At 38.8% G+C, this 72,089-nt stretch overlaps 1 protein-coding gene across 1 annotated transcript; it reads left to right on the plus strand.

The window, feature by feature from the left end:
* Positions 1-17,028: 17,028 nt before the first annotated feature.
* On the plus strand, positions 17,029-20,518 carry LOC101162683 (neuronal pentraxin-1). The gene is made up of 5 exons (XM_004071538.4): positions 17,029-17,575; positions 17,891-18,098; positions 18,574-18,818; positions 18,898-19,077; positions 19,233-20,518. The coding sequence occupies exons 1-5, from the start codon at positions 17,132-17,134 to the stop codon at positions 19,452-19,454; spliced, it is 1,299 nt and encodes a 432-aa protein (XP_004071586.1). The 5' UTR covers positions 17,029-17,131; the 3' UTR covers positions 19,455-20,518.
* Positions 20,519-72,089: the final 51,571 nt, after the last annotated feature.

Raw genomic sequence — 72,089 nt, forward strand, 5'->3', positions numbered from 1 at the left:
AAATCAAAATATGATTGGAGTAGGACTTTTAATAAAAGAATCACTCCAAGAAAAAGTAAGGACAATCTCAACTGCTGTCTGATGATAAAAAAAAGGGTTGATATTTATTCATTTTCAGTTCTGATTTTTAGAAAATATTGAAAATGTCTCACATTTATGGTCCAGTTTAGGTAAGAAATGAAGACCAATTACCATAGACGGTACATTTTTGACATCATCCAGCTATTTTATCAGACTATTTTAGCTGGTACTGGTTGACTTTGGAGCTAAAGTCATACAAGTCTTTGTGGTGTCGTAGGTGAGAGGACTTGTCTATTACTTTCTCTGTCAAAGGTTGTCATGAAGTCTCATTCAAATATTCCAGTTTATCTCTTTCAGCCATTATACATTCTCCAGCAGATTATGCTTTTAAAACTGTGTTCAAACTTTCCACTGAGAGAAGCTGATGTGTCTAAGGTTAGATGAAAAAAAGAAGCCTGTGTGAGAAGTTTAGTCTTCAGAGAACTGTGAGGTTCACACTGTGATTGATTTTAAAGTAGGTAGAAGGCTGCCAGATCCACTGCTTCTAAAAAGTCCCTTCTGGCTCCACAAATCTGCTCTGGCAGCAAACTATTTATAGTTTGAGGTTGAGTGCTTTCTAATGATTGGCTGGAGGATCTGAGTTCCCTTTGTTCTGATTTGATATTTTTTGCATAAACAACATTTTTCCCTCAAGAAAGAAGTATTGGAATTGAAGATGCGATGATATTACATAGCTTCTCAACCTGCTTAATTCAGAATTCAATACACATAAGAAAGTATTTCATAGGAATCAAGGTCCACTGCAATCACCGTGGCATAAAGACTTCTTTATGAAGGGAAACTTGATTTTGATACAATGTCACAGATGTGATATGCAATCCTGCCCGCTTAAACCAATTTGCACACTTCATTAAACACTGTTTGAAAACTTCTGAAGATCATGAAAGATTTATGAGGCTAAAAATCTTTTTTTTTTTATCCATTGTTTACCATTTTTTAAAGTTGGTCTAGTGGAGCAGACAACAAATGAGTAACATGCTCAGGGTCTAGTTTTACACTTAATCCCCACTGAAAAACAGACACTGGACTTTTTAAATACCAGCACTGAATCTGTTCATATTTTCTTAAGCCTTTCAGTGTAAACTTTATATGAGCATTTGGCACACAAAAGAACGTTTTTCGCAGTTCATTTTCTTACCTGGAAGTAAGATGACTCAATCTCTAAGGCACCGGCTTTTGCTCCTTGTGGGTAAAGCCCATTTCCCACAAAATGTGGAGCCTGCCTCATTAGAGTGTCTGAGTCTCGCCAACGAAAACAAACAAGATCTGATCGTTTGCAAAGATGGATATGCATATTGTGCACGTAAAAGGAAAGCGTTTTGACGATTACCGCTAGCTCAGCAAAAAAAAAATCGGTGTGTTAGCCTGGGAGCGGTGCAGGCAGCACAGACTCTTCCTGGAAGAGTTTGTTGTTCTGCAGAACTAACAACACAGATTTTTTTTGATTTTGCCATAAAATGGCATCATAATTAAAACACCACTAGGAATGCTTTTACAATAGATCAAAAGATGATCGGAGTGGGACTTGAAGAGTACCTAGAAAATTGAGAAATTACAGAGTCTCAATCACTGTAGTGCTTAATAAATATTACAAGAAAATTAAAAGCAATTACTGAATAACCTAAATCAGTATGAAGGTTTTTAGTGTAGTTCTTTTCTTTTAGACCAAGCCTACTATTATCTCGAGTTCTTACCAAAACTTTGAGAAATCTATATTTATTGTGTTTAACGGTGAATTGAACTTCCGAAACATCTTTCTTACTTTCTGAGGACTTTCTTTGCTTTTATGGAACTTTAGACAAAACTCTAACGAATTGGAAAATATAAAAAATAAGGAGAAAGTTAAGTTAGAAACCCAAACACTATTGGATACAGACTCTTAACAACCCCCCCTAAACAAGACTGCTGCTGAACGCACGTAGTCACTTCAATCAGACTGAATGCTGGTCTCTTTTATTTTATCTTATTTTATTTTTTATTTATCTTGTGCTATTGCTATTTTTATTCTTTGATGGTTATTTATTGCTTGCTAACTAGCACTGTCATGCTAGTGAGAAACAACATCTCAAATACAATGTGTGGAATGACAATAAACCAAATCTTGAATCTTGAATCTAGGGCCAGTTGTTCAAAAAGTTTAATCTGGATCAAAATGATCCAGATTTGGAAATCAGATTTTTTCCTCTGCAGGATCAGGTAATCCGTCTTACTTTTATGCCGGTTTTTCAAAGCAACATTGGACTGGATCACCCTGATCCAGATACACAGTTTACAAGATTACCAAATCCAGATTACCTGTGCTCTAAATGGGACAACATATCACAACACGAGCTACCAGCTATGTAAAGAACAGGTAGAAGAGCCGACATGGGGTCACTGTAAGAGTTTGTTATTCTGAGACAACACAAAAATAACAAACATCCACTTCCATTCATAATTTCCTTTATGACCCCTCATCTGAGTCACAAAAAATAAAAACAAATATACATTAACAAATACATTGTGGATATTTTGAAAACGTCCTAAATAAAATGGCGAAATGTCCGATAGTTAACACAATAAAGAATGTTCAGGGAGTTTTTTTTATCTGAGGAGGAGAGACCAGCATTTCCAAACTCTGCTTTCAGGAGGCGGATCTGCAGTTTTGCTTTGGTTGTATTTACTTTACTGAATAGCTTAATTGGTAGCCTATGTCTACTGTATCTATTTCATTCCTGTTACAACGGTTACACAAGTCAAGTGCAAAATATAAATACAAGTATAAACACTAAATGAAACAAATGTATTATTTGACCAATTTTAAAGCTTTTCTACATTTCCCTCCTGGAATCCACCTGTAATTCTTACCCCCTGTTGGGATCAGGATAATCCAGTTTTTTTGGATCAAAGTTATCCAAATCCTCCTGACAAGTTTTGAACAACACAAACTGAAGGTTTGATCCAGATTAGAACTAGGATTGGATTCTGTGATCTAATCTGATTTCAGATTCCTTCTTTCCCTTTTGAACAACCCATTTTCAAGATTTGATCCAATCCGATCATCAAAATCCGATCAGCTTAGCTTTGAACAACTGGCCCCTAGTGATAGCAGAAAGCAACTTCTGAGAGTTGTTCTTTTAGGTGTAGCTTGGCTTGTTTTGAATGTGTTCACCTATTAAAAAATGTGATTAAACTGATCAAAATTGACCTTTTTTCTGCTGAGTCAGCCTTTTCCTGCCAAGGCTCTTTGTGGTTATAAGAAAAAAAGGAGTAATGGAGGGTCATGAATAAAATTAGAGGATAATTTAGGTAAAATTCAAAACTGTTGCTGTAGAGAAGGTCATGCAGAGCTCTAGAGGTTCCAAAAAGAAATCTTTATACACGAATTTGACACTACACAGATTTAATTACGGTTTTCATATGATTGTTATTTCTATTCCTTTTTTATATTTTGCTGCAAAATCAATGAAAAACTAGTTACTACAATTTTAATAATTTTTTGGATTTAATCAAAACACTTTTTTATTTTTTTTGCCATACCAAAAAGTTATTAGAAGTTTTTTTATTTATGGTTGCTATCTTAGTGATAAATAAAGTGTGTAAAATACCTTTGTAAAATTAATTCAAAATTCAATTTAATGGCCTAAAATGTTAAAGGTAAAGGTCACCGAACAGCATCAATCATACTAAATAAATTAAGAGTCACTTTTTCCAATCGTATTTTGACATATTGTAAAAGTATTCTCAGTGGTCGTTTAACCCTTGTGCTATCCTAGGCACTTTAACATTGGGAGTTGGGTCATCTAGACCCACTAGACAGTGCGCTGAACCTTTTTTCTTCAATGATTTGTGAACCTCACTGGTGTCCATGGATTACATGAAATCCTCTTCACCTCTATCCACCTTTGTCATGGTAGGAATAACACATCAATGTAAGGGTGGGGTCATAGGCTAGCACAAGGGTTATTTATGATTACGCTGTTTCTATGACATAGTTTCTGCAGAACTGCAGTAGTTCATTAGAAATTCACCTATAAGTTGTGGGTGGGACCATTTGCATGGAGTGAGCCTACTTCTACTTCCCATCATCCATCTGCAAACAAGCACTCCCACTAGCTTATAGCCCCTCACAACCCCAACCTAACATTACCAATGCAGTAAAAATGGTAAGCAATATTGAAGCTATCCAACCTTTTCCATCAGAAATGCTCATTAGAAATGTGCCCCTTTAAGCTTAATTTTCCTTACATATGTCCTCCATCATTAGTAAAATGCCACAAGAACATGATAAAAACACAATTTTCATCAGAGTGGGTTTTTAAAAGTCGAACAGTTCTGTTATTTGGCAAAACAAAGAAAAAAAGGAAATCTCTACAAAACTAAAGAAATTTAAAGCTCAACATCTTTTAATCTACTTTAATACCACATCCCTCTTGGGTTCAGCTTTATCATTTCAAAAGATTTCCGATCTTTTGATCATATGGAATGAAGAAGGAAGTGGGAGGCTAAGAGTGCAAACTCATCTGTTGACGTCTTTTCTCTTCACCTTTTTAAAGATAATAAATAAAGAAAAAGAGCAACCCCACATAGAAGGAGCAAATAAAATATTAAAGAAAAATGGAAGATTTATTTTTGGAAGCAAATGGTGGTGAGGGGTGTTTCAGCTGTATTATTGATGCTGCCGCACAACTCGGGGCTCTCTGGTTCTCCCCTCAGAGAAGCCTGGGAACCTGAAGCGTGTGTGCGGTGATGGCGGCTGCCTTTAGGGAGAAGTCATTCTGTTAAAAAGACATAATGGGGTGATGAAACAAGATTAGACGAGAAAACTGCACGGTATCAGTTTTAAATCAGTGGAAGCGATAGGGGGAAGAGGTTTAGATGAGGAAAAAATGAAAAAGATAGCTGCAGTTGTCTGGACCTCACTCTCCAAAGTGAGTGCTGGTGCACAGAACTCTTTGCCAGCACTTTCTGACACTATTTTAGTATTCCACACAGATGAGAGGCTGGCTTTCCTCTGGCAGCAGATTCACAGAGGGAGCCTTCACGTAGAGACAATGATCCTGCTGTTCTTTCAAACACGAAGCCACGGCATGCAGACACATCCTCTGTATGTGCATGCTTTATGATTTCAGGACTTCAGTGGGTGAAAAATGTGCTAATGAATTCATAGTTGACGACAAAATCCTGTTTATTCATGAAGAATTTTTGTTTTTGACCTGGTTTTCAGACGTTGTTGTTTTTTTCGCCCCTCTGCTTTATTTTCTCAACAATTTTCAAAGGTTACAGGGTCATTGTCACACTTTTGTAAGGGAAAAAGGACAAAATGTGTCTCACAGTAGCCTAACTTTAACCCCTTGACGCCTAAATGTATTTCTTGCAATGAAAAAAAATCATGTATGCTTTTAATTTCGTGTAGATCTTAAATTAGGGCAATTTTGGAGCCGAAATGATTTGATGCATATTTACATAAAAAGTCATGAAGGGGCTTTATTAAAAATCTAGTCAGTAAAAAAGGTTTCTATCTTTTTTGTTTTCAAAGTTTAGTTCAAAACATGTTTTTCTTATTTTTTTTTCCCTGATAAGGCAGGTTTTTACATGCAGCATGATCTGGACCTCAAACATTCATACGCAAAACAAATATGGACAAGTGACAAAATTGGGCATCTCTGGATGACTGCTGCAGTGCTGACTGTTTCTAACCATTAAGCTGTTAGGCTATGTTCACACCGCTCTCAACAACGTGTGTTCAAGCGACCACTTCTAATGAGAGTCTATGGAAATGTGCGTTTCTGGCCTCTATGCAAGTTTCTACAACCATTTTGGGCTCTACAAACAAAACGCGCAACCATTGAAGGTGCGTCGCAAGTTAAGTCAGGTTGAACTTTAACCAATTAGGAACTTGGGTTTGGCAGTGACGTATAAACAACATCCTTTTTAATTCACTGGACTGCCAACCATTCAAAAATCAATCATAAAGGAGAAATTAATGATTGGGGTTTGTGTCTGAAATATTATGACACCAAGTCTTTTATTAACCTGAATATTGCTATGAAAGAAAAAGCATGGAGAAAGATTTGCACCACTTCAACATTTTGCACCAAGTCTTCCAACTGTAGGTGGTGGTCATGGTAGTAAACAATAGCAAAAGAGAAAAGAGGAAAAGCCCCTCCCTGCTCGTCCAGTGTGAACACCACATGCTGAAAGAACCGTGTTGGGAGTGATGTTTTACAAAGTAACTAAATACAGTAATTTAATTACTTTTATCATTAGCAGAGGAATGTAGCAAATTACAGTTCAAATTTTGGTAATTAATTTACCATTACTAGACCATGGAAGGCCTCACTACTTTGTTACTCACATATTGGTACAGTGAAGCCATTATAGGTGACTAATGAAAGTAATTAATTTGTGTAAATAGTTGGCTCCTACATTTTTTCTCTTAAAAAACGAAAAAAATCAAGAATGCACACTGACGCAGGATTGGAGATCAGTCAAAGTAAGCTGGAGGAAGAAATCAGAAACATGGGCGAGGACAAATTCGTAGGACCATTCGGCAACTGGAGTTATTTGCTTTATTTCTAATTTGTTGAAAACAAAGGCAAAAGCTTTTTAGTACTCTTCTGGAGATAATCTGTTTCCCACACATGTCAAGAAACAACCTTTCTAAGCACTTGACAAGATCGCACAGCCACACCAAGCTGTGGTGAAAGATGTCCATAGCCACAGCCACAATATGTTTTATGTCATTTTTCACAGTGCTGTCTGAATTCTAATAAAGCCAGGTTATGTCTTGAACCATGTTCACACTTTGCACAATATCATTGCTTTAAAAATAAAATTAAATAAAAGACAAGGGTATCTTGTTTTTGCCAGCTGTTTTCCCTTGAGAATTTGTAAACGAGTGGAAAATAGTAAGGTAGGCCTAAAGAGTAGTGAACTACTTTTGAATAGGTAAAGTCATTCGATTACAATTTCATCCAGTAACAAAGTAATTAATTACTTTATAATAGCAGTTTACCCAAACATTTCTTTAAGAATGCACAATTAGCTTCACATGCTAATGCCATTTGTCAACTTGCTGCCAACTCCAAGTCAGTGGAGCTTGTCAGGAACTAGATGAAAGACAGAATTTGATCTGCAAGCTTAGATACCTCTACTTTGTCTATGTCAACATTTGCAAAAGTGTGAATAAACCTTATAAAAGGTGCCCAGAATGGACTAAACCATCCAAAAAAATTCAAGATGAGCCCATTGTAGGTAATGAAATGTGTCGAAAAATAGCTCTACCAGCAAAAAAGCGGCTTATGTGTAAATATGTCTAGCTTTAGATATGGAATATAAAAACAGAATCCACTTATTGATTCTGAAACATTCTTATCTGCATTTTTATTTTGGAAAGATCAGCCCAAGCCCAAGATTCACATTCTGGTTTTTTTCACTCCTTTACAAGTTAAAACTGAGGCAGAACTTTTTCTCCCAAAGCCTCAACTTTTGTTTCTGTTTTCAGTCTCTCCTGCACAGAAGAGATGCCAGACGGGGGCCTTGAGCAAGTCAGTCGCGTTACTTTTGTGTTGCGAGGCAAGAATACAGCTCTTCATTAGACAGCATCTTTTGACAGCACTTCTTGCCCCCACAGCATTTTTGACAGCTGAGCTGTGCACAAGCTCCCACCTACACACCGCTCATACATGGCTCGCTGCTGTATTGCAAACGCATGCGATGAACATGTGGAACGACCAGCAACATGTATGAAAAAAAATCATAAAAGGGTAGAACAATGCAGGAAAAAAAAGGCTGAATAGCTTAATTAAATTCAGAAACCTGGATTTAATCTGCTTTGCATTTGAATAAAATTCACATTTTGTGCTCCTGAAGGACTGGTGACCTTCCTGAAGTTTTCCATGGAATTTAGCAAAAACAAAAGGAAGGTATGACGATATATTTACTTACATTTTAGCTATAAATGATAGCCTCTCAAAATGGGATTTTCAGGTTATAAAGCATCTTGATCAGGGGGATTTAGAGTAGAAAAGTGATTTAAGAAAAAGTGTCTGCAGTCAGCCTTCAATAGCACTGCAAAAATCTCTGCAGATTGAAATCAAAGGCTATTTGTGATGTGAGCCTGAGAATTTATGATGCCTAATTCATAATGTATCATCCCTTCGGTTACAAAAGGAAAACTGATCTTCATGCATACATCCCAAAACAACACTCATATAGAACAGCAGTGCAGCGTGAAAAGACAGAGACTCCTCACAGGGCTACATTTTTTCCTGGTGTTTCTTTTCCTTTGCTTTCTGAACAGTTCATAGATTTAATAATACCAATAACACACAAAATAGAAAACTTTTCTCGTATAAATGTACAGCTGCGGATGAAACGCACTCGTGTATAGAAGGCAGAAGCTAAAATTTACTTTTCATTAATATAAAAAACGAAAGTTAAAGACGTAGGATTAACACATTCACTCAAACGGGCGGTTGACCCATACGCGTGGGGCAGGTTTTTGGGTTGTCCAGGCCCGTAGAGGAGTGCAGGTGTGTCTTGTAGTTTCCCTGTGTCTCCTTTGGCCATCTCAAGGAATGTCAGGAAAATGGATTGCACCGTTGTTGATTGGTAAGTGAAGTGATCGTAAAGTATTTATAAGAATAATGTATGCTACACACACTTATGATGCGCAGTGGGAGCTGTTGTACAGTGCCCTTATGCCAAAAATCTAGTTGTTAGGGAGTACCAGCACCTCACTGACCACACGCAAATACTGCACGCACAGGATGTGCAGGTGATGTGTATGATGTCCATAGCATGCACATACAAACTGTGATTTTGATTGTCTAATTTACAAGATTCTAACAGTCAGGGTGCAACAGTTTGGGGGGTTAAATAATGTAATCTGTATGACAAGCTTACGTCTAACCTAATTAACCCCATTCACCCTTATGTGTTGTTCAAGTGTCCCCTATGACCTGTCCTCCGCAGCATCCATGTAGAAAAAATGTGTACGAACATTTTTGGTCTACGGGCTTATTGACCAGTCTACAATCAGGATATTTTGTGAGGACCACCTACGTGCCCCGTACAGATTTACATGCAGCCCATATCCACGTGTAAGGCCAGATATGACTAAAGCATTGAATATAGTCATTTAGATGCACAACAAGTAACCCTTGTGCTATCCTAGGCACTTTAACATTGGGAGTTGAGTCATCTAGACCCAGTAGACAGTGCGCTGAACCTTTTTTCTTCAATGATTTGTGATCTTCACTGGTGTCCATGGATTACATGAAATCTTTCCACCTTTATCCACCTTTGTCATGGTAGGGAGAACACGTCAATGTAGGGGGTCATCTAAGATAGTACAAGGGTTAAAAAAAATAATTTTTTGGTTTAAGAATGACCATGCTTTTCAGATAAAAGACAAAATTCAAAAGGACTTTTCAAATTCCTGAGATTCTTGTCATACTAGAATGAGCATGAAAGCAAGCCTTATAATCAGTGACGTGCAGTCAGGAGAGGCAGGTGAGGCTGTGCCTCACCTGTCATTATGGGAAGAAAAGATAAAAAATAAATTCAGTTATTATATTTAATCAGTAATTTGTGCTTTGCAGTCATTTTCCATTTAAATGTACCATTTTTGGGTGTTTTTACTTTTCAAAATCGCTGAATTTCCGCATTTGCCGTTCAGATACTAAGTGACGTGCGATGAGGCACCAGCCCGCTGAGCCTCACCTTGGATTGCGCAATACCTATGCAGTCAGACGGTCCTGTTGTCTCTCTGTATGTCGGTTCAATCACTTGTACTATATGAGCTGAGTTTGCATAATTTAGCAGATGTATATGATGTACAGTGTTTGTTTTTATAAATAACTGTATATGAGGGACGTGTTTCTTGTGCTGAGCGCTAAACGCCGGCAAAAAAGCCGCTGGGTGAGGCCAGCAGTTCTCGTGCCTCATGTTGCAGTTCTCGTGCCTCATGTTAGGGGGCGCCGGTGAGCCCTGAGATTATGACGCTAAAAAATAATAGAATAAGTGATAGCAAGCGGCAAGTCATTTTCTTCAGGAGGAGCGGCGTATGGACTTTATTTACAAGTAAAGGTAAGATGATAATAACATTTGTGCTTTTTTCTATGCTGCAGTTTGTGTATGAAAAAAAACCACGTTGAAATGATATTTTAAACAAAACACGTTAACTGTTGTCAATTAAATGGTGAATAAGTCACTCAGTATGGTTCAGATGTTTGTAAATCTGACTGATGACGTCAGTGCCTCACCAGCCATTAACCTCACCGCACGTCACTGCTTATAATTGTGTTGTCCAATAACAAGATAACAGTGACAGACTCACAACAACTTAAGTGAGTTGATAGACTATCTCAGCATATCAGTCTTTGAGCCTTGATTTGGTCACAATTTTTTAAATCAGCCAAATCCTCCCAAACTCCAATAACAGCTAAATACACTGTTTACAGTTACATCATCAGGGTTTTATAACCCATCACTACGGATGACCTAGACTGTTGGCATACAACCACAGTATAACAATTCATGAAAAACAGTTGAATGTGGCGGGAAAGCTGGTTCTGAATAAACTGCTGGAGGAGATTTTTTAAAATATTCATTATATGATAATAAAAACAATAAATTTTGCCATTTGTGATTAAATTAGGATTGAATTAGGAGCATAAAGTGACTGCATGGCTGTAAACAAATGTGTATCAATGTAAACTTGCCTATAAGAAAAATACCCCAGCCAGCCATCGTCTAGGATCTGTATGCAGAAGAAAGCAAGACAAGCAGTGATAGTAGGAGAGCAAATCAAGAAGCACTGTTGCTCTGTTATGCATTACAAAGCTTTTTGTGAATATTCAAGTGCTCCTCAGCTTCCAGTGGATTAGATCAGACAGCAATTTGTTGGATTTTGGATAAAATCCCCTTAACACAAGGAAAGGGAAAACAATGTCTGCAAATTGAGAAACATGAAACAAAATTTTCTGTCAATTTTTCAGATTATTGCAAAACTAATTCCACCAGGATAATTTATAAAACACAGGGAAATATACATAAATAAATATATGGAGAGCATCCATCCGTGGACCCCACTGGGAAAAATAAAAACTTTTGAACTAATATGAGTAATTTTTTTTTTGTTTGTTTTTTTATCCTAATTAGCCTCTGTGGGCTGTGTGTTTTAGGTGTTCCAACAGCTGTATGGCATGTGTGAATGTAAGTGGTTGTTTGTCTCATTGTGGCCTTGCAATGGACTGAGGAACTGCCCAGGGTGTACCCAACTTTGCTCAACAGTAGCAGGGAAGACTCCAGCAACCCAGGGACCCTACATGTGAATGTAGCAGGTTTGGAAAGTGGATGGATGGATGAATTTTCAGATTTCATTTCAGTGAAATCAATCTTGACTGTATTTTCTGCACTGCAAGCCTTATTTTCTTTCAAAAACCAACAGTAACCTTGTAATGCAGAGCTTTTATCTATGGGTTAATATATAACAGCTCTGCATTGCAGAACCAGAATTATACAGATAAATTCTGGTTGTGCTTTTTGATTTATTGTGATTATTCTAACATGGCTAACAGTGTAGCATTAGCTGACTCTTTTATACCACACATGGTACTTACAAGGTCGCGAGTTGTGAACGCAGTTAATTAAGTCTGACTGATAGACGTATTTCTGACTCTTTAGTCTCACTTAAAACACCTTTATGCTTCTTTAGTTCATCTTCTAAACCCGTTTTGTTCCTTTCGGGGTCACTGGGCTGCTGGAGCCTATCCATGCCACTCATGAGCGAAGGCAGGGGTCATCCTTGATAGGTCGCCAGTCTCTCACAGAACCACATGAATCACACACCCATGCACACATATAGACAAATCAGAGTAACCAATTAACCTTTGAAGCATGTTTTTGGACGGTGGGAGGAAGCTGGAGACGCTGGAGAGAACACATGGGCACTTATACATGTATTATACTTCAGTGCACCGTAAATATGACAAAAGTTTGAAAACAAACCATTATTGACAGTGCACTTCATAATCCGACACTTCATTTTTTGTAAAATTTGGACTTCATAATAAAGATTTTACTGCGGTGTTCACATGAGTTATTGAATGCTTTCCTTAATGTTAGATTGTGATCTTAAATAATGTAGCTCAACTACATATTTGAGCTAGAATAAAAAGAAAAAAGGGGATGAAAATTTGTATTTTTTTTAATAAACAATGATAAAATCACCTCAAAGAGCGTGTTATCATCTTTGTATCAAGAAAAATGACCCCCAAAATAACTAATCGTGTATTCCAAACCTCATTATTTTTTCATGAAAACAACAGTAAACATCATTGAAAATTCAACCAGTTTTTTAGGAACTACATCACAACAAAATCTGTTTTCTGCCTGAGTTGGGTGTTTGCTTTGCAGGATATGAATGTGAGAGGCCGGTAAAGCTGCAAAACAACAGGCTCCTTCCAGAGAATACATGGGGGTGAGTGGTAGGTGTTGGTGCAGAGGTGCAACAAGAAACACATATGGTTAAGTTCCAAGACTTGTTTGCGGGGGAAGCCCTGAATGTTGAATTCATAATGTAAGACTTTGCATGCTCTGTATAGAGCCACGTGGTTGCTAGATATTGTGTCTGATTATGCAGTATTTGCAGATGTAGTCTAATTAGAATAGAATTTGCACACCTACTTCAACTCCTCTAAAAGCACTTTTACACATGCTCTGTACGCATATCTATATGGTCAATTATGTGAGCAGGAAAGATTTTATTTGTGGTTGATGTTGTGCTGTAATGAGCAAAAATTGTGTCCTTCGAGCTCAATGAGTTTTAGCGGTGGGAGAGGGCAAAAATGAGGGTTTCAAATTGCACCATATCTCATAAAGTTTTGTCCTTTTTTCGTTGTCTATATTTCATCCAGCAGCAATAACCTTAAATCCCTCCTCTGTGCTTGGGAGTGGGGTGGGGGTGCAGCATTTTCTTTATTCACTATTTGCTCTAATTTGATTTCTTTCCACTGGATTTCAAACGGCAAAACAAGGCTTAGTGAAACGGTGGGTTATTTTTGACCTTTGATCTCACTTTTCCTCTTTTTTTTCCATTCATCCTTGAAACTCTCCGGATAAACATAGTCTCTGCCTGAACTGTTACATCACTATCGCTTCTATTTGTGAGTGACTTATTTTCGACACTGAAAAGCTGAAAAGGCGCTCTTGTCTTTAGTTCCTGTAAGCTTCCCTGTTTTTATTTTCTGTAATATCAAAGGTGGCCCATCAACTTTGGATTAAGACCGGAGAGAAAAATCACTAAGTCTGGTCCCTTTTTCATTCCTTTTATAAGTTGCATCACTTAAATCAACTGTAATCCACACACAAAGGTTCAGGGCTGGGAGAAACAATACATAAATGCAGGAAAGTGTAGTTATGTCATGTATTATAACCCTGTACAGATACTTGCTGCTTTCTTAAATGTAAAAGTGAGTTTTTGATGCCATGAAAACTACATAAAAGAGGAGACAATACAAATATAAAAACAATAAGAGATTAAACATGAAATTACTGAATTTTGTCTGTACTAAAGGCCAAAAAGTTAGGAAAAATCACTAAAAATAACCACAAAGTAAAAGATGAAACTAAAAAAACAGGCTAGAAAATACCAGACAGTGACTATATTTGCATTTCAGAGGATGGCTCTGAAGAAGACATATTAATCTCTGATATAGTAATGGATTCTTGGTAGATTTTTCAGCTTTTAAATCTGATTCTCGGCTTTGAAATCCCTGTAATCATTTAGATTTACTTCCTGGCCTGCAAACTGGCACGTGCTGTCCCAAAACTGTCAGTCTTCTGTATGAATGACAGTAATTATCCCACGGCCTTTTTAACCTTATCCACCTGCCGTCCCATTGTCACATGCAGTCTGTTCCACATGCATGTGCTCGCTCGTGCGTACATCTTTGTGTTCATCTCTGCAATTATAATTTCACTAAATATACAAAAAAAAAAAACAAGGATTCAGTCACAAAATTGGAAAGCTATGTACGCAAAAACTTTCAATAAAAACTTCAAACATTTATAGATTTAATTTGGAGGTATTCATTATTATGAAAAAAATGTAGTCTTAATGTTTATTTTGCTATACTTACAGTTTATTCATGCAAAGAATTGCTACCCTAAACCAGTGTTTTTCAACCAGTAGTGTGCCGTGGGAGATGGTCAGATGTGCCGTGGGAAATAACCTATTTTTAATGATCTAAAATCATTTACCATCTCTAGGATATCAGCTCTGTGTTCATCCAAACAGGCCCTGATAAAACACTGAGTAGTTAGGAATATTAAAGATCATAAAATACTTTTTTTCTTTGTAATGAATTAATTATATTAAAAACACTGGTAACGCTTTATAATAGGTGTCCTTAATAAACTATTTATAAGACATTAACAAGCACTTTTAATGTTGTAGTAAGCTGCTTATAAAGACATTTATTAGCAGTTGTAAATGTCTTACAACTGACTTACAAGTTCAAATAAGCTGCTTATAAACATGACGGTACCGCGATTTGGCAGTAGCTTCAGCTCTGTTTTCAGAAAAGTCCCACCCCCTTAGCTGTCTCCATCAATCAGAAGTGGTTAATGTCCTCACTTCCTTGTTCCGTATTAGCTCTTAAAATCTCTCAGTTCCAACAAAAATACCAGCTAAAGCTCGTCTTTAGCGGTGTAGCTTTCCACAGAATCCGGTGTCAGACCGTGGAACAAGTTAAGAAAACAATTAAACTTTAGAGAAGCGAGTCAGTCTGGCATCTGCAGCAATTTTCGCACTACATCTCCCATGATTCATTGGGTTAAAGTGACAGCATCTCAGCGTAAAATGAGTCTTCCTTGTTAAACGTCTTGAAACCACAACGAACACACATCAAATAGTTTTTAAATCTTCTTGATGAAATCAGAGGTAAACAGTGTAGCTCTCCTTCAAGGTTTGTGTTTATCAACAGCCAAACATCCAAAAGTTTGGTCCAAGTCATCTTTCTAACTGGAACACTTTTCTAATAATGTCTGGATTGAAGGACAAATTCGCTTTCAGACTTCAGTCACTTTTGAAAAATGAAAACTTAAGCTTAGATAGAAGTAATAACAACATTTAAGAAACAGGAATAAGAAGAAGTGGCCAACAGAAACAATTAAACTAAATTGAAACTATTTAATCATCTAAAAAGAAATAAAACATTTTTAATTAAAGTTTTCAAAGACTTTATTTTTGATTAAGACAAGAGAAAAACTAATAAACTTCAAAATGTTCACTTTTTGTGTAGCTACAGAAAACATAAATATAATGTTAGTCTTTTTGTGTGAAATTTATCAAACATATTTGTTATGGTGCCTGTCGGTCTCCTCCCCCTCCCCCTCCTGCTCTGCTCCTGACTCCACCAGCTGGGACCAATTCACCTCATCACTGCTTCTGCTCTTAAGGAGATCCAGACCCATTAGCCAACGCCAGTTCGTTGCCCTTTTATGGTCACTAAACCTGGTCTCAAGTCTAGTTTATGTTTCCATGTTTAAGTCTGGCCTTGTGTTTAACTTGCCTCTCCCTGTCTCAGGATTCCAGCCTCCAAGTGTCCCCAGTGTGAATGTCAGTCCGAGTCCTCCTGCAGTCCGGTGGAAACCTCAAGCTCTGCCAAGCTGCGCTATTACCTCCAGCCACGCCATTGTAGATCAATACAGACTAAGAGTTTCTCCTTTTTTCAATTTTTGGATGCTGGTGTGCCGTGGGGTTTTTGGCAAGGATAAAGTGTGCCTTGGCTCAAAAAACATTGAAAAACACTTCCCTAAAGATTAAAAAAAACAAAGAAGAAAATTGCAGTCAAATAAAGGCATGCCAACATTAACCATATGAAAAAAAGATTTTAAGGATAATTTTAAATCCAACTCATTTATTGATCTATTTTAAGTGTCTTCAGTTGTCATTTTTAAGCCAAAAGTTATGTTGCTTTCTAGGACAGTGCTTTTGCAGAGTGGCAGCTGTTCATTAGAAATTCTTCTCTGAGTTGTGGGTGGGACTGCTGGTTTGGAGTAAGCCTGTCCTCATTCCCCATGATCCCTTTTTTTACACTCTGTTTTGCTATTTACAGCACCTCCCAACTCCAACCCTAACCTAACATTACTGGTGTAACAAAAATGGTGAGCAATATTGGAGCTATCCAGCCATACAGTTTTAAGCTAGATGCCAGCTTAGACAAGGAAAATGAAGATCTATGTGCATCTATTTGTGTGTAAGTGAAAGCACGGGAATGGCACAGATTGTTGCTCCTACGTCATCTACAGCTTTTTTCCAACTGCTCCTGATCTACATTCATTCATCTTCTAATCCGTTTTATCCCTTTTGCGGGCACGAGGCTGCTGGAGCCTATCCCAGCCACTTGGGGACAAAGGCAGGGGACTTCTTGGACAGGTTGCCAGTCTGTCGGAGGGTCACAATCATACACCTATGCACTCACATTCACACCTAGGGACAATTAAGAGTGCTTAGTGTGTTTTATATTAAGATTATAATTTTCAGTTTTTATATATCTTTACATTTAGTTGACTTAAAATAAAAATCAAACAGGAGGACGCTTCAACTCCTGTCTGTGAGTGGAGCTGTCCTTTGTGCTGAATCTGCGGGACCCGATCCACTTTATGTTTGAGGATCCTGTGGCCACAAAACAAATACAACTGGCTCTGTTTGCCCCAAACCCCACAGAGAAAACCCACTTCCCCGCATTTTTTTTCCAGATGAATAATACAAAGCCAGAAATGACAAACAGTCGAAGTGATAAAAGATTAAACAGGCGACAGGCTGAAAGCAGAAATCTTATGAATGTGACGCGCCTCGCGCAGACGTTTAAACGGGGACAGAGCGATTCCCGCCCCTCAGGGTCGTGATGCAGTAAAGCCGCTCTGCGCAGAACCGGGCGCGCGGTATAAAAGCAGCTGGCACAGGATGATGAGCGCAACGTCAAGCGGAACGCGAGTGCGAGGTGGGCGCAGCACATAAACCAACGTTGTGAAGCAGACGAGAACGAGCGTCAGCATGCAGGCGACCAACACCGGGTTCTGCTGGAGGATCCTTCTACTTTCCTGCGCGCTTTTGCAGAGTTTATCCCAAGACTTCGGAGGACAGACGCAGTTCATCTGCACGTCCGTGCCCAAGGATGTGGACATTTGCGCAGCCACGCTGCAGAACAGCGTTCCGGGAGATGATCTGAAAACTACTGTCATGCAGCTGCGGGAGACGGTTTTGCAGCAGAAGGAGACAATTATTAACCAAAAAGAAACTATCAGGGAACTGACCTCGAAGTTGGCCCGCTGTGAAAGCCAGAGTGGCGTGGAGCCTGGAGACGCGCGGCCCGGGGGGAGAAGGAAGGAATCTGGGACCAAAAACACAATGGGGGACGTGTCCAGGGGCCCCGCTGACACTTTGGCGCAACTGTCACAGACTTTACAGTCTTTGAAGCAGAGATTGGAAAATCTGGAGGTAGGTGAACATATGGGTGCATATTTAGATTGCATGTATTGCGCAAAAGGTCATTCTGCCTTATAGTTATTTATATCTACATTAAAAAATATCTAAAAGCAGGGGCAGATCTACAAGAGGGAAACTTCCCCCACCGCAAAAAGCTTTGCCACCCCAATTTTTGAGATAATATTGAGCTTTGCACATGAATAAAACGGTTTAAAATACACATTTTTGTCATTTCATTTGCTAAAGAAAATGTTATAGCACTGTCTAACAGGCTCAGGTTTCTAGAACGCCTAAAGGATAACATCCCATTCTTTTAACCCCTAACAGCAATTCAACAGAAGTAATAGCTCCGTGCAGGCGAACAGCCTCAAAGATCTGCTCCAGAGTAAGATCAATGACCTGGAGAAGCAGGTGTTGTCCCGGGTCAACAGCATTGAGGAGGGGAAGCCCGGACTCCGGAATGAGACGGAGCAGCGTGGGAGAGTAGAGTCCACCCTCACGTCCTTACACCAGAGGATCACAGACCTGGAAAAAGGTATGTGGGAGGGGTTTTCCACACAGCTCCAAGCACGAAGTCAAGGCGAGTGTCCTGTGAGAGGATGATGGGGAACACAATAACCAAGGAGAAATAAAAAAAAATCAAAAGGAAGTTATGTATAGTTAAACATTTGAAGTAAAATGTGAAAGCTGATGGTGGTTTTCCGTCTAATCCCTGCATCTGGTGCGTAATTTGCATCCCAGCGTCTCTGTTTGGGACACACGTGATGCTGTGCAGCAGTGAAATAAAGAGGTGTGAAGGAAGAAAAAAGACGAGATGAAAGGGAACAAATCCATTGCTCCATGCTTGGATTAATTGTGCAAGATTAAAGCAGATCTGGAGCCCCACTGCTGTGGATTTATTGTGTAACTCAGTAAATCCATAAAAAATGAGTTCTTCAGCTTCAACAAATACACGAAAAAAAAGCAAAACCCATCAAATAATGTATCTTTTTTTAAATTTTATCTTTCAGGCCAAAGAGAAAGTAGACCTCTGGATAAATTTCAGCTCACGTTCCCCCTCAGAACCAACTACATGTATGCAAAAGTGAAGAAGAGTTTACCAGAGATGTACGCCCTCACTGTGTGCATGTGGCTGAAGTCGAATGCGTCTCCTGGAGTGGGAACGCCTTTCTCCTATGCAGTTCCAGGTCAGGCCAACGAGCTGGTCCTCATAGAGTGGGGAAACAACCCAATGGAGATACTAATAAATGACAAGGTATGGCTGATTTTCTGCACCGAGATACATGTTTTCTTACTATTTGTCTATTGTTTACTGTAATTTTGCTTCCTTAAAGGTGGCAAAGCTGCCATTTCTTATCAATGACGGTAAGTGGCATCATATTTGTGTGACCTGGACAACTCGGGATGGGGTTTGGGAAGCTTTCCAAGATGGTGTCAAGAGGGGAAGTGGAGAAAACCTGGCTCCATATCATCCTATCAAACCACAGGGGCTGCTGATTCTGGGCCAAGAGCAGGTAAACAAACAGATTTCCAGATCCAAACATTTAAAATAAATTTTGATGCTTTGAGGATCCACTTCCCTTTTTTAATTTATACTGTCACAACAGGTTATGCTATTTTGTTTTTCCTGCTTCATCACCTACCCTTTCATCTGCTTGCTTCACCCCAGGACACCTACGGAGGCGGATTTGATGCCACACAAGCCTTTGTTGGAGACTTGGCAAATTTCCACATCTGGGATAAAAAACTGTCTGTGGAGGAGATTTATAATCTAGCAACCTGCAGCAGCAAAGCTCAAGTGGGCAACGTTTTTGCCTGGATGGAGACGAGCCTTGACATTTATGGAGGTGCCTCCAAGTGGACTTTTGAAGCTTGTCGTCAGCTGAACTGAAAAGCAGGGAAGAAAAGTTTGATCATTTTGCAAAAGCCGAAGCTGTCCAGGTGGTTGGTGAACAAAGTAGACAGATCAGGATAAAGAATCTGGAAATTGTTTTAGATATTTGAAATCGTAGTTTGTGGATGATTTTTTTCCCAGATCCCCATGTGGGACGGAGAACTGAAAGAGGACATTTCGGCCTTTTGGGGGTGCTTGAATCCATGTCAGGTCGACTGGTGGCTTCATTTGTAAAATACCTGAGAGTGGAGATGGCCTCTCTGGAGCAAAATGAAGAACCAAACGCACAGGCGGCGGTCGCATAGTTTGTAGAAATCAGATGTCACACAGTTCAGCAAAGCAGCCGACTTCTTCAAATGTCTTTTCCATCTCGACTGCCAGGAATTTTCACTGTGAAAAAAGGGCGGGGTGGACTCATCTAAGCGGAATGTGATCGACTGAAGGTTTTTGAAATAGACATCTTTGTTTCTCTGTCACTCTTCTCTTCTCACCACCTGCTTGGCGTGGCTTCGCGTGAAGAACAATGTTTATTCATTGCCAACTTTTTGAGCCTGAGTGCCTTTAGGCTGTAGAAAGAGATCTCAGCACATTTCTCATTTCTTTGCAGTGTTTTCGTGCATTTTGTGTTTCTTCTCTTGTAATTAGAATTTAAAGGAGACGTTTGTTGTTAGAGTTAAACCAACAGGTGGCCAGGTCATAAAATGCAAGTCATTGTTGATGAGTATGGCGCCTTTTACACTCTTTTGACCTTCGGTGGGAATGTCCTCTGTACAGTTGGAGCATGTCTTAACTTCTGTAATGCTGCGCCAGCATCTATGATCTCTGCTTTTAATATCCTTTGTTTAGGTTTTCTACTTTAATGTTATAAATATATAAATATATATATATATATATATGTATATGCTTATAGCATGGCAAAGTTGAGAGAAAAGTTCTAGTTTTTGTAATAAATTGTGATACTTCAATCATATGCAGGCGTAAAAATAACTATTTTTCCATGCATACATGTTGAAGTGGGACAGAGATAAGAAAAAATAATAAAAAGACAAACGTTTTGCAAAGTTATTAGTCTGCAAGTTCTAGAAAGATTGCAAATAAAAATGCAGAAGTGGTGTGGGTGTAAAAGTCACAAAAATGTGACACATTTGCCTTTAGTGCAACTTTATTTGGTCAAAAAACATAATCAGTATTATAAAACATCAAAAAATTAAAAAGGATTTCTTATTTTTGGTAACTTTTTAAAGGTTTCAAATTTGACCTACCTAATTTCTTTTCACTTTCTTAAAGGTGACTTATTAAAAACACATGACAGTTATATCGGAATAACTTGTATCTTAATTTAATTTAATAATTTCTGCATCTCTTTATCTGAGCAAAGATCAGACATCAGTGTTTTATATATCGGATACAATTTTAAAAATACAAGTTTGGTTTTTAATTAAACTCTCAACAAACTCACAACTCACAAAAAATGATTAAAATTGTTTTGTAGTTATAACAACACATTTTTTGCTTGATTTTCTTTTCAGCATTGAAAAATAATGTCTTAGCTTTCTAATAGATTCGACGTTTCAGTGTTTTTGGTGAGCAGAGGTGGTATGATGCATATTTGCGTCAATAGATAACACGGGGTTCAAATCATTATTGTGTATGTGTGTTTGCGGGGGGGGGGGGGGGGGGGAGTGAAATGTGCCACACCTAAATCATCCCCATTATTATTAATCTTTTAGTTTCTTAATTTGTGGTAGAAACATCGTCGGAGGAAAAAGCCTCATCATACACTTCCACAATAAGATCAATTTAATTAAATTCTTAGAAAATCTTGCAAAAACTCGCAAGAATCAAATGCCAAGCAAAATGTTCTTGTTGCATTTGTGTTGTTAGATGGATTTTGAAAGATGAAAAGGATTTAAATTCAAACTCTCACTGTCACAGTGAAAGTTTTACAAATACAATGCCAAACTTTGATGGTGGAATTGGAGCTGAAGGGGTAAGAAAAAGGGAACTAATTCCAGATTTTTATAGATAATTGATCCACAGGTTTGAAAAATATCCTCCAACAAATAGTGGAGCGCATGCTGGCTTATAAACATATTTTAAATCGTCTTTAGATATATTATAAATGTTTCCCGGTGGTCTTTTAATTATGTTTATGCTATTTTTAGTCAAAATTAAAACATAATTTCTGCAGAGCAGCAGGAGCTCATTGGAAATTCACCTCTGAGTTGTAGGCGGGACTGTTTGCACGGAATAAGCCTTTCCCCATTTCCCATCATCAGTTTGTTAAAAAGCTCTCCTGCTAGCTTACAGCCCCTCACAAGCCCAACAAAACATTATTAGTACAACAAAAATGGTGAACAATATTATAGCTATGCAGCTGTATAGTTTTGAGCCACATTGCAGCTCGGATGAGGAAAACAAAGATGTACATGGTTATAGTCTGATGTTTCAGAATGGAACAGAGCAGGGAGCTTGTTGCTTGATGCTGTAGGTACTACAATCTTTTGCAAACTGCCTTTTGTGATCTGATCCTGATTCACAATTTGTCAGAAATACAAAAATACTCAGAAATGAAACTTTAATTTTATTATTTTTTATTTATGTCCTTCATCATGTGAAGGAGAGATTCTGGAGTGAGTTGGATGATGTCATAGAGAGTTTTCCCAGAGGAGAGAGAGTTGTTATTGGAGCAGACTTTAATGGCCATGTTGGTGAGGGCAATAGAGGTGATGAGGAGGTGATGGGCAGGTTTGGTGTGAAGGAAAGGAATCTGGAGGGACAGATGGTGGTGGACTTTGCGAAGAGGATGGAAATGGCTGTAGTCAACACTTACTTCCAGAAGAGAGAGGAACATAGAGTGACATACAGAAGTGGAGGTAGGAGTACTCAGGTGGACTACATCCTATGTAGACGAGGTCATTTGAGAGAGGTTAATGACTGCAAAGTGGTGGTAGGAGAGAGTGTAGCCAGACAGCACCGCATGGTGGTGTGTAAGATGACTCTGGAGGTCAAGAAGAAGAAGAGAGGGAAAACAGAAAAGAAGACCAAGTGGTGGAAGCTACAGAATGAAGAAACTTGTGAGGAATTTAGGCAGAAGTTGAGACAGGTCCTGGGTGGTCAGGATGAGCTTCCAGATGACTGGGAAACTACAGCAGAGATTATCAGGGAAACAGGTAGGAAAGTGCTAGGTGTGTCATCTGGAAAGAGGAAAGACGGTAAAGAGACTTGGTGGTGGAATGAGGAAGTACAGGAATGCGTCCAGAGGAAGAGGTTGGCTAAAAGGAAGTGGGATGTAGAAAGGACTGAGGAAGGTAGACAGGAGTACAAGGAAGCGCAGCGTAGAGTGAAGAGAGAGGTGGCAAAGGCCAAACAGAAAGCTTACGATGAACTATATGACAGGTTAGACACAAAGGAAGGAGAAAAGGACTTGTTCAGGCTAGCCAGACAGAGAGACAGAGATGGGAAGGACGTGCAACAGATAAGGGTGATTAAGGACAGAGACGGAAAGGTGCTAACAACCCAGGAGAGTGTACAGAAAAGATGGAAGGAGTATTTTGAGGAGCTGATGAACGTGGAAAATGACAGGGAAAGAAGGGAGGAAGATGTGGTTGTTGTGGAGCAGGAAGTAGCAGAGATTGGAAAGGATGAGGTTAGGAAGGCTCTGAAAAGGATGAAGAGCGGAAAGGCCGTTGGTCCTGATGACGTACCTGTGGAGGTATGGAAGTGCTTAGGAGAGACAGCAGTGGAATTTCTAACGAGTTTTTTCAATAGGATTCTAGAGAGTGAGAAGATGCCTGAGGAATGGAGGAGAAGCGTTCTGGTTCCGATCTTTAAGAACAAGGGTGACACGCAGAACTGCAGCAACTATAGAGGAATAAAGTTGATGAGCCACACAATGAAGCTGTGGGAAAGAGTAGTGGAAGCCAGGCTTAGGAAGAAGGTGGAGATTTGTGAGCAGCAGTATGGTTTCATGCCCCGTAAGAGCACCACTGATGCCATTTTTGCTTTGAGAATGTTGATGGAAAAGTACAGAGAAGGTCAGAAGGAGCTGCATTGTGTGTTCGTAGATTTAGAGAAGGCGTATGACAGGGTGCCGAGGGAGGAGCTGTGGTACTGTATGAGGTCGTCTGGAGTGGCAGAGAAGTATGTCAGAGTAGTTCAGGACATGTATGAGAGAAGTATGACGGTGGTGAGATGTGCTGTAGGTCAGACAGAGGAGTTCAAGGTGGAGGTGGGACTACACCAAGGATCAGCTTTGAGTCCTTTTTTGTTTGCTATGCTGATGGACAGGCTGACAGACGAGGTAAGACAGGAATCTCCCTGGACAATGATGTTTGCGGATGACATTGTAATCTGCAGTGAGAGTAGAGAGCAGGTGGAGGAACAGCTAGAGAGGTGGAGGTTTGCTCTGGAAAGAAGAGGCATGAAGGTCAGTCGTAGTAAGACAGAATACATGTGTCTGAACGAGAGGGATCAAGGTAGAAGCGTTAGGTTACAGGGGGCTGAGGTGAAGAAGGTGCAGGAGTTTAAGTACTTGGGGTCAACAGTTCAGTGTGATGGGGAGTGTGGAAAAGAGGTGAAGAGGCGAGTGCAGGCAGGTTGGAGCGGGTGGAGGAAAGTGTCAGGAGTGTTGTGTGACAGAAGAGTGTCAGCAAGACTCAAAGGAAAGGTGTACAAGACAGTGGTGAGACCAGCTCTGCTCTATGGGTTAGAGACGGTAGCAGTGAGACAGAGACAAGAGGCTGAGATGGAGGTAGCGGAGATGAAGATGTTGAGGTTCTCCTTAGGAGTGACCAGGTTAGACAGGATAAGGAACGAGTACATCAGAGGGACGGCTCATGTTGCCTGTGTTAGCGACAAAGTCAGAGAAGCCAGACTGAGATGGTTTGGACATGTTCAGAGGAGGGATAGTGGATATATTGGTAGAAGGATGTTGGAGATGGAGCTGCCTGGCAGGAGGGCAAGAGGACGGCCAAAGAGGAGATACATGGATGTCTTGACAGAGGACATGAAGTTGGCTAATGTTAGGGTAGAAGATGTTCATGATAGAGTGAGGTGGAAAAGGATGATTCGCTGTGGCGACCCCTGATGGGAAAAGCCGAAAGAGAAAGAAGATTTATGTCCTTCATCATGAGTAACAACACCAAATAGAATTTTCATCAAAGTTGGTCTTTAACAGTATAAGGACTTCCTGCCTTGAACCCAAGTCTTTTCTGATTATGGAAATGGAAGAAAAAAAGTAGGAGAATAGGAGATTGGAATAATGTAACTGAAACAGCCGAGTCTGATTGATGACACTAGAACGTTTTCTTTCTTCTTTTTTGTCCTTGTTAGCTGGATTGTTAAGTACCTTCACAGTTGCAACATAAGTCCCACAAATTGGTTTCTACTCTCTGCCTCTGAAAAGGAGGGGCCATTTTTCATCTACAGCCCCGCACAGGCTTTTCCCCAGAAACTGGCTCAGGACCACGGCTACTTTAACACTCTAGCAGGTATGTGAAGTGGTGCTTTATGTAAACACAGGGAGATAGATACTTTCTTCAGAAGTATACAGCAAGTGCTCATGAGGAATTGAATTTCACTCCTTGTTTATATCCTTCTGACACAGCTGACCTCCAGAACACTCTCTGGCAGAAACAGGTTTTTTCTTGACCTAGATCTTTTCAAGTCCGACAAACTGAATATTATCCAGACTGTTAACTGTTCCCGAGCTCTGCTGAACTTCCATCACCTTTTTTCATACATTTTTATTGCTTACGATAAATCTAAATAAAACAGCAAAATAAAACATTCAGGCAATGAATTTAGTGAAATTTCAGAAAGGACCAAAAAATTGGTTCAAATATCGTTTTGCGGTCACAAAAGCATTTTCAGACAGTTATTATCTAAAGCTGTGATTTGATTTAGTTCTGAGAATGTCATAAAAAATGTTATTGTCCAACATGAAACACTAAACTCACAGCAGGTCCAAAAAAAAGAGCCACAAAAGAGACAAAACAGTTATTAGCGAAATCTCATTGCAGAAAGAAAGCTTGATTTCCGTAATACCACACATAAAATGTCATCACAGACTCACATAAACCCAAAAGCCTAACCTTAAATGACAATTACCTTTATATAAAATAAAATAAAGATGAAAATAGAAGCTACACAGATTTTGAAAGAAACGATTCCCCCAAAGAATGGTTACTGTACTTATTTGGTGAATTTCACAAGTTTTAACAATACTGTTTCGTCCTTTAATTGGTTTAGGAGCTTTTCATTTTTTAATTTAGTTGCAAAAGCAAACAGAGATGTGTGCAAAATTGAAAATATGGGTTTCTATGAATGTTCACATCTCCACAATCACCTTCAAAATGAGATTTTTAGCAGTTTCACTAAAAGGACAAACAAGGACCACAGTTTGAAATCTCGGAGAAGTTTTCTTGTCTCTGAGATATAGATTTTTTTAAGTGAGGCAATTTGAAATTTGACTAATTTGCAGTTGGATAAAATCTTTATATTAAACAAATCCAAGTCATCTTTATTGCCTAAGTATGAGTGGAAATACAAGGAATTTGATCTTGGTGATTGATGCTCTCATAAACAAGGACAAAGCATAAATAGGTGTACCAAATACAAAATAGGAAAAATTTGTACAACAGTTAAAAATCCTCATGTTTTTGGTTTCACACTGAATGGTCAAGAGTTAATCAGAGCGACAGAAGCTATTTTTGTGGTGAGTGATTCCGGCGTACAGAGCCCTGAAACGCCAGCCTGAGGGGAGGAGTCAGAACAGCTTGTGTTTAGACAGATTGTTCCGTGGAGAATTTACCAGCTCGCTTCCTAACTCTGGACCGGTACTGGTCTTGGATGGAGGAAAGATTGGAACCTATGATCTCCACGCAGTGCTGATGCTTTTCTACAGTCTGTCCCTGTCGTGTCCGGTTGCCGATCCAAACCCGACAGTGATAGATATGGTCAGTGCAGATCACCGCAGAGAAGAAGCTCCTGGCAGGTTGAACCTCTTAAGTTGTCGCAGGAAGTACAACCTCCGCTGGGCCTACTCCTGGAAGGAGTCTATGTGGGAGGTCCACTTCAGATCCATTGAGATGGTGGACCCTAGGAACCGCGTGAGTCTGTTGGAGGGACTGTTCTGTTGAGGCTTGTAAATGGAGAGGGTGGAGGGGGGGTTCTTCCTGAAGTCCATCCGTCATCTCCACAGTTTTAAGTGGGTTCAACTCCAGCTGGTTCTGGCTGCACCAGAGAACCATCAGCCACTTCTCCTCTGTTTGCTGACTCATCGCCATCCCGGATGAGTCCAATGACGGTGGCGTTGTCTGCAAACTACAGGAGTTTCACAGATAGGACTTTTGAGATGCAGTCATTGGTGTAGTAGACTCACAGGGGTGTCAGGTTCCAGGCCTTGATGGCTGGCCTCCCGATGGTTTTCCAGGAATTATCTGATGCTGATCACCTGAATCAGGTGTGTTTAGCCAATAAGGAGCTTCAATGGTAGGTTGGCTGAAAAGGCCTGGATCGAGGGAAGCTACATTCACACCAGGCATTCTGGAACGCGCTGAATGTGGGTTTTTGTTCGCGTCTTTAGCATATGATTGTTACCCAATACTTGCACACACACCACAGACGGAATAGGCTTGGTGCGTAATATCGTAGAGTTTTACTTTCAATTTTTGTAAACATATTATTTGTTGATCAAGGCTACAAAGCTCACACAAGTAGATTTTTTTTCAAAAATTTCGTTACAGGACAGCTGCGCACATCAGTTTTTTTGTTGGATGCAGGTTCATGTCTCCACAGAATTCAATGGATGTCTGACCGACTCACTTGCATCCCTTCATTTGTAGTCTGGTCTAAGAGAACAGAAGGTGGGGGGGGGGGGGGGGGGGGGGTGGGGGGAGGGAGGGAGAAGAACTGAGTCTGCCTGATGAAGCAGAATATACATGAGGAAGACATCCATCCCTTCTTGTCCTTAATCTTGGAGCTACTTCAGCAGCTGTCAGGGTGGTACCCCCCCATGAATAATTGATTTCCTCCCAACATGGGAAATTCCCTTTTGTACCATCAGCCACTGAACCTCCAATCAAAATATACAAAAATGCACTTCCTTCAGGGAAATGTTAACACAACGCATGCTCTTCTTGCTATTCCTTGAAGTCTTTGCCACATGAGCAAGTTCATAATCACTTCTCAGGGACGGACATCATTTTGGGTTGTTTTAGGTCTAAAAGTCTGGAGTTTGACTGGCAACCAGCACCTGAGGAATTGATGGATGCAGAAGAAAAGTTTCAAACATGCAGATAGTCTACTGAGTATTCGTAACTTGATTGGAAAACTTATAGAAAACAATAAGAAGACGGGTAAAAACCAGACATACAGAGAAAAAAGACCAGGTGAAAGGAAAAAACAGAAAAATAATACAAACACAGAAAGAGAAAGAAAAATAAAATTAAGATAAAAAACCAAAAATAAATATACTGGTTTAAACATTTTACAAAAAAGTTATAGTTCACAGTTTTTGAATCAATTTCCCTAACTTTTTTAACCTTGTAAAGCCCCACTGCATTAAAGAACTCACAGAGTATTCAAACTTTTTAAATTTAGATGGTTGTAATACTTTGATGATTTTACAAAAAACAAACAATATTTTTTTATAAGATATAAATGATATTACTTACTATTGATATATTGGGTGATTTGGTAATATTTTCTTTTGTACAACAATGTTAGTTTAAAAAGGAAAAATACACAATTGACACGAGTGTTCAGGAAAAGAAATCTGCTTATTGTCTCTAATGTAATACACACATTTTTCTAAATTTGTCTAACTTTATAACAAAGTATTTATTATTTATAAAATGTGCATATTTTCAAACATAAATAAGTCATAAAAAAAGAAAAAATAACAATAGAAAAGCTATTTTTACCATCAAGTTTTGATTAGCAAAAGTTTTCCCACCAAAAGTGTTTTTGGAGGTAGCTATTTTGAAATGAACAGGAAAAGCCATTCTACTGCCCCAAGTGGAATGATGATGAACTACAGGGCAGAAAACAATGACCAAGAGAGGATTATAATGAACGTTTGGATAGTGAAACAAGGGTATCAAATATGATACAAGGAAGAACCTTATCATAAATATATCATAAATATATTTTTTACATGATCCATCTTTGGAAATTTGATGAAAAATCAGCTTAAAGGTCTGCAGATTTTGATGTTTGTTTAAGAATCTTTTTTTTTTTTATTACTTTTTTTATTCGTGGTATATTTTTGTCAAATATTTACAGATATTTAGCTGGAAATCTTTCCCTAACTAAAATTATCCATTCATCAGAAACAGAAACCCCTAACCATAACTCATCTTTTTTCTTTGTTTTTGGTTTTCTTACAATACATTTGAGTCACTTTTTTACTTTGTTACATGCAGAATGCTCTATTTAAACCTTATAGGTTTATATGAAATAAGGCTCAAATTTGTTCTAAAGAATTTTAAAATGATTGAAACTGCCTTTGGTTGATGAAGAAGTACAGGTTAAGTACAAACTAACACATTTTTTTTCTATAATCAAATTGGTTTTTAATCTTCTTTATTTTTTAGTATTTTTAAATCCTAAAATATCTTCTAGATTTCAACATTACTGTTGAAGGACAGTGATACAGTTAAAACTATGGATCCAACATTTCATAAACCAGGGTCTATATGAGATCTAATATGTTGATTCTCAAAGTCGTCCTTAAGTCATGAAGCATCAAATGTCTTCCTTCTAGACCCCCACTCCACACAAAACACAAAAATGCTATAGAGAAGAAGAAATAAAGCAGTTTTTTTTTTGCACTTTTAATGGAGATTTATACATCAATTAGTAATTTACGATTTATCTGGATTTGTCAGAAACTGGAGGTGCAGGAGAACGTGCCTGGTTGCAGAAACTTCAGCATTTGATAAATAAACTAAAGCATGAGAGAACCCATGGAGCAACAAAACTGGTGACAAAGCAGAACTTTTTTTTTAAACAAAAAACATTACCGAAAACACCACTAAAAAGTCAGACTAAACAACAGAATCTTCACGGAATTTTTTTACAGTCATGAAAAAAAAAGTATATTTTTGCTTTCACTTAAGGAGCAGAAGTGGTTTGATGCATATGTTCCTCAATAGGCAACATGGGTTTAAATTAATGACTAAAATTAATGACTAAAATAAATATCTGAACATAGGCAAATGAGAACAGCAGATTGGAAGGCCATTATAAAAAGGCCAGGATCAAAAGTGTGTGTACGTAAAAAATACTCACAAAATACATAATTTGTGGGGCTCAATATTTCATTTAAAAAAAGGGCTGACTGCTTTTGTTGTTTTGCTATTCTTAAGGAAGCTTGTATTGGTGATTTCTTAAATTTTTGTCAATAATATTAATACTAATATTGAAAAATTAGGTGTAAGTGCAACCCCCCTGCCCCCCATAGCTCTGCCCCTGTTTTCAACTTTAGCATCTTAAAAAGAAACATATTTTTATTAGCACTTAGATTCTCTAAACCACCATAAGGGCTTTGTTGCAACAAACTACTCAAACTTAATTTTTTACTTTCCATAAGTTTATCTGTAAGGATTGTCATCATCATCATCATCTTCTTTGATATAAAAATCCACTTAAAAAAATCAAGTAGATGTGCTGATCAAAGGGCTTTGCAGTTAGGAAATAAGCAATAATGATTACTCAGTGATTAAACACATTGATCGTTTGGGTCCTGCAGGTTTCTCTGAGGAATTGTCTTATGTGTATATGAAGCACACTGGTCTAAAAACGGCATTTAGTTTTACCATCTAGCTCTAGTAAATCACAAACCGTTCAAACAAACCTCCAAAAACTCTAACTGGATTAGTTATAAGCACTGCAGGCTGTAAAGCCTGAATCAGGTTACATAAAAGCTTACTGTGTGCCTCAGTATCCAGTTGAAGCGAGTGCAGAAAAAGAGGGGCTTGTTCCTTGACCAGCTCGACATCTGCAGCAAGTAAACAGGCTGAGATGAGAGTAATCCTCCTTATTTTGGCTTTTTTTACTCTAAAAGACAGACATCTAGACTTTATGATTATCATTTAAAATATTTCAAAAATGTTGTTTACCTCCATATTATTGAAAACCAGGAAATAATTGGATTTGTAATTTCATGATGTATGAATCTGTGATTTCAATACAACAGTTACAAAATCCCCCTTTATGAATTCCCCCATGAATAGGTGGCACCTCTCTGCTTAATATTCGGGGAAATAATCAATTGTGTAAATGCTTCATCATTCTTTCTCATCTCTCTCTCCATTAAAAAGCGCTTCCTGGTTTTTCTCCTCCTTTTTCACCCTTAGCTTACGCACTCTCTCTCATGGCAGCCCTCCACGACTGCTTCTTATCTACGGGCATCTTGTGACAGAAGTTGGCACAGCAGAGATATTTTTCATGAAGATGCTGCGATCACTGCTCCCTCTGGGAGCAAAGCCAGGGCCTGTTTTCCATAATCAGGTCAATCACAAGCAGCCACAGCAAAAACACTCATGTCCTCACATCCACCCCAGGAAGCTCCAGGTGGAGCTGTGTGCGGACTTCTGATCAGAGGGAACTGCTAAATTTCCACCTGTTGGTGTTGACAGAAGATCAAACCCTAAGAGACTGCAAATTTGAGACTGGAGCATGTTGGACAAATGAATGTCTGACTGGAAAGTAAACTGTTATTTTTTCACTGAAAAAATATATAACAGGAATACATCTGTATGTATAGTCTGTCCTATTGCTACCTGTATGTAATTAATGTGTTTGTTGTTGAAAAACAATTTATTGTCTCTGTGAGGTGTCAAATTACGTGTCAAATTTTCCACTTTTTTTAAGGTAGATAAAGGTTTCAGCTAAAAAAATAATAATGATTTTATGCATTTAAAATGTTCCACAAAAAATTAGGATCTTTCATTTTCCGATATGATGAGTAAAAGAAAACCTTACAAAAATATCTTACCTAAACAACATAATGTCAATTCTTCAGTTTTGATGGTATGGTCATTTGTTCAGGCATGGTGATGGACACCGTAGGGGTCCTAGTTCATCTATGTTGAAAAATAGGGAGATTGTGGTTGTGTCCAAATTTCTTCACTACTCACTACATAGAGCACAACATAGTGTGTTCCCCATTTTCTACAGCTGTTTAAATCTATGATTACAAAATCGCGTGTACTAGAAATTTCCCAAAAGTCTCTGCAAAAAAACAGTGTACAAAGATGCTCACTAGATTGAGGAATAAAGACCACAATGCATTGCATTTGAATATTGTTCCATGTGAAAAAAAAATATTTTAATTAAAAAAATTTTTATAACTCATCCAAGTTTTCATCATCATCAGAACATAGTGGATTCATAATTAGTTAATTGTTTGTATTTTTTACTTTGTGAAATCAATGATGTAATATTTGGCGTTAAAAAAAGTATAAAGCATGCTGTCCGAATTGCTTTTAAATACCAAGGCACTAGATAGTCCCGCACTAAATAGTTTTTAGTAGTTCAGCATTAGGGAGGGAATTAAATATCCTTCTGAGTCTGTGTTTTTGATGAAGTATTTATTTATTTATGTATTTATTTCGTTTTTAATCCTGATATAAACTTCAGTTTACTGTTTATGGTGTCTGTACCCTCTGTTGAGAGTCTGTTGTGGATGAAGAGGTCTCAGCATATTTGTACAGTTTCTTCAATGCAATCCAATTTGGTCCATCAACCAATGAATCCATCTGCTTTTTGTAATAAAGAGAATCCAAAATTCTGGACAGTCAAGGGTAAAGCATAAATTACACAAGATGACAACTGAAGTGAATAAATGTGAAGAAATAGAAATAAATCAATATTCTGAGCAAGATCTTATATTGTTATAGAAGAAATGTCTTTCTGTGGTTTGGAACCGTTTAGAGAGGCTCGGTTTTGGGGATTTCTTTCTAGTTTTCAAAATTATGAGAAGTTTCTGATCTATTGACTTCATGATGCAAAAGGGACTGTATGGGAAAATGAGGTCTGAAAAACTGTCTAACAAGACTATGAAGACATTGAAAAAATAAAATAAAAATGATCTTAAAGTCAACACAATAACGCTCATGGAGAAAATAGAAGGAAAATAAAACTGGGAATGTGTGTTCAAAGGACTTCTTCACATGTCTGATATGCCAAAACCAGAGAAACATAAAACTACAAAATGTTTCAAAGCAATAAAACATGATCTCTTTGATCAAATCTCAAAGATCTAAAATTTAAAAGATCTTTAAAGATAAGGATGGAGAACGTCTTTGTGTTTGTATTGTTCCAAAAAAGATCACTTATTAAGCTTAGGATGCATTCTTATGGCATGTATGGAAATCAAAACAAATCAAATCAAATCAAAATGTATTTGTATAGCACTTTGACTTCTAAAGCAAATCAAACCACTTTTTACATCTTCAGAAAAAAAAGACCATAATGCAAAAAAGACAGAAAAAGATGCAAAAGGAGACCAAAAAAAGCAAAAACATCTTCCATGAAAACTGGACTAAAATTACACAGTTTTACTTTAAAACACAAGTGGATATTGGAACTCAGTTATGGGCATTTTATTAGTTTAAGATAATTTGTAATATAGTTTCCAGTGGTCCTTTAAATATAATTATGCCATTTTTAGAACAGATGTTGTTTTCTAGGACATAGCAGTAGGAGGTCATTAGAAATTTGCCCCTTTAATCTTAATTTTGTCTTTATATATGTCCTCCATCATGAGAAAAATGCCACAAGAACAGGTTAATGTCATGGTTTGGGTGTCTTTGCCTTAGTTTTTGCTTTCTTTCATTTCTCTCATGTTTAAGTTCTGTTTCCTGTTTGATTTTGAATGATTTCCTGTTTTCTCATCCTTTGGAGTTTTACTTCCCTGGTCCCAATCCCTCCTGATCATGTTCACTTGTGTCTTGTCAGTCTTGTTTTGTCTTGTCTCTGCCTTCCTCTTGTGCTGGTCCACACCATCTCTTTCCTGACTGTCTTCTGCCCTGTCTTCCTGTTTAGCCCCCAAGTTTAGTTTTGTTTTGTTTCCCTGCTCGGCAGTGCTTTTTGTTAGTTCATAAACCCCTTGGCCTGGAACTGTTTGCCTCCCGTCTCTGCATTTTGGGTCCTTCATGCTCACCAGCCCTCCCTACCTGACAGTTAAAAACACCAAAAACATAATTTCTGTGCTTTGTATATCTGTTAGGTTTTATCCTCCTGATTGAATCAACAAAAGAAAACTCCCGATTTGGTGTCAGATCACAAATTTGCAGCCTCTAGGAACATGCAAGACATGAAGAAGATGGAGGAATTTCCAACCAGTGGACTACCACCAGTGCTTCAAAAATTTATCCAGCCAGGTCAGTGGAAAAAGCATGATGGACAATTCATGAACAAACTCTGTGAGGTGTTCACTGGCTGGACATCAAAAGTTGAGGTCAAAAAATCAAATCATTAGTCTGGAAAGAAGGACGTGCTTAAAGCAGCCAGTCAAGTCAATCGTTTTCTTGGCATTACGAGTTTTCCGCCCTGGCAAAAGGCAGGATATCAACAGTGACCTGGACCAGTGGATTCCAGCGTCCCACCACAAATGGAAGAGGACAACCCAGTGAAGTAAAAATCCCAGAAGAAAAACAACAAATTTATTTGGAATTTTAGTTTTGAAAACGAATCAAGAGTTTGGTAATGATAAATGGTCAACACCTCTTTGTGACTGAAATCTCTGAATTCTCATAAAATTAAAAGATTATAAATAAATGAAAGGTCTGAGTGACTGATCTATATATTTATTTTATTTTAAAGTTGATATCTTCTTATTTTATGATGGAGAGCAAGTCATAAGTTGAATGGACACGTTTCCTGTCATACATCATAATCACAGCTTCAAGATTGTTTTGCTCCATAATGATTCTGGTTTGCCATCATTCCCTACCATGAACTCCGGACACGTGACGGCTTTTTCTGCTGACCTTATGCAGCCAGTTCTGTCACGCTTGCTGGCATACGAGCGGCACAATGGGACCATGTCATCTCTCCCCACATCCCATGAATAATCCATGACCTCAGAGGCACCGGGAACAGCTCCTGGAGCTTGGTGTGAGGTTTGCGGACTGTCAAAACAGGACACAAGAGTGTAGATGCGCTTGCCAGAGGGTGGGAGAATCTCGGCAACAACAACAATCCGAGTTGTTATACTCAACACTGAACCAATGAGCTTTTTATTTTTTATTTTTTTTAAGGGTTCATTTCCCCCCCTTCAGTTCCAAAAACATGAAAGTGAGAATGAATTAAAACATCTCATCCAGTACAAATAAATGATAAACGTACAGAATTATAGAAACTCTAATATATTCGATTGCAGTATTTTGAACATAAAATACAGAAGAGCATGCATGTGGAGCTTGTTTACGGAGTGCTTTCCAGCTGCCACAAAAAGAAAGAATGGTTGGAAGCGATGCATCTTCCCAAATTTAGTCTTTTCTGACAGGGAGGCTTTAATAGCACAGTCATATGACTGGCTCACCTGGTCCATGTCTGCTGTCCCATCTTCCCTCTGTGTTTTGCAGCACAGCACTGCAGGGCAGAGCATCACAACTCCTGTGGCACGCTTAATGAACAAGCTGTAACATTTACCCATCCACCTTCAGACACTTAATCACATTCTTGAATGCAGGCGACTCTCTGTCATGCTGTTTACTGAGATTCTATTTGCTCAGATTGTAGGAAAACTAAATTCTGTTTAGAAATCAGATCAAGAAATAAAAAAGTAAAAAACAAAGACACATTTGGCATTGTTTCCAGTTTTATTTTTTTGTACAATATACAGCAAACTCAGAAAAGGTGGTAAAAGCCATTATTCACTAGAAGACAAGCTTACTTGTGGCTGGCCTGGAGCTTACTTTGTGTTTTACTTCAGATGAAAGGCTGCAAATTTACAGTTTATCACAGATAGCGGAGTCAAAAAAAGGTTGCTTGTCAGCAGAGCTGGGCTTTAAGACAAGGTGCAGAGGAAAAAGTACAGAAGTTAATGTATTTGTAATGAGATGGATGACAAGAAAACAAACTAAAAGCCGAAATGTAATACATTTTCAGATCAGAACGGTGATTTAAAAAAGGTTTGAGCATCAAAAAATATACTGAGTGAAAAAATACCATCCATCCTGAATGGATAGATTTGCTGTTGTGGTTCATGATTTGCTGTTGTGTTGACCTGGTAGGGGCTCATAGTCATAGGATCCTTCCAAGGCATGCCCCCCCCCCCCCCCCCCCCCCCCCCCCCCCCAGTGGGGGCTCATATTTATGGATCCCTCCAAGGATGCACCCCCCTGATAACTAAGGCCCACTGGTGGGGGATCATAATCAGAGAGTCATTCAGGGGTGCATGCCTCTCATACCTAGGGGCCCTGGTGGGGGCCCATATTCATAGATCCGCTCAAGGGTAAATGACCTTCATAGCTAGGGCCTCCTGGTCGTCTAGCCTTTGTGCTATCCTTGGCACTTTAACATTGAGAGTTGGGTCATCCACACCCACTAGACAGTGCGCTGAACCTTTTTTTTCAATGACATGTGATCTTCACTGGTGTCCATGGATTACATGAAATCCTCTTCACCTTTATCCACCTTTGTCATGGTAGGGAGAACATGTCAATGTAAGGGTGGGGTCATAGGATGGTACAAGGGTTATGGTCGGACCCAGTGACGCCAATCACAACTGATCTTTGATGAAGCTAACTATTAATGAAGTTCAGAACCGCTCTTAGTCCGGCCCTACTCCTAGGATCTGTCTGCCATGGGAGACCCCACCAGGGGTATTAGCCCTTGACAGCTTAGCTCCCAGGAGAACTTTAGCCCTCAAACCCCTCCACCACAGTAAAGTGGCGGTTCATGTAGGGGGAGAATTTTTTTAATTATTTTATTTTATTTATGTATTTATTTTTTAAGACGGAAAACTTATTTATTTAGATTTTTAAATTAAATTAGACTTCAGATTTCTTTATTTACAAAAAGTGAATGAACAATATTTTTCTTTAAGATTCCTGGTTACTGAATTGGGGCTTCCAGATTTGCGTACGTGTGTTTTCTAAATTCTGAGTAATTACCCCTCATGGCTGAATTCAGCCTTGTTTTGAGAGCTGAGTTTTTAGCTTTTGCAGCATTGAACATGACCTTTATATTACTATTTCCATTTACAATTTTAACCACATCCTATAAATATAACTAAATCCTACAACTAAAACTAAATCCTAAAAATTTAACTAAATCCTATAATTATAACTAAATCCTAAAATTTTAACTAAATTTACATTTGTCATAAAAATGTAACTAAATCCTGCAATTTTTTTTTAACTAACAAGACTAAGAATCGCTCTCGACCACACCTCTGCATGGACAAAATAGATTGCGCATGCTAGTTGCAAATCGAGAAAGTCCTTTCCTTTTTGCAGGGTTCTTCCCTTATTCCCAGGTGCTCCTTTACATAGACCATAACTACTTCAACAACCGAGTCAGGTGATGTCAAAGCAGCTTTAAAGAACTTTTCTGAGTTGCCAAACTTTTCCTGGAGGTCTGTGATTAGAACTGTCTTTACATTGTTCAAAGTTCCAGGTACTACAAGGCTTTTGCAGATTTCAGATGGTTTATTGGGTAGCACCTGGTCTGACAGACTTTCTATTAAGGTTTTGATTCCAGCAGCCTCCTTAGAGTTCGTCTTTTTATCTTTAAGTTGGCTTGACCAGAAAGCCTGTCACAACTGCGTCGTTCCAAGTTTCACCAGCAGGTGATGACTCTTTGACTCATTGATGCATTCTCTGTTGTTGGAGTCCCATTTTCTCTGTTTTCTAAACTTGTCAAAACCTCAGGGCTTTTATCCTCTTAATCTTCATCAGATAAGAGGGATGATTCATCACCCTTATCAGATGATTCTTCTAAAGACTCTTTAATGTCAATGTCCTCTGCTGTCGTTCATCGTTCAGCAGTTCATTAAAGAGGTCCTCGATGTCTGTGAGAACTTGTTTGACTTTATCTCTTGAACACTAGTCTCTTGTTAACATTTGGTCAAAGAGTTTCATTGCAGATCCTGTGAAGTGTTCCTTTGGAAACTTTCTTCTGGACCGTTGGAAACAGAACCTTCAGAACATTAGTTGCTGATATCTGTATGATTTCTGTAACCAATTCAGCCAAAATGATTAAGGTTTCCCCATCAATGTGTCTATCCTTCAGCAAAGCCCACTGGACAGAAGATATCTTGTTTAGGTGTCTCTCCACAACTGGAACAAGGGCATTGACTCCAGTTAGCACAGTTTTGCCTTTTATTTTGACCTTTTCTTTGGAAGACCCCGCTCGCTTCGTCTTGTAGGGGATCCGAAGATTTGGGGGTTTCCAACTCATGAACCTCGGTGGTTTCAACAGATGCCATTGTTTGGCTCTGTTGTTGGTGTGTTGGTCTTTTTCTTAGGATTCATTTCCTCTGGTCTCCAAACTCATGCCTAGGCCCACCTGGTGAGGGCTCATAATCAGAGGATCCTTCCAGGGCATGACTACGGTGGCCCTGAAGTGCAAATCATTCAACAAATCACTCGATACAAAAATATTTTTAAGATCACGACAATTACAACAACAAAAAAATGTTAAAAAGTAGAATTACATTTTGGAAAACAAAACAAAATTTCCGAAACCAAAACTTCAAACACAAAAAATGAAAAAACATTTCAGAAAACAAAATTAATTTCGAGAAAACAAAAAGAAATATTAAAAAATGAAAACATTTCAGAAAACAAAATGAAATATTAAACAAATAAAAAAAACATTTCAGAAGACAGAATTAATTTCCAGAAGACAAAATGAAATGTTCATAAATGAAAAACATTTCCAAATCGGAAGAGGTAGGTAATATGGGACAACGCTGATTGGATGATGATGTTTGTCAATCATTTGAACTGAACGTTATTTTAAATAAAGCGATGCTGGATTTTATTGTCCAAACAACAATGTACCATAATAATCCACATATTTCCCATTTACATATTAAATCAAAAAAGGAGCAAACTGTTAATGAACTTTTAAATTCTTTTTCTACATGTCGCCCGACACACAAGAGTCACCCGAAAGTAGTTTGTGTGAACTTTTACTATAAAGTCTGCGCTCTGATGTCTACAGCTGCGCGGCTCATGCTATCAATTACCATCATTTTCCAGGTAAGAATCAATTCTGTGATCTTTTCTTTTTTTAGTCACATGTGTCTGAGGATGTTGATTTGCTAGGGTGTGTGTTACTTTGACAAGATAATTGTTGCTTTTTTTAAACTTGCGCATGCGCACAAGGAACCTGATGGAGACGAACCGTCTTCACATGATTAGTTTCCCGTTTTCAGCGACAACATGACAGAGGAAGCTCAGAGCCAGCCTGATTCTGTGATTTGAACCATAATTATATGGCATCAGTGTTGCTAAAATATACTTAAGATTGAAATCAGTAAACAATTTAATATGGGAAATAATATTAAAGTGCATTGTGTATTTTTGAACCATGCACATCCATAAACTGACACTGAAATGATTAACTGTATCCACCTTTATCATGGTAGGGATAACAAGTCAAGGGTCATCTTGACCCCATAGGATAGCACAAGGGTTGATTGAATTAAAATGTGTTATTTCTGCAGGGGAAGTTACTAGAAGCAGAGTTCCAGAAAAGTTTGTGCTGCAGAAGAACAGACTCTACATGGGAAGAAAAGAAGACTAAAGTCGTTCATTTCACCATGCGGTAAACAGGCAAATCACAATGATCTATGTGCAATGTAATCATTAAATATTATTTGACCTTAATATCTTAATAACTTTTTTAATTGCAGGTCCTTTAGAAAAAAAAATTAACCTGCTGCATAAGCCTGATTGGTTGTAAAGGATGCATTGGGGAGTGAAAGACGAGCCATGATTCCTGCCTTTCGCGTCAGGCTGATGATCTGGAAAACCACATTTATGAGGAATCAGTACCTCTTCCGGTTCGGAAATGTCTGGAAATGAATTCTATCTTCTGAAATGTTTTCATTTTTTTTAATATTTAATTTTGTCTTCTGGAAATTAATTTTGTTTTGTGAAATGTTTTCATTTTTTAATATTTCATTTGGTTTTCTGGAAATTTATTTTGTTTTCTTAAATGTTTCTTCATTTTTATTTTTTAAGTTTTGGTTTCTGAAATTTTGTTTTGTTTTCTAAAATGTTAAACTGCTTTTTACCATTCGTTCTTTTTTTTATTGTCGTGATCTTAAAAAGTTTTTGTATTGAGTAATTTGTTGAATAATTTGCACTTCAGGGCCACCGTATGACTCTCATAGTTGAGGTAAACCTATGATGAAAATTACAGGCCTCTTTCATCTTTTCAAATGGGATACCTTGCACAATTGGTGGCTGACTAGATACTTTTTTGCCCCACTGTATATACCTCTCTATAGTACGTTTAGGTATTTTAAGAATACTTTTGAATTTAGTTACAAGCAGGGGTGGAGCTGTGACGGAAAAGTGGGGGGCAAAAGCTAACACCCCCTCCCCATTTTTGAGTCAATATTAGAAAAAAAAAAATCATCAATACAAGCTTTTTAAGCATTAATAATAGCCCCTTAGCCAAAAGAACTGCTGCTTTAATATTAATAACAATAACATAATAAAACTGAAATATGTATTTCTGATACTTTCATTTGTAAAGGCTTTCCGCTCTGCTGCTTTTATTTGCAATGCAAAGACTTCTGCCACCCCACCCTCTAGCCCCCATATAAAATTTTCTAGTTTTACCACAGGTAACAACCAAACTCACGCGGACTAAAGCCTTGAGGCCAATTGGTTTTCTGTGGAACCGCTTCAAACCGAAATGATTGAAGATCAAAAGGATGATTTAGCCGGTGACACCAAGGTATTAGAATTTTTAAACTCTAAACAACAGCCGTCAATTTTTAGACAATATCCTGGAAATTTAGACAAAAAAAGCCTAAAATCATTTAAAAAATCAAAACAGTTCAATCAAATCCAAAACATATGAAAACATCACCACTCTCCTTGAAGCGTATAAACTAAAAAAAACTGTACTGGTTCTGACCCTAAATACACCAAGTCCAGCAAAACTTAGATCAACAATACAATAAAGTATAAATATATGTGATGGTTATATGAGAAAATCTCTTAAGCATTTCCAATGAAAGGGTTTGAGGATGTAGGAAATGATCAAACATCCTGCAGAAACAAATCTCCTTAATTGCTGCTGGATGTTCTAATGAATTGATCAATTTTGGTGCAAACAGACCATGGATTGTGCCCGGCAAAGTGACACTGGAGATGACACGATCATCATCACACCATTGGACAACAGCCATTATGGTGTCTGAGATTTAATCTGTCTCCAGTTAATCTCCGTTTTACAGTGAGATGAAACTCAATGGCAGCTCTCGCTGTGTGCCGCGCTGTGCCCAAACAGAGCTGGAGATGTTTTATGCTGGTAACGATAGCTACAAAAACAGCAATAAGCCAAAAGAGTTGATCGATCATTAGCTAACTGCAAAAAAAGATTATGAATTGTTCATTTTTCCAGTCTCGAGTATAAAATTGAATCAGAACTGGACACCATACCAGCAACGACTGAGTGGCCCGAAGCTTTTTAAATTGGTTGAGCCCTTCATAAGCCCTACATACTTTTTAACCTTTATGGCTGTGACTTCTTTCTAGGTTCTCCTTCCTGAGAAACTCCTGACTTTGTCAAGAAAATGTTAATGAAGCCAGGTTTTATAGAAGTCTGGCCTAAAGTTCCCCTGAGTCTCTCTGTGTTTTCCTGAATCTAGGATGAGGGCTGGTGGAAAGTACAGATTTCCCCTCAATTATATTGCCCAGTGACAGAAGGGCAGAGGTAGAGACATATAGCAGAGTAACGAGCCATATGGGATCATATAGTAATGTGAATTTAAGGTAAATGTCTGGTATCATTAAATGATACCAGACATTTAATCATCAAAATTTTCATCATCATTACATTTATTTTATCTTCATTCAAAAAAAAAAAGATTTTCCTCTAATACTTAACAATTTTTTAATTAAAGTCCCACTCCAATAATCGTTTGATCTATTTTAAAAGCGTTGATTATGCTGTTTTTAGCCAAATTAAAACTAAAAACTGTTGTTTTCTATGACATAGTTTCGGCGGAGCAGCAGTAGTTCATTAGAAATTCACCTCTGAATTGTTTGCAGGATTGTTGGCGCAGTGTAAGCCTGCCTCCACTTCCCATCACCCATCTGTTTACACTTTCTTCTGCCAGCTTACAGCCCCTCACAAAAGCGGTGCAACTAAAATGGCAAGCAATATATGAGCTGTCCAGTTTTTAAACAAAGACGTATGTGGATCTATATGTCTGCAAATGGATACATCAGAATGGAGTGAAGCCCCGCCCATCGTGTTTTCTACATCACAAATACAATCTTTTTTTAAACAACATTTTTTGTCTGGTCCTGATTCACAACGATTTGAATAAAGAAATAATCAAATTCCTTTTTAAGCTTAACTTTCTTAGATTATGTCCTCCATCATCAAAACTGCCTCAAGAATTTAAAAAAAAACACACGATTTTCTTTGGAGAGGGTCTATAACTAAATCTTTCAGAAAAATTAAAGCCCTTTAAAAACATGCTAGAGTTGATGCACTCACAAGTGAAGGCTGTTGCCAGGTGACTAAAACAAATGAGAGTTTCAAATGATCCATGTGAACAGCTACACAAATGCTATTGTCCACGCCTGAGTGCTTATTTACTGCTTTAATTTAAAAGCCCTGCAGTAATGCTAGAAAACAGACATAAAAGCGAAAAAGTGAGCCTGTAAAGTTTTAAATTCTTACGTTTTTTTGGCACAACTTTTAGAATTTTAAACAAAGCACCTAACTTAAAAAGTCAACCTTTCTACCAGACGTTTGGCATTTGATAGTAGAAGGGCCTCAAAACAAAAAATATATCATAGTGTTAATAAAATGTCACCATTTCATCACACAACTTCAAGTTTTTAAAGTTATCTAACTAAAACTTTGACAGAAGCCTCTTACTTTATTGACAGTTTTGACAAAATAAGTAGATTGCAGTGAAAAAGAGCCAACACCTTTTTTTTTTCAATACGTTTTCCACATAAATTAGACTCAGGCATGACTCATGCAGCTCACACAGATGACAGTGTCTGAGTCACGCTGAGACAATTCAGAGCAGGGAATTGCAATGTCCACTATCTATTATATGATTTAAGAGCTGTGGAGGACACTGAATGCAGAAGGAGAAAGCTGTGTTTAAAAAATTCAAATTGGCATTAATGAAGTTGTATTTTCTTTTAGCTTTTGGGTCATTCTTGGTTATAAACAAACAAACAAAACCCAAATGACTCAAGATTTTGGGACAGAAATAAGAAATACTAAATGACTCAAAAGACTAATCCCTAATGTTTTGATCCCCTACAACCCACACACGCTCGTTTTTCCTGTTCCGATAATGTGGTGCCCGATTATCTTGTGAGTTGCGGTTTTAATATAATCCCTGGAGATTGGCCTTCTTGGCAGGTCAATGTGGAAGGGCAAGATTCTAATCCAAGGTCGGTTTTTCCACTCATGTCTGCCAGAGCTCATCCTCAAGTTACATAATAAAGCTTCTATTTTGACAGTGATCATTGGAAACACTGACAGAGAGAGGATTGTCTGTCTAACTTTTATGGGGGCAAAATGCAGGAAATGTAGTAAATTCGGTGCAAAACTGTTGTGCAGTGAACTTGTAATGGCAACAAACTGTTTTTTAAAGGTGAACGGAAATGATGATCGTTTTGAACAGGCAAAATTTATCATGAGAGGGTAACAAACTAAAAAAAATACAGATCTAATTTTTTTTAATGAAAATTACAGTGCAATGTCATATACAAAACTTTGAAGTGTGACTGTTGAATTCTGCCTGGGGCTGAGGAAAAAACACAACTTAAAAACTCCACCTGGCAGTAGCCGCGACAGGTTCTGGTGACCCGGTGACCCGAAAAGAGATGAGGTTGGGAAAATAAATGAATGGATGGTCTTTTACCCTTGTGCTATCCTAGGCACTTTAACATTGGGAGTTGGGTCATCTAGACCAGTGTTTTTCAACCTTTTCTGAGCCAGGGCACACTTTAACCTTAAAAAAAATCCCGCGGCACACCAGGATCCAAAAATTAAAAAAAAAAAAAAAAAAAGGAGAAACTCATGGTCTGTATGATCTACAGTCCCTCCACAATCTCACATGCATTTTTTAGATAATTGTTGCAGAAAAAGCTGGAAACTGCAGCTGTTTTTTTCTAAAAGATGCAATAAAAGTTAAGTTAGAAGATGTAAAAACAGTTTGATGTGTGTTCGTTGATTTCAAGACGTTTAACAACAGATCTCCTTGAGCGCGTCACTCTCACAACCCAATGCATCATGGGAGATGTAGTGCATTAAACGGCCGGCGGAGATCGCGTCTCTGAGCTTCCTTGTTTTGTTCACTTGTTCCACGGTCTGATACCGGATTCTGTGGAAAGCTGCACCGATAAAGACGAGCTTTAGCTGCTATTTTTGTTAGAACTGAGCGACTTTACGAGCTAAATCGGAACAAGGAAGTGAAGACTTTAACCACTTCTGATTGGTCAGACCGATGACATGTGATTAAGCTCCCCAAGAATGATTGGTGGAGACAGTTAAAGGGGCGGGACTTTTCCAAAATACAGCCGGAGTTGCAGCTGAATCGCGGTACGTCATTCTTATCAAAATGTCTTTAATAAAATAAAATAAACGCAAAGAAAAAGTATTTTTCGATCTTTTATATTCCTAACTCCTCATTGTTTTATCAGGGCCTGTTTGGATGAACAGAGAGCTGAAATCCTGGAGATGGGAAATGTTTAATTTTTCAGTTAATGAGGGCAATTCCCCACGGCACACTTGACCATCTCCCACGGCACACTAGTGTGCCGCGGCACACTGGTTGAAAAACACTGATCTAGACCCACTAGACAGTGCGCTGAACCTTTTTTCTTCAATGATTTGTGATCCTCACTGGTGTCCATATATAACATGAAATCTTTCCACCTTTATCCACCTTTGTCCCACATTTTACTCCCCATGTTTTTAATATTTATTTTTGACACCATGTATGGCTTCGGTTTAGTTTTTTTTTTTTAGGCATTCCTACAAATATAAATTAGATTTAGTTCTTGAAAATATTAGATGTATTGATTTACTTAAGGCACAGCTTGCAGATTTAGCATTTATTTATTTTACCTCAAAGAGTAAGTAGTAGTTAGTCTTTGAGGTTGACATCATTTAATCTGCCATGTTTTAAAAAGACACATATTTCACAAAACAATGTAGGGGAAATAAAGTCAAATTTGGAGTGGAAGTGGTTTGAAACATATATGCATCAACGCACATCAAGTGGTTCATCTAATTAACTTTTATTTACAGAAAAAAAAAAGAATAAAAATCCCATAACTTATGTAAGCAAAATGGATTTTAGTTCCGGGAAAACTTAAAAATGGATCACACACTTCACCTTTGGACAAAAATAACAGCAAAATAGATGCATTTATTACGCTAAATTGGGCACTTCTCAAGTTAAAACTGTACTGCTGCATGCTCTCGTTCCCTTTGACAAAACTGAGGGCTGGGCCTCAACAAATTCATCTATTCTGACAGTAAATGAGAGGTGCAACATAATGAATCACTCTTCAGCATGTAAAGTGATCACACAAACATGAGGACAGTTTTGAGTGAAACACATGCCATTAAGAGAGGACTGTCCTTGGAAAGAGGGGCCAACATGGCTACTCTGGTCTCTCATTCATCAGATGATTCAGAAGTTCCTGCATGTTTTTTTAGACTCCCAACAACTTATTATACTGTTTCTTTGTATTTTTATTTTTGAATAGCAAGGTTCATTAATGTTGAGCAAAAGCCTTGGGGTGCAGATTTGATATGAACCCAACAGGTTCTGGCTGTGGGGGAAGTAGAACATTTTATATGGGGGGGGGTACACTAATAAAAAATCTGAAATACACATTTCAAAGTTTTTTTATTATTGCTCTAAGTATTAACCCTTGTGCTATCTTAGATGACTCCACCCTTACATTGATGTGTTATTCCTACCATGACAAAGGTGGATAAAGGTGGAAAGATTTCATGTAATCCATGGACACCAGTGAAGATCACAAATAATTGAAGAAAAAAGGTTTAGAGCACTGTCTAGTGGGTTTAGATGACCCAACTCCCAATGTTAAAGTGCCTAGGATAGCACAAGGGTTACAGCTGCAGTTTGTTTAGCTTTGGTGATATTACTAATGTAAAGCAGTAATTCTTAAAGAAGAAGCTTGTATTGGTCATTTCTTCATCTTTGTCAATAATGATACAAATATTGACTCAAAAATTGCGGGGGGCTCCACCCCTGGATTCAGTCTAAAATGCACAAAACAGTAGATGAAAGCTGTCTATTTCCTTTTAATTTGTCCAACAGGGGGTCACATCCTCTTTACTAACTAACATTTGTCCTGTACCTTAATTTGGTAGATCAAATCTAATTACCGATTTTGGGTTTCACTGTAAGTGGATAAAGAAATAAAACAAGCTTTCTGATGAATGGATTCTGCCAAACTTTGTTCTCGAGCTAAAACAAAAGAAAGCAGGACTGCGATCAGCCAGAGTGTTTTTGGGGTCCTGAAAACTCTAGTAGAATTTCAATGCACCTCATAATCAATAAGTAAAAAAGAATCTGCCTTATTTTTCTTTTTTTTTTAGCACCACATCACAAGATCAGCACCTTTAGCACTGGGAGATAGCAGCGTTTGGAGAGAAAAAAAACCATTGTGCTGCTTCAGTTTTAAAGTTTCAGCATTCGCTACCAACTTTTCCTTACTAATTCCAGCTGTACTGATGCTCTGACAGATAGGTAATGCATCTTTTGTGAAAAATGATTTCACAAAATATATTTGCCCCATTTAATTCAACATTTGACTGAATATCCTTTATTGATGTTGACAGTGTTAGCCGTTACTTAATTAGAGCTTTAATTGCACAAGCACATAATGAAAGTCAACAAATCATCGCCAGCGTGACATTTAAATCTCTGTTCATCCAGTTACAGATGCAAACTAACATTACAGATGATTTATTCATGTGATACATCAAAAGTATGATTAACATGTGTTGTTTTCTCATACTTTGCCTACTCAACATGCTAATGATGCAATATAGATGATCACTGAAGAAGATTATGCTTTTATATCACTCAATTAGCTTAAGTAAATTTCATTGTATCTTTTTGGATTTACTTCATAAAAAATCATCAAAAAAAGGGCTGCACTGTGGTGCAGTGGATAGCACTCTTGCCTTGCAGAAAGAAGTCCCCAGCTCAATTCCTGGCTGGGGCCTTTCTGTGTGGAGTTTGCATGTTCTCCTCATACGTATGGGTTTCAAAAACAAACCAAAAACATGCTTCACAGGATCGTTGATTCCTCTAAATTGTCTCTGGGTGTGCGTGATTGCGGCCCTGCGACAGGCTTGCGATCTATCCTGGATCTACCCCGCCTTCATCCAATAGTGGCTGGGCCAGTCTCTGGCAACAGGTTTAGAAAATGAATGAAAAGAAGAAAAAATTCATCAAAAATCACTTGAGAATGAGGAGTACTGTTCCCTTTTTCACAAAGAAGCTGATGTAACATTCATATTAAAGCTACAAAGTTGAACTGAGGTTGGAGTCTGAGGTTTTCATCTGCGAATCAGACAGAGGTGTGTTTCTTTTCAAATTCAACACCAAAGACGATATATACACAAATTATACATACATAAATAAAATAAAGAGTACTCTACAAAAATACAGATGAAATATAATTTTTAAATGCTTTATTCTTAAAATAGTTGCATGTGCTGACAACACAACTACAAAAAAATTATTATTGGGAAAAAAATGTATTAGCCTATGACTGACTGGATGTGAAAAACACACTACACAAATTTGGATGTTATGTCTCTAACAAGTCAAGATGTGGCCTCCACATGCCCAAATTACTTTTCTGCAGCTTCTGATGAGGCGGCGGATGCTCTACTGGGGGATCTACTCCCAGGCCAGGACCAACGCATTGGCCAACTCCTGGACAGTCTGCAACCTGGCGTTGGTGGATGGACAGAGACATGGTGTCCCAGTTGTGCGTATTTGGATTCAGGTCTGGGGAACGGGCGTGCCAGTCCATTACATCATTGCCTTCATCTAGCAAAAACTGCTGACACACTCTAGCTTCATGAGGTCTGGCATTGTCTTGCATTAGGAGGAACCTGGGGCCAATCGCACCAGCATATAATCTCACAAGGGGTCTGAGAATCTCATCTCAGTACATAATGGCAGTCAGACTCTGCTGAGCACATGAAGAGCTGTGCAGCCCTCCAAAGAAAAGCCACCCAAAACCATTGCTTACTCACTGCCGAACTGATCATGTTGGACGATGTTGCAGGCAGCAGAATGTTCTTCACGGCCTCTCCAGACTCTCTCAAGCGCTCAGTGTGAACCTGCTTTTCATTCATCAGTGGCAAATTGGCCAATCTTGGTGTTCTATAGCAATTCCTAAATGTCTTCCGGTGTGTTGGGCTGTAAGCACAACTCCCACCTGTGGACGTCAGGTCCTCATAACACCCTCTCATGGAGTCTGTTTCTAATAGTTTGAGCAGATATGTGCACATTTATGATCTGATGGAGATCATTTTGTTGGGCTTTGACAGTGCTCCTCCTGTCTCCTTTCACAAAGGAGGAGGTAGTGGTCCTGATGTAGGGTTGTTGCCCTCACACAACCTTCTCCACATCTCCTTATGTTCGGTTTTCTGGTAGCGACTCCACGCTCTGGTCTGGACACTACGCTAACAGACACAATAAACATTCTTGCCACAGCTCGCATTGATGTGCCAGCCTGGATGAGTTGAGTATCTGGGTTGCAGACAACGTCTCATGATACCACTGGAGTGACAACAGTGTCGGCACTTGAAAGTCACTAAAAACAACAGCATAAGGTCAGAGAAGTTATCTGTGGTCACCACCTGCAGAACAACTTCTTTATTGGAAGGTGTTTTGCTGATCGCCAATTATTTCTACCTGTTGTCTATTCCACTTGCACAAAAACATACGAAATTAGTTGTCAGTCTGCGTTGCTTCCTAATTGGACAGTTTGATAACACAGAAGTGTTATTGACTTGGAGCAACATTGAGCTGCTTAGGTTTTCCCTTTAAATATCATCCACAGTCTCAACAGTTCATAAAATCAATTACTTGTTGATCCAGCCCTGCTATGTGAACGTTGTTTCGCCTTAAGGAAAGGATTATTTTAATGAGGTTGTCTTTGTTTAAAAAGACAAAAATGGATTTTGAATTACTAGCTGCAGAGCCTTTGAAAGGAGATGAATATTTTGAGTGAGTATTTGATTCTTTCAGTCTTACATCCTTGATGGATTGTCCGGTACTTTATGCATCCATAATGCAAAAAAAAATGTGATGCTAGCACAGACAACTGGAATGCAGAACAGATAAATAATTCATAATCATATCTGTAAGTGACTCAACATTATGCTTTGCATGTGTGGGCAACTTTGTCAATCAGCAGTATTTACAAAGTTGCCTGACTGCCAGACAATCTCGACCATAAAAGATTAAGCAAAATCACTAGTTTATCGCATTAACACACACAAAAAAACATTTTATAATTAGTGCTGTCATGCAATTAGTTTTTTTGAGTGATTAATTCATTCACCTAATTAATTCATCTATTTTTGATCTAACCTAACAAATGAAAAGCTGCAATGTCACTAAAATTTGGTGCACATAAAAAGATCAAAATACAATTATGAAAGTTTTTTTGTTATAACAGAACTCCAATCATTTGCCTTTACACCACCAAGGGGTATTTTTTTTCAATCTTGAACACAAAACAAAATATCAGGTCCAGAGTTTTCCAATGTAACACACCAAAAAACAGTAAGAACCCTTTTTTGAGCAATCCAAAAAATATTGACTATATATGAACTTCTTAGCTTATCACAACAGCAAGACAGTAGAAAAGACAAAAGTCATTTTATGGTTTTCTTTAACGTGTTTGACCAATTTGAAGACTGGAATGCAGCAGAAGAAAAAAATTGAAGAGAATATAAGGAGGAGAGAGGGAACACCAAAGGAATTGAACAATAAGACTTTGTATTTCTGAAGCAAGCTTTTGCTTCATCATCTGGACGCAAACAAGCAGTAAGAGGTAAACCTTCTGGCTGAAGATGATGCTTTTTTTTAAACTTATATCACTGCAGGTTCTATAGCCATTACCGTGGCATCGTGTCGAAGCACGTTTCATATATTCCTCTTTTTGTGAAAAACTGCTTTAAGCCTAAACATAGAACAAGATTAAAGAACTCAGAATTTATTTAATATGTATTTCTTTCATAAGTGACCATAGCAAAATCAGTATGTTGTCAGCCATTATCCCTGACAAATACAAATTAGTTACATATTAAAAATGAGATAATTGCAATTTTAAAAAATAGCACTCTAATTTGTCTGTAATTATGGAATAGGGATTAACAAAATAGATTGACTTCTATATAGTTAAAGGAATGATAGAGTAAAGTTTACATAACTATTTTTTAAATCACTATCAAAGTACGTTCTGCAAATTGTATCCAGTCTTCTCGTTTAATGGTGTTGTCTCTTCCCTGTATCCATTTATCTACCAGGCATCAATACCGTTTAAAAACTCTAGCAGGACAAAAACATCCCACCTTAATGTGGTTAGCACATTTGACATCAGGCAGACAAATCATCTACCGCAGCAGAGCAGGATTAGAACATCAGCAAAACCCTTTTTCCTTTCCTTTGGCTGACACTTTTTCTTCTCTTTAAAATCTGTCTCTGTTTAGATGCACCACAACCTCTTTATCTCTGCCTCTGTTATTTTCTCCAATACAAGCATGACTCACCTCTGATGACACCTGTGGTTTAAAAACTAAAAAAATACATAGTGTACACACGGTTTACTCCCTGATATCTTGAGCAATTACTTATTCCTGTGAACACAGGTTCTCTTTTGAAAGTCAGCCAGAAACTTTTTTTTTCTCCTTAATGAGAAATATTGAAACAGCATTATTAAAGTGAGGCAGGAAAGTAAACCCCGAGATAATAGCATCACATTCCTGCCATGTTTTTAGGTCTAAACCAGGGGTCTGCGACTGTTAACAGCAAAAGAGCCATTAGGTCCTGTTTCTTCCTGACTTAAACCCAGCAAGAGCTGCTAAGATTCAATCTTTAATGAAAATACTCTTTATGTGGCCACAAAGCCATTCATTTATTGAATATAGCATTTAAATATTTACATTAATTGAATTGTTAAAGTGTAATTTTTTTCTGTAAATAAAAACTTTAACTTCCATACCTTTGCAGCGGCACTTGCAACTTCCTTTTAAAGTAAAGTATGCCCAAGTGTCCGCCAAGATCCTCTTGCTGCAACAGATTTACTTGAATTAAAAATGCAACAAACTGAGTCAAGAATTGCATCTTGTATCATTATGACAACTACTGTGCAGCCCAGATTAGAACGTGTGCTTGACTAACTAATGTAGTACTTAATCAAATTGTTGCTATTTTACTTTAAAGCCAAAGAGCCACAATGAAGGTATAAAAGATGTGGTTCCAAAGCATCAGCTTGGTTTGAACAGTCAACATTTTCAGAGACAGGCTTATTGAAAGAGGAAAAAAAGAATACAATTTGGACTGACACTATTGTGAATCACCAACGTAAATAAAGAGAACAAAGCAGTCATAGGTTAGATTACAGATGGATGGATCACTGACATGAAAACCATAAATTACATCTGGAAAAGGACACGTCACAGGATGGACTGACAGTTGCCTGATGGGAAATGCAATCAAGAGCAGGTCGGAGTCTGCAGATCAATTAGTTTTAGGACAGAGGCATCAGCCTTTGCATCGTCCAAGGCAGCTTTCACACTCGACAACTCTGCAGACTTGGCCAACACTTCAGAAGGATGTGCTTCTTTCTACCTTCTTTACCACGTATCTTGACCCTCATCATAACCTCAACCGGGATCCCTACTTTGCTCAGTTTGACTCAGTCCTGCTACATTATGCCAAAGCTGTAAACCCATTAATCACCTGAGCTGTGTCTGTCTGTCTTTGAGGTCCAGCTCAGGCTTCAGACCTCAAAGGAAATTTGACGAGGCAGAAAAAAGACACACATGCAATCTGCAGCCATCATTTTGCATGCATGCTTGCAAACAAAATATATTAAACTCCCTACTGGGGCTCTCATCTATAAAAAAATATGAACACAAAACCTATTTTAATGCAGCAAAATCCTCTTTTTTGTGAAACATTATTCACACATGTCTAAATATGTGCCCGTAAGCAGTGCTCCTCTGTCAGCACAAGCCTTTCCACCACACAGGTGTGGCATATCAGAATACTGATTTGTCAGCATGATTGTTGTGCAGGTGTGTATCAGGATGCACAGTATGAAGGCCATCCAAAAAGAATGTTACTGCGTTGAGGGGAAAACCAGTTGGGATCTGGTGGTGCAAATGTGCTGGATAATTGCCTGAACTGAAACATGCTGCTGTTGTATGTGCTGGTCCGAACAGCTCATGCATGCTCAGTGGGTGACGTGTGCAGTGAGAATAGTGACCTAAAATATGTTCAGAGACTTTTAACAGATCCTTACAACGTGAAGCCGTTTACTGTCACGCAGGACTGAAGCGTTTTTTTGTGGTGGATGAATGGTAAATGGCATATACCATTTACTACCCTCTTTCGAAGGCCCAAAGCGCTTTACAGTCACAGACCCATTCACCCATGCACACACACATTCACACACACATTCACACACTGATGGCAGCTCTGCTGCCGAACACTCACGCCAACTTCCCAACAGAGGCAAGGTGGGGTTCAGTGTCTTGCCCAAGGACACTTTAACACATGGGTGTGCAAGGCGGGAATCGAACCTGCAATTATACGATCATGGGTCAAACACCCTACCGCTGCACCACAGCTGCCCCGGTGGGTGCAAAAATGGGCTACAGGATAGCATATTTGCGGATACATAATAACTCAAAACCATACATGTGTTTGTTAGCTACAACAGTCACATTGTTCCCCTCCAAGCACGACCCACTTGATTCACAGCTATGAAGTCAGAAAAATGCTCAGCCACAAAATGCCACAGACGCCGTCAGTCCGCTTTGAATATGAACGCGAGCCGACTTGTTCCAGGCTTTTTCTCTCACAGCTCTATTCAAATAAATGAAAGACTTGGCGTCATAAACCTCTGGCTGGACGTAAACTGGAGTTATTAATTTCTCCTCTATGCTGTGTTTTTAAATGGTCGCCACTTCAACGAGATAAAAAGGACATCATCCATACATCTCTAAAAAATCGGAGTCCCTGATTGCTCAAAGTTTAACCTGGTTTACCTTTCAACGGCGTTTACATAGACTTTTCATTTCAAAGTGGGCACTTGAAGGCTATTTGGATGTGGAGGTCTTGGGCTGGTGTGGTTACACGTGGTCTGCGGTTGTGAGGCCGGTTGGATGTGCAGCCAAATTCTCGGAAATACCTTTGGAGACGGCTTATGGTGGAGAAATGGACATTCAATTCCCTAGCAACAGCTCTGGTGGACATTCCTGCTATCAGCATGCCAATTGCACATGCCCTCAAAACTTGTGACATCTGTGGCATTGTGCTGTGTGATACAACTGAAGATTTCAGAGTGGCTTTTTCTTGTGGCCATTCTAAAGGCCCGTACACACCGGGACGAATTTCGCCCGCGATATTCGCCGACGTTTAACGCCTCGTGACTAAACAAAGGGCACCAATGTGAGTATGCACACCGATGCGAAAAAACGCCACGCGTCAAAGCGTCACTTTTTAAAAAACGTCTCGGGTTCGTTTTTTTGGTTTGACGCGGCGCGTCAAAAACTATACGACCAATGAGAATGGCGCTTTTGCACACTTGTCTGGAGCTTCTGAAGTTACAGTAAAACACAACTTGGGGGGGCTCAAACACAAAACTGCCTTTCTGAGCACACATACCAGCGAAGAAGATAGACGCCAAGTAGCACCTACACTGCCGCAAAAAAATAATGACGGACATTCTAAAATATCCCCGAAAACGCTCATGATACATTTTCAGCTCTTGTACCAGTCGATTAAACTCCCCATGTTCTTCTCTTCTCGTAACTATGGGATGTACCCAAAATCGACGTCTTTTCCGGCGTCTTTCATCATTCAACAGAACAATAATTTCTTCATCGCTGGAACTGAAGCTGGAGCTACTGGTGCTTGAAATATTCATGTTTTCTTTGTTTGATTCTGACAATCGCGTAAATACTTGCTCTCTTCTTCTGAGTGAAAAGCGACTTTAAGAAGGGTAAAGTTGCGCAGCGCCACCTTGTGTACAGGGGTTTTCTGTTTTACATTAAGCGCCATCTAATGTCAGGGAATGAAATTGCATGTTCGCTCGGCTCATCGTCAGCGAAAATCGCCTGGTTGTGAACACAAAAAACGTGGCGAAAAACACTGGCGAAAAACGGCTGGCGAATATTCGTCCCGGTGTGTACGGGCACACCTGTGCAGTAATCATGCTGTCTAATCAGCATCTTGATATGGCACCCCTGTAAGGTGGGATGGATTGTCTTGGCAAAGGAGAAGTGCTCACTATCACAGATGTAGACAGATTTGTGAACAATATTTCAGAGAACTGGTTATTTTGTGTATGTGGAAAATGTTTCACATCTTTGAGTTCATACCATAAAAAATGGGAGCAATAACAAAAGTGTTTATATTTTTGGTCAGTGTAAAAGCAGTTAACAATCGAATAAATTAATAAAATACAATAAATGTAAAACAGTTTAATTTAAATTTAGACCAAAAAAAGGAAAACTAGTCCACAAAAGGGTGAACATTGTGGAAGACAACTGGAGCACTGAGGACAAGGAGCTGCTTAGGTGCTTCAATTTCACAGGAGGTTCCTCTTGGGCTCCTAGCCTTCTCTCCAACTCCCTGGATCTCTGCAACAGAAAAGAATGCAGATAAAGGATGAAATTCAGTTTCTTCACCAACATGAAAACCACAAAAACATCTGGAACATCAGGGGTTTGTGTGCTTTTTTTGTCCAGAATTCTCATTTTTGCAGCATTGTAACATTGCAGAAACTTTGAGATGTTGTATGACAGACAGCTGCTGTCATGTTGACCTTCTGGCACCTCCTGGATGGTCTTCTGGCCCTGGAGGTTGAACCTTTGATAGACAGAAAAGTTGAGACAAAAGATCACTGAACTGCATCCTTTACACTCTGGCAGCTGTAGGGATTACTTTGTTAAATAAAATGACAAACTGGAAAAACGAAATCATATGTGGAGTGCTCACTTGTGCCCATGGAGCAGAGGTCGAGGTGTGCAGACCAGCTGCAGGGTTCAGACCCTGTCGTTTGACTGGAGGCTCCTCAGAGTCTCCGGAGCCCTCCTCCAGCTTCCTGGCTCTCTGCAACAGAATTTAATGCTGGTGAAGGATGTGATCCAGTTACCTTAGCAACATAAAAACTCTAGAAGATCAAAGATTTGTGTGCTTTTTATCTAAAAAAACTGATCTTTCATGCTAAACATCAGTGTGACATTTAACAAATACACAATCACTCAAAGAAACAACAATCATCCTGGTCACCTTATCGATTAATGTTTGGAAGCAATTAAAGTTGCAGTGAGCTAAAGTGATTTAACTATGGTAGGAAGTTCAAAATTCTTCCTGATGCATAAATGACACGTTTGGATCACGGACAGAGGATGTCTTGTTTACCTTGTGGCCACTATGGGACTTTCCAGCACAGCAGTTGTGGTCCCAAAATTGGCTGTCACTTATCTGTAATGATAAACACACAATTAAGATGGAACTCCAGTTCAATCAAGAATGAAAATGTTCATCTTCTGCTGTTTTTCCCTTTTGGGGTCACGGTGCAGCGGAGCCCATCCCGGCCACTTGTGGGCGAAGGACAGTTCGCCAGTCTGTCGCAGGGCCACAATCACACACCCATTCACACTCACACCTAGGGACAATTTTGAAATGAATTGGGAATGAAATGAAATAAATGAAATAGAATGAATACAATCAAGAATGAAAAGCACAATTTATTATTTTTCAAACATTAGAAACTAAAGGTCAGTTACCCAGATACCTTTGTCGTTCAGTCAACTTGTTGAAATCATTTGTTTTGGCCCAGTTCTCTCAGGTTTATTGTTATTACGGACTTTGTACAGTTCTTATCAATCTAGCCACAGGGGTTGCAAGCCAGTTACTTCTGTGCCGGTCCCAAGCCCGGATAAATAGAGAGGGTTGCGTCAGGAAGGGCATCCGGCGTAAAAAATTGCCAAAATAACCATGCGAATCATCCACAACACTTTAGACATACCGGATCGGTCGAGGCCCGGGTTAACAACGACCGCCACCGATGCTGTTAACCTACAGGGTGTTGGTGGAAATTTGACTACTGTTGGTCGAAGAAAAGAGGGGAGGCAGAAGGGTCTGTGGCCAGAGAGAGAAGGGAAAAGGCAGGAACATAGGTTTGAGAATAGGGACTCTTAACGTTGGCACAATGACAGGGAAAGGCAGAGAGCTGGCAGACATGATGGAGAGAAGGAAGGTAGATGTACTGTGTGTGCAGGAGACAAGGTGGAAGGGCAGCAAGGCACGTAGTATTGGAGGAGGATACAAACTGTTCTATCATGGTGTTGATAGGAAGAGAAATGGGGTAGGTGTGATTCTGAAGGGGGAGTTTGTAAACAGTGTTCTAGAGGTGAAAAGAGTCTCAGACAGGATGATGAGCCTAAAGTTAGAAATTGAAGGGGTGATGGTGAATGTAGTCAGTGGGTATGCACCACAGGTTGGCTGTGAGTTAGAAGTGAAGGAGAGATTCTGGAGTGAATTGGATGAGGTCATAGAGAGTATCCCCAGAGGAGAGAGAGTTGTTATTGGAGCAGACTTTAATGGCCATGTTGGTGAGGGCAATAGAGGTGATGAGGAGGTGATGGGCAGGTTTGGTGTGAAGGAAAGGAATCTGGAGGGACAGATGGTGGTGGACTTTGCGAAGAGGATGGAAATGGCTGTAGTCAACACTTACTTCCAGAAGAGAGAGGAACATAGAGTGACATACAGAAGTGGAGGTAGGAGTACTCAGGTGGACTACATCCTATGCAGACGAGGTCATTTGAGAGAGGTTAATGACTGCAAAGTGGTGGTAGGAGAGAGTGTAGCCAGACAGCACCGCATGGTGGTGTGTAAGATGACTCTGGAGGTCAGGAAGAAAAAGAGAGGGAAAACAGAAAAGAAGACCAAGTGGTGGAAGCTACAGAATGAAGAAACTTGTGAGGAATTTAGGCAGAAGTTGAGACAGGTCCTGGGTGGTCAGGATGAGCTTCCAGATGACTGGGAAACTACAGCAGAGATTATCAGGGAAACAGGTAGGAAGGTGCTAGGTGTGTCATCTGGAAAGAGGAAAGATGGTAAAGACACTTGGTGGTGGAATGAGGAAGTACAGGAATGCGTCCAGAGGAAGAGGTTGGCTAAAAAGAAGTGGGATGTAGAAAGGACTGAGGAAGGTAGACAGGAGTACAAGGAAGCGCAGCGTAGAGTGAAGAGAGAGGTGGCAAAGGCCAAACAGAAAGCTTACGATGAGCTATATGACAGGTTAGACAAAAAGGAAGGAGAGAAGGACTTGTACAGGCTAGCCAGACAGAGAGACAGAGATGGGAAGGACGTGCAACAGACAAGGGTGATTAAGGACAGAGATGGAAAGGTGCTAACAACCCAGGAGAGTGTACAGAAAAGATGGAAGGAGTATTTTGAGGAGCTGATGAACGAGGAAAATGACAGGGAAAGAAGGGAGGAAGATGTGGTTGTTGTGGAGCAGGAAGTAGCAGAGATTGGAAAGGATGAGGTTAGGAAGGCTCTGAAAAGGATGAAGAGCGGAAAGGCCGTTGGTCCTGATGACCTACCTGTGGAGGTATGGAAGTGCTTAGGAGAGACAGCAGTGGAATTTCTAACGAGGTTGTTCAATAGGATTTTAGAGAGTGAGAAGATGCCTGAGGAATGGAGGAGAAGCGTTCTGGTTCCGATCTTTAAGAACAAGGGTGACACGCAGAACTGCAGCAACTATAGAGGAATAAAGTTAATGAGCCACACAATGAAGCTGTGGGAAAGAGTAGTGGAAGCCAGGCTTAGGAAGAAGGTGGAGATTTGTGAGCAGCAGTATGGTTTCATGCCCCGTAAGAGCACCACTGATGCCATTTTTGCTTTGAGAATGTTGATGGAAAAGTACAGAGATGGTCAGAAGGAGCTGCATTGTGTGTTCGTAGATTTAGAGAAGGCGTATGACAGGGTGCCGAGGGAGGAGCTGTGGTACTGTATGAGGTCGTCTGGAGTGGCAGAGAAGTATGTCAGAGTAGTTCGGGACATGTATGAGAGAAGTATGACGGTGGTGAGATGTGCTGTAGGTCAGACAGAGGAGTTCAAGGTGGAGGTGGGACTACACCAAGGATCAGCTTTGAGTCCTTTTTTGTTTGCTATGCTGATGGACAGGCTGACAGACGAGGTAAGACAGGAATCTCCCTGGACAATGATGTTTGCAGATGACATTGTAATTTGCAGTGAGAGTAGAGAGCAGGTGGAGGAACAGCTAGAGAGGTGGAGGTTTGCTCTGGAAAGAAGAGGCATGAAGGTCAGTCGTAGTAAGACAGAATACATGTGTCTGAACGAGAGGGATCAAGGTAGAAGCGTTAGGTTACAGGGGGCTGAGGTGAAGAAGGTGCAGGAGTTTAAGTACTTGGGGTCAACAGTTCAGTGTGATGGGGAGTGTGGAAAAGAGGTGAAGAAGCGAGTGCAGGCAGGTTGGAGCGGGTGGAGGAAAGTGTCAGGAGTGTTGTGTGACAGAAGAGTGTCAGCAAGACTCAAAGGAAAGGTGTACAAGACAGTGGTGAGACCAGCTCTGCTCTATGGGTTAGAGACGGTAGCAGTGAGACAGAGACAAGAGGCTGAGATGGAGGTAGCGGAGATGAAGATGTTGATGTTCTCCTTAGGAGTGACCAGGTTAGACAGGATAAGGAACGAGTACATCAGAGGGACGGCTCATGTTGCCTGTGTTAGGGACAAAGTCAGAGAAGCCAGACTGAGATGGTTTGGACATGTGCAGAGGAGGGATAGTGGATATATTGGTAGAAGGATGTTGGAGATGGAGCTGCCTGGCAGGAGGGCAAGAGGACGGCCAAAGAGGAGATATATGGATGTCTTAACAGAGGACATGAAGTTGGCTAATGTTAGGGTAGAAGATGTCCATGATAGAGTGAGGTGGAAAAGGATGATTCGCTGTGGCGACCCCTGATGGGAAAAGCCGAAAGAGAAAGAAGAAGTACAGTTCTTATCAATCAGGTCTTGTTTTCCTTCCTGTTGCATTTCAGTTTTGTTTAAAATGTTGCTTTTCTTTTTAAGGATGTGGATTGCTCTTCCCATTTCCCCATTTTCCTTGGTTCCTTTATGAGTTCTTTAGTTTTTCTGTCCGTGTCAAAATGTTGATTTTTGGTTTTGAGGTCATCAGCTGTTCAGTAATAGTTGATTTCTTTCTATCTTCTTTGTTTATTAGTGTGTAGCAGCTGAAAATATCATGCTCATCCGCAGGTGTATATTTAAATGCTTGCAATAACTGCAGTTCTAGTGTTTGTAGCTCTTCAGGTGGAGCTTTGTCGTCCAAATGGAACCACGCTTTGTTAAAAACCCAAAGTCCTTTTCCAGAGCCTGCTGTTGCTTCTCCAATATACAGAATTCATTTTTAGCTTTTGTTTAGAACAGGCATTTATCTATTGAATCTGGTGTGCCAAACTGGAATACTGGAAAGTATTATTGCTAATCTTAAGTAATGTTGTAATTTTCCTGTGATCTTGAATGATACAGAACAAATACATTGACCTTTGTCTAGGTTCCGAAAGTTGGTCTGAATTCATATAGTGTTGAAAGATTGTTGAGTGTTTTCTGAGTTGGACGTTCATTTCATCACCCCATGAATGCAGCATTTCTCTATTTTTGCGTTTGCCCATGAGGGACATCGACCCATTGGTGCAATTGGCACTAAAACAAGAACGGAAGCCACACAGTTTCAAACAAAAACTTAAAAAAAAGTTCTTTATTAATGTATATAATATTTCAATTAAAATAAAACGTGTCTTCATCCAGATTCCGTGTTGTTACTTCCTCTTATTAGGAGGACTACCAAAACACTTGACGTATCTGGTCCTGGTCCAGCCTATCTGCCAAATTTTAAAAACCCTTTGTGGCCCACAAGTCAAAAAGTTTGTCCACCCCTGTCCTAGATCATCAAAGTGGTATTGTCTTATTGACTGATTCTGGTATTTCCATAGTTTTCATTGTATCACTTATCAGGGATCCTGGCACTCATACTGACATTGAAACAGGAAGCAGGTGTTTTACTGAAACCCTCTGTCCCACATGGACAGTCAGAACACCAGTATTTGTAGACCTGACTGCAGGTTGGAAAATCCTGCAATGAATTTGTATTACTGCTCAAGTAATTAAAGCTAAACTGATAGACGATGTCAGCCGAATAAATTCCAAATGTGTCATTGAAATGGGAAAGGAGAAAGAGGGGCAGTGCCACCTGAAAGATTACGGGATCCAGGGATCATGACAGGTTCAAAGTCATCAAATCACAGGTGGAACTGGGCTGTCCTGCAAAGTGATGGTGCTTCCCAAACAATTAAATGCCACAGAGACATCTATTAAAAGCACGGCAGGAATTCACCTCACATGAAATTGCAATTTACAGCTATGAAGCCCTCTTCTTGGATTCTAATGAGGATGAAAGGGAATTTCCTGGCTTGGCTTCAGTTCAAGGTGTAAGCTCTTTTTTTACCTTTCTTTCTTGCATAATCCTGATCAGCCTGAAAGCTTTAATTCAAAGACGGTGAAGACGTCTGGATTCAGGTGTAGGAAAATGTTTGATCAGGATGCAGGGACTTCCTGACTGAAGCTGACGCAACCGTCCATCTGATCCCACTCAAGCAAAGAGCCGAAAAAAGGACTCCAGACCCATTACACTGTATTACAACAATCATTTAGGCTGTGGGGTTACGCTCGAGTTTTAATGTGACCTGGGATCATTATCTAGAAACAAATGTTACCATTTATTAACCCTATCCCATTTACATGCAATTTTTCACATTTGTAAAAAAACATGTGTGACCTAATCATTTACCCTTTATAATGCAAAATTGTAATTGATAATGGGTTTGTAGAGTAATGTAAGAACCCAGCGTACTTCTAGGTGAGATAGATCTTCCTCATTGAAGTTATGCCAAAAGCTTCACTTAATAACAACTGATTTTTAACTTTGTTCTCCGATTTATGAGTGTAGATATTTGATTGGTAGGTGGGTAGACACAAAGGTGAACTCAGCAAAGCTTTACTTTGCATTTGAGTCTGGCTTGGTCTGTGTGTCCATTCCACTTCAGCGTTCATTTTAGCTGTAAAGACTTCAATGAGTGAAGTCAGAAATTATAACCCAATTATAAATGTCTATAAGGGGTGTTATCGACTTAATTGATAAATTGATTTATGTTCCTGTGATTCAACCAGATCAATCTGTCTGAGGCAAGTGTTAATGGAATCGACCTAAACAATTTAAAAAATTGTTTCAAAATTAAGTAAATTGATTATAATCGATGTTGGAAAATATCTTAAGGTTGAGCCACGTTTGGTTTATTTTACTATAAGGTAAAAATGGCCAAGTGCCATCACAGCGAACAACACAATTGTGATGGCGGCAAAAACGAATCAATCATCATTCCACTCCAATGTGTGGAAACAGTTTGAAAAAGCAAAGCAATGTGACCATACAGTGTTGTAGAACTTTCTAATAATGTTCCCTTTGTATTATTTTGATGGAAAAAAACAACATTGGGCTGAACTTCAGGAATCTAAAATGTGAATGGATTTTCCATTGATTCTTGTTTCCTTGTTTGATTGTACACATATTAGATTTACACTTGATTATCTTGCAAGAAATACAAGGAATGGGAAACTTCACATGCACTGTTTCATACCCTGGCATTAATCTCTAAGTCACTGGTTGAATTTTTTGGCTAAAGATGTCCTGGATCCAATTTATCCCAGTGAATCCGATCAAATTGGATCGTTCAAAACTATGAATCGAGTTATCAACCACAAGTTATGATATGAATCAAATCATTAAAATGAAAAATAGCATCATGAAATACATGACCCCTATTTACAGCCTCCTGATCATCAACATTTAAATAAACTCACGGGTTTCCTAAAAGTTATACAGTAGCACACTTTTTTTCTTAATGAATCTCATCTATATACTGAATAAAACTCAGACCATTGTGATTTTACATTAACTTCTAGCTCCAGTTCACATTGTGCATACCAAAAAAGGCATTAAAAGTAGGCATAAAACTCTCCCCAGTTCCTCCTTTAATTATTTCCACAAGTCCAAGTATAAAACCCTGCTTCATTCATCTGTAGTGAAACTTAAAAAATAAAAAAAGAGGCTTGAAAAATGTATATTCTTGCTGGTTAACATGTGCCTGCGTTGTCATAGTAACTGTGGAAAGGGTAGCAAAGAATACATCATGATCTACCTTAATAAATTGTAAAAGGAAATAGAAGAATCTTTAATTCTTGTGCACCAGGGATCAGGGACACCAGCGAAATAATAATGCACATCTGACCCAACTACTTTAATTAATCAAAAATTCTCTGTCCAAAGCAATCAAATATTTTAAGTGCGAAAGGTCACATCTTAATGGAAAAGTTTCTCATGATAATAACTCTGTTTTGGCAAACTAAAATACTTATCCATCTAGTTTGGGAAGTCTTTCACATTCTGGAGATGGAGGGTGGGTGGGCTAAAATTGGTGTATAGTGAATTCCACAGTTACACTTGCTTCCGCCGTCACTGCAAAATCCATGAACAATATGAAATGTAGGTTCTTGGACGAAACATATATTCAGAGTATGAAGAAAAAATGTAAAATCAAATGCAACCAATACTAAAACTTCTATAGAGGAGATCTTTTCATTAAGAAAGCAAGTTAATTTGGTTTTCTCTTTACAAGATTTAGCTTTAAGAAGTAATTATGTGAAACTCATAATTATTTCATGAGTTTTGAAATAATGCAAGATTTGTTCTTTTCTTTTATTTATTTCTATTTGCTAATTTCTATTCTACTAAATTCAATCAGATTTGTATATCTGTTTAGAAACACATTCAATGTTTGAACAGTTGTTTGGATCAAAACCTATGCATTGTATGAACACTAGAAGGTGCAAACCCATTGTTTCATGTTAATATAATTCGTAAAAGAAGATGTTTTGTTGTTTATGATTTTCAAGGAGTAGATGTCCCTATGTGTGAAAATCCGTGTTGTCCGTACTTTAAGAAGAGGTTAAAATCAAGAAGTGGAAAGGAAGGAACAGAAACAAAGATTGACCTCCATCCATCTTTTTTTGCTCATCCGGGAGCGGGTCACAGGGGCAGTAGTCTAAGCAAAGATGCCCAGACTTTCCTCTCCCCGGCCACTTCCTCCAACTTCTCTGGGGATGGGGCCTCAAGACGTTTCCAGTACAGCCGAGAGACCTAGTCTCTCCAGAGTCTCCTGGGTCTTCCCCGGGGCCTCCGCCCAGTGGGACACGCCCGGAACACCTCCCCATAAGGCATCCGGACCATATAGCAGAGCAACCTCAACTGATGTGAAGGAGTAGCGGCTGTACTCCGAGCTCTCTGGGGTGACTGACCTCCTAAACCCATATCCAAGGGACCGTTTTCTGGGGAGATGAGTGGCTTGGGTCTGACTCATCTCCGGTAAACACCAGGAGCAGAACTGGTTCATGGCTAAGGGGTTGGGTAACTGTGATTTAATGGGTACAGGCAGCATGGGAAGTTGGGGACACCCAAAACGTCAAAAAGTGACACGAAAATACGTCCATGTACTACAGGTTGGGAGTGAGAATGTGTTAGCGGCAACAACAACAAGCATTGGACAGTTTTCAATCGTATTAGTTTTGTGCCAAGTTCAGATCCTGGTCCGTGTCCGGGTCCCTTTACCCAGCATCTCGGTCTGGATCAGAACCACGATCGGCAAGTTAGTGACCCCTGAACAACAGTATTTATTGGCTTCCTGTTTAAAGGGACTTCCAGTTTGGCTTTGACTATCAGAAAGACTTCATGCGTTTTTTCCCCAATACATCTTCCCATTCATTATTTTTTTGTGTTTGACAACAGCAGATGGACATCATGTAAACAGAAAAGCAATGGCAAAAACACTCATTGCCACAACAACCCTAACCTTGTTTGATTCTTCTTTGGAGATTTTGGTATACAAATAAGAACATGTAAGTGCAGCAAACACCAGTCGAGTGCATTTCAGCCCCCTGAGGTGACAAGTCTCCCCCAGGCACAAGCAATAAGTAAACTTGTCATTCTCCGGTTCTGTTACTCATCAAAGATGCTCTCCCAAGTACCGGTGGCTGGTGAAAAACACTCTCCACATTTGCATCCAGCTCCGAAATTTCTCAGAGGTTTAGAGTTGCAGACTCAGTATAGTTACATCAAGAAAGAACAGAAAAATGTGGAGAGAAAGAGAGCAGCTCACCTCTCCTCTCATTTTAAAGAGATTAGGAAGAGGCTGAATGCCTGCAGGAGCCAAAACATTGTCAGCATCAGCTCAGTAAACTGAAAAGAGGAAGAAAGACCAAAAAAATGCAGTGGGGTAAAACTTTTGCCAAAGCAAAATAATCTACTATATTACTTGCCAAAATATGAGATGATGTGTCCAATTTTTGATCGTCAGTCTCACTTTTTGCTTTAGGTTATTGGACATTTTAAATGGACGTGTTAAAGGGCATCACTATAAGTCACTGAACACTTATGTTAAATGTATTTTTTAATACATAGTATGATTAGTAGTTGAATTCAACATCAAAAAGATTGTTAAACACAAGCATAATTTTGATGAAATTGGAAAATGAATTTACACAGATGGGTGTGATGCTAACCTTTTTCTAAAACACAAGTTTTTGTGCGTTATAGATGAGTTTTCTGTGAGTGTTTTTCTTATTTTATTTTTTTATAAACAAAGCTCCCCTAAAACATAAAATAAAGCGATAAGTACAACAGTTTTATACACATAAAAACTCCAAAGAACTTTATAGAACAATAGAGAATGCAAAATTGGTGTAGACATAATAATGATGCAACAATTTACATACTGGTTTTTCTGAACTATGAAGCCCACTTAAAAGCCTTATGATCCAGAGTGCTATGTATATGGATTTATTCTGGTTGTGTTTTATAGTGTGTAAGTGACAAAATGTCCGTCTGTTATTTAAATTTTTTTAACGATTTTGGTGTTTTTGTAAATATGCTAACGGAGCCAACACATTGCAGAGTCGGACTGCGATTTTTATTAGTTACAAGATTTGGGCTTAACCCAGTGTAACCAACTTCTTTTGTCTTTTATTTTGGGAGAGGTGTGTCCCTCCCGGGTTACCCTAGAGACCAGAGACCAAAGTTCAGCAATGATCAAGGCTTCCTCTACGTCCCTCTGGTATCTAGAGTAATCCGGGAGGGACACACCTCTCCCAAAATAAAAGATCCAAGAAGTTGGTTACTAGTCACAGTAATGTTGGTTTTAGTGGTATCAGTCTACTTTGTTATGTGTTGCAAACAAGGTTTTGAGTTACAGCTATCGTGACTACGCTTACGAGGCTAATGTGTAGCGGGTCTGATTGAGTTTTTTTTTTCAAATTAACACGATATCAGTCTGTTTTTTTGTACGTGTTACAAGCAAGGTTGGGAGTTAATATGCTAACGCTTCTATTATAGCGAACATGTAGTAAGTTACAAATAAGTTCTAAAGTTACTCTGAGTTAATAAAGTCCGTCTGACTGACAGACTTGTCTCTGAATCTTATCTCACTTAATACGCCTTATAATTTGGAGCTTGTGGATGAGATAAGTTAAAAAATAAACCATTCATTGAGGCTGCATCTTAAAATCCAGTGAGCCCCATAGTGCAGGAAATACTGTATTTTCTGTATTCCAAAGTATATTTTTGGTTTATGTTTAGCATTGGTGCATGCTGCTGTTACTATTTTTTGTCCTTTATTTGAAACAATGTCAAGTGAAATGTTGAGCATCAATAATGTACCTGTTGTCATAGATACTTGTCGTCAGAGGAGGACGCTCGAGAGTTTGAGTGTATTTATTTAAAACAAGGGACAATGCACAAAAGAAAATGGATCACATAAAATGTAAAAAAAAAAAATGTGTTATGCCAGGTCATAGCTAAATTGCAAGAACAAGTAAAAGCAAACATGCTAACTAATCGACTGTAGTGTGATTTCACACATAGAAAACAGATATTTCGAGTTTCAATGAAAGAAAGTCAATTCAGGCACCATTTTATTTTCACAATGCAGACGCCGGCATGTTAGAGCCATGTCAGTAAGCAGTGATTGATCCCGTTTCTATGGGAACCACTCTGGCCAATCAGGAGTAAGCTTGTTGAAAGTCTACACCCTTAACATTTGAAAATGGGCTCAGAAGAGATTCTATCAACCAAATGTGTCAAACATTTGATGTGAGACCACAAACACCTTTATTTAGGCATCTGATTGGTCCGTTCACAACTTTGAATAACTTCCGCTACAGGAAAAATCTCTTGAAAAAAAGCAGAGCATGAACATGTTTTTAAAAATGGTAGTAAGACAAATAGAGTGACTAATAGATAGCTGTTTGTTTCTATATGGGATTTTGGCTTCTTGGAGCCAGCAGGTACTTCCTGTTTGGAATGCCAGGAGGGAGGGGTCAGTCAGTCTACTGTAGTTCTCATATACAATCAATGGTTTAAAAAAAACATGCAAACAAGTTCAGGTTTAATTATGATACAAAAATGTTGATCTGCTTTTGTGTTATATGTCCCATCTTCACTGGCCAGCTCACGTTATCTTAGATCTTGATAAGAAAGCTGATTGAAACCTTTTCTTCAAGCATATCGCTTCCTACTTTAATAAATACAACACAAGTAGCGTATATTCTGTTTTTGCACATGTCAAAATCAGTGTGTGCTTGTCAAAGTTGTAAAAGTCAGGAAGGTAAGTTTCCACTTGTGCAAAGTCTCTGCTTTCAAAGTTGAAAAGGATGAAAAAGCGAGACAGTTAAGATGGCAGCTCGTCCCACGGGATTAGCAGAAGTTCTCCGAAATCTACATCCTACTCTGCTCTTAGTCCTCCTTTCACAGCTTCACTTACATGCAGCAGCCCTCAGTATTCCCCTTTATCAGGGAGGCTCTGCTCTTAATTCAGTGCATGCTCACGTCCCTGCAGTGTATGGGGGATTCCTGCCAAGCCCTTTTCCTCCCAACAAGTCAGCCTGTGCTCACTGAGGGGTGGTAATTCTTGGCAGGTAGGAAGAGTGACGACAGATGCCTCATATGCCACTCTTCACTTTTTGCTTGAACAAAAAAAAGTCCTCCAGGCATCGACATACCCCAGACGTTAGCTGCATGGTGACACGCACACGCCAACAGGAGAAAGGTGTTTCCTGTCACGCTTACAACAAAGACGTATGTCAATGAGGCTGTATGTTACAGCAGCGAAACAGTCAATTTCACACCTCTTGACTGAAATCAAGTGGAACAATAAAGTTTTAACTTTATTAAATAGTAGTAAATGATTCCAAGACCAACAAAACTGTTTTAATATTTAACAGGAATAATTTTTCTTTTTTAACTGTTGACATAGGCTTTATATGCACACTTTGCTGCCTTTTTAAAAAAAGTTCATAAGGATTTCAATGTAAACAGCTTCTCCCCTGATGGTTACTGATGAGCTTTGGGCTAAAGCCTCAATAGGAACTAGAGGGATTGTGTTTCTCTGCAGCATCATAACAACACTCCATAAAAACCCTTTGTGGCTCCATTTTTGTGGAATCATGCTGTTGATATACAAACAAAATCTAGGTTAGTGAGAGAGAGAAAAGTGAGGGTAAGATCTGTTTTCCTGTAGCAACAAGGCTTTTACAAACACAATTTGCAATACAAGCACATAAAAAAAGCTGCTTCTTTCTAAATATAAAAAAGAAAAAGAAAAATGGTTACCAGAAAAATAACTGTACAGATAAAAACTCCAAATCTTAAAGGATCTGTGTTCATCTAAAACAGGGTTGGGCAAACTTTTTGACTTGTGGGAAAAAATGCTAACTTGAAGAAATGCTGCATTCATGTGGTTGGAAGAGGGGCAGTGGGAGGGGAACAGAAGACTTTGGAAAGGGGGCAAATGAGAACAACTGAGTGGAAAGCAATCACGAAATGTTAAAATAATTTGCAACAGTTACGTTATTTTTATAGTTTTTATGTCAATTAAAAATATTGCCTTTGTTATTTTTGCAGTGCTTAGGAAGCTTGTCATGATCATTTCTTAATTTGTCATTAATGTAACTAATATTGACTCAAATATCACTGTCCGACTTGGAAAATGCAGATAACTTCAGAAAACAACGAACTCTTCCAACGCCACATGGAGGCAGAATTTATGCACATGAATGAAGGTCAATTCATTTGTAGTGCACCATCTGTGGGGACACCCGAATCAGGGAAAACAACATTTTTGTATTTGCTCATTTTTATTTATTCCAGTTTGGTGGACCAGATTCTTTAGTTTAATGGGCTGCATTTGGCATAGGGGCCAAAGTTGGCCCACTTCTGAAGAAACTGTGGTGACATTTATAGTGTTTTTTTTAATTGTGATAATGCTGTTTTTAGACAAAATCATTAAAAGTCTAATTTTCTAAGACTTAGTTTTAGAAATTCCCTTCTAAGTTCTAAGTTCATTCATATACTTGTCAAATTTTTTGGATTTGTCAGCAAACTTCTCAATTTGAATAAAGTTGTATGAGTGTACTGGATTCCTTTGATGAGTAAACAAATTGTCTTTTATATTTAAGAAAAGAAAAAGTTGTTTTATAATATGCAGGGAATAATATTACTCAAATAAAAGAAAATAACAGGAGTGCAGACACAAAGCTTAAAACACATGTGGGTAGAAGTGAACCTGTGCAGATGTTGATCGAGCCAGGAAACGAATATTTATATTCTATTCTTCTATACTATTTTTATAAAAACAGGAATTTGGCAGAACCTTGACTTGGTAAGAATAAACAGATATAACCTGGACTTGGATTTGCACCAGTTAGTCTCAGGTTAAATTGGAAGTGGTTTGGAGGACAAACGGGGTTGGGAAAAGTTTCTCCTCCAGTGTTGTGAGCCTCAGAAAAAATAATTTACTGCACCAATTCAGAGCTCTCCTTTTCAATTAGCGGGAAGGTCAAGATTGTCAGAAGGAGCCACATAGAACACGACTCACGTTTTAATGAGGCTGAACAGTACAGTAAAAGTCTGCAGCCTAATGCATTAGAGGAGTTTTTCCTCACATTATTAAATTTAGTCATAAAAAACACATTTGTCCTCTAAAAATTGATAATTGAAAACAGTTTTATAATTTAGAGGGCTAAAATTGTCATTTATGTTGATCAAAACCCTCATTTTTCATTTATATCATTATCTTCTAGTCATTAGATGTCAATACAAACAGAAATGCTTTAAATCCAGGTCCCATGTTGTTCCTCCCTGTCTGATATTCCTGAAAAATGATAATTCATAATCATGTTTAAATTCCCTAAAGAAGGTGGAGATGTTTTGATCTGCAGCATCACGGATGACTCCATTTCATTTGCATATCATTGCAGTTCTTTCTGATTTTAATTTTCTCAACAACACACTCAGTTTCTCTGTGGTGGAGTAGTTTTATTTAATAATCTTCACCACCATGAGGAACTTAGGAGACGTGGTGAATGTTAAGGTTTGCGAGGCAAATTTCCCCAAACTTTGTCATGGTATCGTTGCTGCTGATCAGTGCAGCAGATTGCAGTGCTTAGTTATTAAAATGCAGGGTTTGAAACCCTTCTCCTGAGGTTTCTACATGAGAGCCTGTTCTAGACAGCAGTACAGGAATTAATAGTGGAGGAGCCAAAATTATTTTGCATTGTAAGAACCTGACAGTATACACTTTATGAAACTGAAAATTATTTGCAGTAAAAAATGACCTTGAAACGATTATTAGACACTGGAGTCACTCCAACTGAGTTTTAAAAATAATACAATAAAATGTGCCTAAAGCAGAACGATTACTTACATTTTAGGAAAACCTGCTCCAAAAATGTATTTTGACATGAGGAAATATAACAGTGGATTGGGATCTAAAAGCTAAATCCATTGCAGACAAAGTCTTTGGGGCAAGAAAATAGGTTTGTTTTTACAAGACCCATTAATAACAACGGGTCATAAATACTGAACAGAAATCTAAACGCGACACTTATTTATGCTCCAATTTATCACGAGATCAACTCAAAGATTGAAAACATTTTGTACAAACCAAAATAAACATTTCTCTCAAAAATTGTTCACAAATGTGTCGAAATTTGTGATAGTGAGCATTTGCTTAGCTGAGATAATCCATCCATAAACCTCATAGATGTGCCAGATCAAGGTGCTGATAAGACATCCTGACTGTTGTACAGGTGTGCCTTAGACTTGCCACAACAAAAGCCAACTTTGAATCATGCCACGTTGTTTTATTGGGGGGGTTAGAAAACCTGTTAGTATTTGGGGTGACCAATATTTCCCTCCCTAGCTTAAGACCTAGCTTGCGGATTGTGAAATGTTGGTCCTGTCCTCTTCAATGGCTGATGGCTGTACCAAGTTTTGGGAGGAACTGGAACAGGCTGTCGTATTCCCCAGTCCAGAGCATCCCAAGAATTGTGTACAGATGCATCATGGGGCTGTGCATCATCATGCTGCAACCTGAGGTTGGTGATGTTGGATGGTTGGATGGACAGATGGATGGATGGAACAACAGTGGGCCTCAGGATCTTATCACAGTACCTCTGAGCATTCAAAAGGCCCATAACCCCCCCCCCGACACTCAACAGCCTGCTCATGCAAAGGAGTTGTTGCCCTGCATGAGAAAAATAGTGGTCACAACAGAAACTGACAGTTCTTCTCAATAAAACAAAACAGCATGTTTCAGAGTGGCCTTATATTGTGACCAAAGGCACACCTGTGCAACAATCATGCCGTCTTATAATCATCTCGGCATGGCACACCTGTGAGGTGGGATGGATTATCTCAGTAACAAAGATTTAGACACATTTGTGAACAATATTTGAGAGAAATGATTCTTTTGTATGTAGAAAATAGTTCAGATTTTTCTGTTTGTCTCATAACAAATGGGAGCAAAAACTTCAGTTTTGCGTTTTTTTCTCTTCGGTGTATATCTGGTATTTATAAATAACGGGACTTTTTGAAAGCACGACTGAAAGCAATTTTTTTTGTTACAAAAAAACAACTTGAGAGCTGACAAAAAAAAAGAATGTAAGGCATTGTAAGTGATCAAAATCCACTCCAAAAATCCTCATTTAACTTTTTGTTGGAGATAAATCCATGTCTAAAAGGCTAATGCGTCCTACCCTTCTCTTAAAACCCAAGCTTTATGGTGAGTTTACCCAGACTCTGTTTTAATTTCTTTCCAATAGTCTGATCTGGAATAGACTAAAAGTTATTGAAAATGTTAGCTCGGCCCAATAATCAAGTTCTGTTGACATGTCAAACAAAAATGGACACAATTGAACAAAACAATTAAGTCTAAAACCTAAACATTGACAGTAAAAATGGAAATAGTCCTTATAGCCAATCATTCATAGTCAGTCTGAATGTCTAAATGTTAAAAAGTGGTGTAGGGCTTGAACGCATGAATGATCTAATGATCACAGATAATCTGATGGATTGGGGCTTAACAGTGGTGGGGAAAACAGAAAATATCAAAATAATGTATATACTTTTTACTGTTATGATTTTGTAAAATGACCAAATGACTACTTTAAGCTAAAAAAAAGTATTTTTTTAGCTTCTTTGGGCCTGATGATTAAAGAAACTTTATGAATAAAGTAAAATGTGTTTTACATATATTGGATTAATATGACATTCTGCTAGAAACTTCCAAGTTTTCTTGGTGCCTTGTGACCATGTTAACATGCCAACACAATTTAGGATGACAACTGTGGTGCACCAACAATGCTGCATTGATGAGTTACCATGGTGATGATGTGAGCTAGCATCAAGGTTTTGCTTGAGGCGCCACTGTTGTAGAACACAAAGCAGCGGAAGTGTCATTCAGACTGAGTGCCGTTATAATAACCTGATTCATCAGAGTTTGGAGGGGTTTCATTGCGCAAGTAGGAGCTCCTTATCTCTTTACATCAAGTTGAGCAAATGTTTAGTGGATCAAACTCTCAGATGTTTTTCTGAAGCCTCAGAAAAGGAGGAATAGTAGAATTATTATAAAGTTGAGACCTCTTCAGCCGCTAATGGCTCTAAC

The sequence above is a fragment of the Oryzias latipes genome, chromosome 8, assembly GCF_002234675.1.
Source record: "Oryzias latipes chromosome 8, ASM223467v1".
NCBI lineage: Eukaryota > Metazoa > Chordata > Actinopteri > Beloniformes > Adrianichthyidae > Oryzias > Oryzias latipes.

Excerpts from the sequence above, each read along its gene's own strand:
- LOC101162683 (XM_004071538.4), top strand. The coding sequence starts at position 17,132 with ATGCAGGCGACCAACACCGGGTTCTGCTGGAGGATCCTTCTACTTTCC. Across the intron at positions 17,576-17,890 it reads AGAGATTGGAAAATCTGGAG|CAATTCAACAGAAGTAATAG; the intron begins GTAGGTGAACAT and ends AACCCCTAACAG. Across the intron at positions 18,819-18,897 it reads AGATACTAATAAATGACAAG|GTGGCAAAGCTGCCATTTCT; the intron begins GTATGGCTGATT and ends GCTTCCTTAAAG.